We start from the raw sequence: 72089 nt of genomic DNA, 5'->3' as shown, positions 1-72089 counted from the left end.
TATTCTCATTTTTAAATTATTAATGGATCTCAAATGTTTACAAATATTAAAAAAACTTCTCTCATAAAAAAAGTTGGGGCCTTTTTCCGATCTTCCGTGTAAAATCAAAACCACTCATCCTAGCCTTCAAGACTGACATCAGATGATGACCTTCAGCTTTTCTTGTTTCTTCCTGTGTCCTGTGCAGCATAATAGGATGAACATGGACTTTGACGTCAGATGGAGCTGACTTGGAATCCTGGCTCTGCCAACTGACTAGCAGAGGGGATAAGTTATTTAACCTCTTTGAGCATCAGTTTCATCGTTTGCAAAATGGAAACAGCTTACCTACTTCACAAGACAGTGGTGAGAATAAAATTATTTATGGCAGGAAATCTGATGAATTGGACCATCCCAGGGCACAGCCTAGGCGTGAAATCTGCAGGACTCCCGGGCTCCTCCAGAAGGTGCACCCTGGCTTGTTCCTCCTCTGTCTTTGCATGTTGTGCTAGAGAAGTATGGATTTCAGAGTCGGGGGCCTGTTCTGTAGCTTCTGGTGAAAGTTTGGCAGTTGGAATCACCACCCTGGCAGATTCTGCTTGGGGACTTCCCCAGGGGCAAGCTTAGTCTGTTTTTGAACTACTTTTCTTGGATTTTTTTTTTTTTTTTTTTTTTGAGATGGAGTCTTGCTCTGTTACCCAGGCTGGAGTGCAGTGGCACGATCTTGGCTCACTGCAACCTCCGCCTCCCGGGTTCAAGCGATTCTCCTGCCTCAGCCTCCGAAGTACCTGGGATTACAGGCGTGTGCCACCACACCGAGCTAATTTTTAGTAGAGATGGGGTTTCACCTTGTTGGCCAGGCTGGTCTCGAACTTCTGACCTCAAGTGATCCACCCGCCTCAGCCTCCCAAAGTACTGGGATTACAGGCGTGAGCCACCGCGCCCGGCCTCTTCTTGGATTCTTATTGTCAGAAAGTTATTCCTTATACTGATCCAAACTGCCTCCTTGTATAAATGTCATGCAGTCCATCGAAAAGCCCCGATTGATCAGGGATGGGCTGGAGGGGATGTGTCTCCATGCCCCCTGGGTAAAGAGACAGTGGCTCTCATCAGGTAAGGCTTAAGGCAGGTGCGATGTGGCACTAATGGAAGGATAGGTCCAGCTCAGTTAGAGCTCAGTTTTCTTTGGTGCTGCTTAGGCTGTGACTGAAGCAAACAGCACTTTTCCATGGAGAGTAATGGGGATGACGGATGAGAGGACTTGAAACCTTTTGAGCAACGCTTGAGGAAACTAGGGCTATTTCACTTTAGAGAAGGAATGCAGGGGTGTAGAAACTCATGGTTTGAAAGGGTGTTGAGGTCATTAGGTCCAGTGTTTTCCAAGATGATTTTAAGGAGGTGCGGCTGAATTTCAGACGGAGAAAAAGGATGATCTTTTGGGTTGTAATTTTCAATATTTTGAGGAAAACGTTTTTGCTTCCTGACAATATGCCTTTAGTGCTTGACTAACACTTTTTTATCTCCTTTTTTATTTTTATTTTTGAAAAAAGAGAGTAGGCCTCCCAGCTGAGTACCCTTAGCTAGAATGCCATGTTTTGTCTTTGTAAGGTATTTTTATAATTATAGCAAATGATGCCTCATTTATGGCAGGGCTAATAAGAGGACAGGTGGTATCCAGATGTGTCAAAATCACGAAGGTGTTTTCTGGGAGGCACTGGCCTGGGGTCTGGGCCTCTGCACCCCCAGAAGCCTGTTCTATTCTGGGATGGCTCTGATTGTTAGAACATTCTTCATGAGGAGCCCAAATTGATAGGGCCATATGCCTCTCCACTGGCCTTGTGCCTCGCGTGGGGTCATCCAGGTAGGTGGGCGTGGCTTCTCCACTCAAGTGTGCCGTATTTTCAAAGTCCTCCCCTCCACCAGATCACACATCTCTCAGTCTCCAATTGCTTCTCCTGGGATACAGGCTGCAGAGCTTGTCACATCCTGGGTCCCTCTTTCAGGTCTAAGCTTCTTTTAGCATGACATCAGAACTTGTGTCATGGGTGCCATTGTGGGAAGCACCTGGGTTTTGTAGTAAGTTAGTCCTGGGTTCAGATCCTGGCTGTGACCCTTAGGAGCGGGTGGGCCTGGTGACGTTCCTGAGTGTCTCTGAGCCTTACTTTCCTGCCTTGCGACTCGGTAGTGTGGCCTGTGCCCAGCAGCAAGGCATCATCAGGGAGCTGGTTAGAAATACGGGATCTCAGCTGGGTGCCGAGGCTCACGCCTGTAATCCCAGCACTTTGGGAGGCCAAGGTGGGTGGATCACCTGAGGTCAGGAGTTCAACACCAGCCTGACCAACATGGTGAAACTCCGACTCTACTAAAAAAAATACAAAAATTAGTCAGGCGTGGTGGCGGGCGCCTGTAATCCCAGTTACTCGGGAGGCTGAGGCAGGAGAATCGCTTGAACCCAGGAGGCAGAGGTTGCGGTGAGCCAAGATCATGCCACTGCACTCCGGCCTGGGCGACAAGAGAGAGACTCTGTCAAAAAAAAAAAAAAGAAAGAAAGAAAGAAAGAGAAAGGAAGAAAGAAAGAAAGAAAAAAAAATACAGGATCTCCAGCCCCACCCCAGACCTAGAGTCAGAACCTGGGCTTTAACAAGATCCCCAGGCCATTTGCAGGCACACTGCAGGCTGCGAAATGCTTGTCCAGAGAACCGTGAGATTAGAGTGGTGGATGGTGAAGTGTTCGCCCTTCTTGGACTGGACATTTTCCTTCCAGAAAGTTAGCCTCAGTTTACCCGGGCATTTCCTACCCAGGTTTGACTCACCTTTACCTGACACTTCACTCACCACCTGCGTGCTTGGCCCCGGGCTTTTCACATGAACTTGTTATTAAGACATGACTCTCTTTCAAAGTTTGTGTAGTCGATGTTTCAAACCTAAAGATAGGAACTTATCTTTATTCTACTATACATAAATAACAGCTTTATTGAGATACAATTCACATACCATATAATTCCTCTCTTTAAGGTTTACAGTTCATGTTTTTTAGCATACACGGAATTGTGCATCCATCATACAATCAGTTTCAGAAAATTTTCGTTACCCCTAAAACAAACCCCACTTGCTTTATCTATCACGATCCTTCTACCCTTCCCTGCTGCAGGCAGCCACTAATCTACTTTCTCTATGGATTTGCCTATTCTGGACATTTCTTATGAATGGAATCATATAATATATGCCCTTTTGTGCCTGACTTCTTTCACATAGCATAATGTGTTCAAGGATCATCCATGTTATAGCATGTTTCAGTACTTCCTTCATTTTTAGGGCTGAATAATATTCTACTATGCAGTTACATCACATTTATTTATCCGTTCATCAGTTGACGGACACTTCCATTATTTCCACTTTTGGGCTATGAATAATGCCACTGAAAATTTGTGTACAAGTTTTTGTGTTGGGGATATGTTCTCATTTCTCTTGGGAGCCCAGGAGTGGGATTAATTGCTGAATCATATGGTAATTATGTTTAACCTTTTGAGGATCTGTACTGTTTTCCAAAGACACTGTGACATTTTATGTTTCCTTCAACAATGTTTGAGGATTCCGATTTTTCTACATCCTTGTCAACACTTATTATTGGCAATTAGTCAATAGCCATTCTAGCAGGTGTGAAGTGGTGTCTCTGGGTGTGGGTTTGATTTGCATTTCCCCGATGACTAATGATATGAGTATCTTTTCATGTGTTTATTGGCCATTCGTATATCTTCTTTAAAGAACTGTCTATTCCTATTTTTTGCTATTTTAAAATTGGGTTATTTGTCTTTTTAGTATTGAGTTGTGAGATTTAAAATCTAGTCTTTATGTATTCTGGATACAAATTCTTTATCAGCTATAAGATTTGCAAAATTTTTCTCCCATTCTGTGGGTTGTCTTTTCACTTTGTTGGTGGTATCATTTGAAGTACAAATTTTTTTTTTTTTTTTTTTGAGATGGAGTCTCGCTTTTTCATCCAGGCTGGAGTGCAGTGGCGCGATCTCGGCTCACTGCAGGCTCCACCCCCCGGGGTTCACGCCATTCTCCTGCCTTAGCCTCCCGCGTAGCTTATACTTTAAATTCTAGGGTACATGTGCACAACTTGCAGGTTTGTTACATATGTATACATGTGCCATGTTGGTGTGATACACCCGTTAACTTGTCATTTATATTAGGTATATCTCCTAATGCTATCCTTCCCCCCTCCCCCCACCCCATGACAGCCCCCGGTGTGTGATGTTCCCCTTCCTGTGTCCAAGTGTTCTCATTGTCCAATTCCCACCTTTGAGTGGGAGCATGCGGTGTTTGGTTTTTTGTCCTTGCGATAGTTTGCTGAGAATGATGGTTGCCAGTTTCATCCATGTCCCTACAAAGGACATGAACTCATCCTTTTTTATGGCTGCATAGTATTCCCTGGTGTATATGTGCCACATAAATGTTTTTAATTTTTATGATGTCCACTTTATCTATTTTTTTTGTTGTTGTGTTTGCTTTTGGTGTCATATCTAAGAAACCATTACTTAATCCAAGGTCATGAAGATTTATGCCTGTGTTTTCTGATTATGTTTCACTTGGGTCTATTATTTCATTGTGTTTGAAGAGTGGGTCCTTCCATCCAGTTATATTAGCTGTTTCTTCTGACTGTATAGCTTGTGTCCTTTGAAGGCATGCATTCATTTTTTTTTTTTTTAAGATAGTATCTCACTCTGTTTTCCAGGCTATGGAGCTCATAGCTTACTGTAACCTTGAACTCCTAGGCTCAAGCAATCCTCTAGCTTTAGCCTTCTGAGTAACTGGGACTATACATGTGTACACTATCACGCCTGGCTAATTAAATTTTTTTTTTTTTTTGTAGAGACAAGGTCTCCCTATATTGCCCAGGTTGATCTTGAACTCCTGGCCTCAAACGATCCTCCCATTTTGGCCTCTCAAAGTGCCAGGACTACAGGCATGAACCACCATGCCCAGCCCTGATGGTGTGCTTTCTTTATTTGTAATCCAAGTACCTAAAAAAATGCTGATCATTATTCATGCAATTATTATACCTTTAAAAACACACTCAACCCATTGTTTAGCACACATTGCTGGCTCATCCACAAAAAGATTTCAAGAGACTTTATGAAATGAATGCTTGAAATTTAGAGTGGAGGGAAACCTGGCTGCTGAAACTGAGATGGCTTATGTTTAATTGTTCTCCTAACACTAGTCTGGGAACACTCTGAGAAAAGGAGGTGAGGCCAGTTTTGTATCATCTGGTTTTGGGGAATTCGTACTGATTTTAAGTCTAGTCTTTCTTTTCTTGGTCCTTACAGACCATCTTTCACAATTCACTCTAGACCTTTGTCAGGAGGGGATGCTAGGAGAACCAGGCATTAATACTAAGGCTGATGTTATCCCCCTACGCACTGGGGCAGCATTGGTTTATGTTTGGTCTTTTTGGCCATTCCTGTCATCGTATAATTACAGAGAGCGGATTTCAACTTCAGCATCACATTCACAGGTTCTGCTCCCTGGGATGTGAATTCACTGGGTCTAGAGACTGGAGCATCTCTAAAAGGAGCAAGTCTCTGAAAGAATGTCCCAGAGGCTGATTAAAAATGGCAAATTGTAATTGATATGAAGTCAAATGCAGCTGTTTGGGAAATAAACAAAGGCAAGACATAAAAAAGGATGAGTTCATGTCCTTTGTAGGGACATGGATGAAGCTGGAAACCATCATTCTGAGCAAACTATCACAAGGACAGAAAACCAAACACCGCATGTTCTCACTCATAGGTGGGAATTGAACAACGAGAAAACATGGACACAGGGTGGGGAACATCACACACCAGGGCCTGTTGTGGGGTGGAGGGAGCAGGGAGGGAGAGCATTAGGAGATATACCTAATGTAAATGACGAGTTAACGGGTGCAGCACACCAACGTGGCACATGGATACATATGTAACAAACCTGCACGTTGCACACATGTACCCTAAAACTTAAAGTATAATAATAAAAAATAAATTAAAAAACAAAAACAAACAACAACAAAAGAAAAACAAAGGCAAGACCCTTGCCTTATACTCCAATCCACTATTTCCAGTTTCCAACCCATTCCTAATTTGGGGGCCGGTTGCCTTTCCAGTGGAGACGGTCCTCTGTGACCATTAGAGCACCTGGCCAGCGTGTGTTCTTCCTCAAGTTTCTCTCCGAGTCTAGCCAGCCTACCCAGGCCCCTCACCCTGTTTTTGCGAGCAGTTTCCCAGCCTGCCTGAGCTTACTCAGCGCTCTGGTCTTCCCCACCTTATTCTTTAAGGATTGTGCCAGGCCTGGGGCTCTGTACTCAGTTACAGGCACCTTTGTCCATCCCCCACTGTAACACCTTCGTAACATCCGACCCTTTCTGAATGGACCTCTTTTCTGCAAGCTCCTGGGCCACACCGTTAGTTCTTCTAGATGGAGTCTTCCTGTTGTCCTTGTCAGGAAACTTGCTGATTTGTCTTGTAAGATTTCCTCTTATCAGCTCTCTTTCGGACAACTTTTATTTTATATATTTTTTCATATGAAGCCCAGGGGTCAGATGATCAGAGGGCAAGGCAAAGAATGTTCCAGAGGCTGATTAAAAATGGCAAACTGTAATTGATATGCAATCAAATGCAGCTGTTTGGGAAATAAAGGCAAGACCCTTGCCTTATACAACAACCCAAATAAACTCCAAACGGATTGAGGAATTACATGTAAAAAAACCAAATGAGAAAAAATTAAAATCCACACCCATAATATAAAAATGAATACAAAATTTCTTTCTACTCATGATTTAAGTTTCTGGAAACCTCTGTGGCAAAAGGAATTCACAACAGATTAGCTTCAGCATATACAGACTAAAGAGTAAAGACCCCCAAATTAAAATTAAACCTATGATAGGAGAGGTATAGATAGATAGGCAGACAGGTAAGGATGATAAAATATTCATGATGGAATTTAGGTAGTGAGTGTGTGGGTGTCCACTGTAACAAATGTTTGAAAACTTTTGTAATCAAGTGTTTTAGAAAAAGGAAAAAAATTATAATTGAGTAAAATGACAAAGATTTGATGCCACGGTGCTATAGAAGGTTTTGGAGTAAGGAGGCTCTTGGGTATTGCTGGAAGCAGTTGGGAGCCCTCCCTGGTTCTTGGCAGGGAAGCGGCAGTCTGGCCAGTATGGGGGTGTGAAGCCAGATAAGTTATCCACCACCCACTGCCCATTTCCTCAGGACCTCTGGCTCTGCCTCCTGGCGTCCAGACTCAGTGGTGGTGCTTGCGCCTGGCTCTCGCAGAGGCTGGCTCTGTCCCTAGCACTAGGGGCTGTGGACCTGCAGCAGCAGGCCCTCCCTGCTTGCTCTCAGCCCTTGGCTGCATGGGGGGGGGCACGCCGAAGGAGCGCTGAAAGGAAGCACAGATTTCCAAAGAAGCCTGGCGATGTTATGGAGGATGGGGTGGGGACGAGGATCCTGGCTCCGTATCTTCAGCCCTTGGCAAAATGCCCTACCCATGATTGGAAGGAAGGACATGCCAGTGAATCTTGCGGAGGCTGCTGGCAACCTGGGCAGAGATGCTAGGGGCTTGCCTGGCAGGGGGCACAGGTTGGAGACACGTGGAGTGGATTGAAAGCAATGGTGAGGAAGGTTTCAGCGTGGCTAGGTGGTGGTAACAGCAATGCTCGGTTATCTAGGAGAAAAAGCATAGGGCAAGGCCAACCTGAGCTCCCAACTGAAGGGTCTGGGGAACAGCAAAAGCAGGGGGAAGTAAGATTCGGCAGCTAGAGGAGGAGTCTGGGCCTGGATCCTCCACCTGGGTGGGAACCTGTGCTCTAGGTGTGTCTGCATTTTGGGGCATAGCACCTTGCAGTTATCACCTGTTGCTATTCCTCGCCCTGGTCATTGCCTGTGGTTGACCTTCTTTGGTAGATTATAACCTCTCTGAAGGGAGGGGTCCTGCCACTTAGATCTTCTGGGCCCTGTTGGGTGGCCAGCATCCCCAGAGGGTGTTTGCTAAATATTAGTTAGGTCTCTGCATGGGGGAGATGTGGGATGGGGAGGCAGCTGGGCTAAGAAACAGAAATCAAGACACTGAGGGAGAAGGAAGGCTGAAGCAATAGTGTTTGCAGTTGTTGACTTCCCTGATTAGAACATCTATCCCCCCAGCCAACTCCCAGGACGTTTTGTGACCAAGCATAGCACTAACCCTTCAAATGGCTGCTAATTGATTTACAGTTTTTGGTGATTGCACATCATGTGCACCCGGAGAAAAACAAGCAGAGAATCAAAAAATGATGATTTTTTCCTGGAAAAGCATGCCCGTTATAGCCTACAGGGACAGCAGGGGCCAAGGCAAACATTCAGCTGAAACCAGAGCCTTGGTGTAGGCTGCCTTCTGAATGGCTGTCCTGGGCCGGAAGATTGCGACATGGTGGGGCTGTGGCCAGACCCTGTCTGGGCTGTGCGGGGGGCAGGTGGTGGTCGGGAGGGAACCTCCGGGAACTTCTTTGGGGCCAGGAGGCCCTGTCTGGGCTGTTCCTCTCTGCTGTGCGGGCTGCCCAGATTTTGGGGATGGGTCAGGGATGGAGGGCTGGAAGCGGTGGGGATTGTGAATTTGGGACTCCCAGAAGGGGGCCCAGCTAGAGCAGCTCCTGGTCCCTGCTGGTGGGCCTTGAAGGGAGGGGCTGGGCCCTCTGGTGGGATGGATGGGTTCAGTGCAGCGCTGACTAGCAGGATGAGGGCAGTTTGTGTATATCTAGTGAAAAAACAAAAAACAACTGGGGTGGTGGGAGATGGGGAGAGGCTCGCTGTCCTAGTGAAGTCTGGGTTTTGGCGTGTGGAGCAGTGATTGCAATTTTTCTGGCTTTGAAGTGTGATGGCCCCGCAGACTCATGAACACAAAGGATGCAGAGTGGAGATTTCCCGGAGCCTGCTTCAGGGACCACCTGGTTAGCAGGCACCCTGTAAACATGCCTGCCATGAACGTGTGGACATAGCATCTTTGTATTTTAGTCTGTGCTTTCTTTCTGGATCATGCAAAGGGAAACGTCAGTTCGAGGCAGGTCAAATCCCACCCTCCACATTGGCAGAGCCCCGCTTAAGTAGGTTTGACAGTTTGAGGGAAAAGAGCTCTGGCCAGAAACTCAGGCTCTATTTAAATACCTGCGTCTCTGGGCAGCTAAGGTGCCCGTGTGGCCATGGATGTTTGGCCGGTGTTAGGCCCCCAGGTTGAGTAGTGACCCAAGCCACTTCTCATACAACCTAAAGGAGCCCCGTGCTAGGAACAGAGAGATTTGTTTTTGTTGGGCCCTAAAAGGTGCCAATTGAAGGGTTGGCTGTTCACAAGGACAGCAAGATGTTTTGGAAGCACTCATTGGCTGGAGTTTGGGATTTCCCTCTTTATGGCACTTACTGTGAGTTGGATTTAAATATAGGGGAAAACAGCATCCCACTTTCTTACCAAGGGACTAATGGTATTTGGAAAACAGGGACGCTCCATGGAAAATATTTCGTGTCAAGGACGGAGCCTTGGGCTTGGTGTGGTGGGGGTGGGTTTCTTCTGGGAGGCACACTGAAGGTTTTACCACCGCATTTGGGGGGCTGTCTGCATCTGTATTTGCTTTCCCCAAACCCAAGAAACATACCAAGCCTGCCTTGGTCCAGCCAGTGATTTTAAGATTCCTTTCCTAGATGGACAGCTTTAGCGTGGGTTTCTTTTTGTCCCCAAAACCTTGCAGTTCAGCTGTACCTCTGGATCCAGGCACCCCACCTTGCTCCATCTTCCTCTAGTTAAAACCTAGACTCATGAAAACAAAATTGCTTAAGGCAAGAAAGGCCTGAGAAACACAGGGAGGCTGATGCAAATCTACTGCAAACCAGATGTTTCCTTCTCTGTGGCAAAGAGGCGCTGAAGTTCAGGGGGCATCTGGGGAAGTGTTTGTCTTTAAGGAAGACATCTGTATGGAAGTGGTAGCCTGAGTAATGCGATGTGACAGTTGCTATGTCGACTCGCGTATTTTCCCCTCCCCTTATATTATTGGCCAGTTCAATGTTGCATAAAAGTCGCGCAATGCCTTGGAATGTGTTTATGTGCTGTCCTCTGCCAGAATTTTTCAGCATTTTTTTTTCCTACGTGTGTTTTGCTTTTGAGAAGGCGGCCTGTCACTTTGGTTTAACTGTGTTCTTTTTTTGTGGAACTACATATTTGTTGGATTTGTAACGGGGCAGTGGCGACTTAGACTCCAGGAGAGCAATGGATGGGGGAGCAAAAAGGGGCAGGAAGGGGCACTTGAAGCCCCTTCCAGACCAGGGGTCAGACCTGAACAATTTGCAGGTAGTTTGAGGAGATAAAATGTGTGTGAGTGGAATGGGTCCCTCTTGGTGTCTGTGATGGCATGGGACATGGATCCTTCTTCATTCTGTCTTCTCAGCTCCCGGCTATGTATCCAGCTGCCTGCTGGCCAGGCTTACTTTGCCATCTCGATCAGGCATTTGGGAACTGCAGCCCGCACTTTCCTCCTCTTCCTCCTCTTTGCTTCCTCCTAGTTAAGGCACCTGCGACCTTCTGCTGAAGCTTGAGGGCTGGCTGCCCTCACTGCTACCTTCTTTTTTTTTTTTTTTTTTTTGAGATGGAGTTTTGCTCTTGTTGCCCAGGCTGGAGTGCAGTGGTGCGATCTCGGCTCACCACAACCTCTGCCTCCTGGGTTCAAGCGATTCTCCTGCCTCAGCCTTCCCAATTAGCTGGGATTACAGGCATGCGCCACCTAATTTTGTATTTTTACACCTGGCTAATTTTGTATTTTTAGCAGAGACAGGGTTTCTCCATGTTGGCCACACTGGTCTTGAACTCCTGACCTCAGGTGATCCACCCACTCCCGCCTCCCAAAGTGCTGGCATTACAGGCGTGAGCGACCATGCCTGGCTGCTACCCCCTTCCTTCTGCTGCAGACGAGTCCACTCCCAGCCCGTGTCTCTTCACAGTACCTCCGTCCCAGTGGGCATGATTGCTGCAGCCCATCTCTCCTCACTTCCTGGCTGCATCCCCATGGCTTTCTATTGTTTTCTCTCCCTCCAGCCTCGCCCCCATCCTAATCCAGTCTCCACCCTCAGTCAGTGTGAACCTTTTTTTTTTTTTTTTTTTCCCTTTTAACACTTCATCTTTTTAGATCAGATTCGGGGTCACAGCTTTAGGTTTCACAGTTTCAGGCTCAGGAAGGTACAGAGATTTCCTATACGCCCCCTTCCCCGACACGTGCAGAGCCTCCCCTGCGGTCAGCATCTCCCACCAGACTGGGACATTTGTTGCAATTGATGAACCTACATTGCCACGTCATTATCACCCAGAGCCTATCGTTTCCATTAGGGTTCACTCTTGGTGTTGTACGTTCTACGGGTTTGGGCAAACGAATAATGACATGTATCCACCATTATAGTATTACACAGGCAGGAGGCATTCACCCTGTTAAGGTCTCCCCTGGCTGGCCTCTCCTTTCTCAGCACAGTGCCTTGGTTTGTCCTCTCCTTATCTATCCCTTTCCTTTCTCTTTCTGCTGGCCTCTGCCCGGGTCTGGCCCAGCTCTGCCCTCTTGTGTTTTGTCCATTCTTCATTTGGGGCATACTGCTTAGAACAGGGGCTTTGGAGCCAGTGAGACCCACCCGGGTTCACATCCAATTCCAGTGCTGCTATTTCTAGGCACACAACCTTGAACAGCTTTCTTTTTCTTTTTTCTTTCTTTTTTTTTTTGAGGTGGAGTCTTGCTCTGTTGCCCGGGCTGGAGTGCAGTGGCATGATCTCGGCTCACTGTAACCTCCGCCTCCCGGGTTCAAGTGATTCTCATGCCTCAGCCACCCGAGTAGCTGGAATTACAGGCGCCCGTTACCATGCCTGGCTAATTTTTGTATTGTTAGTAGAGACGGGGTTTCACCATGTTGGTCAGGCTGGTTTCAAACTCCTGACCTCAAGTGATCTGCCTGCCTCAGCCTCCCAAAGGGCTGGGATTACAGGCGTCAGCCACCACACCCAGCCCTTGAGCAGGTTTCTTAACCCTCCGAGCCTCACCTGGAAAATAGTAACCAGTAAATGAGATACTGGAGAACTTGGTGTGATGTCAGGAAGATAGCTGACTAAAAGCCCCTAGTGCTTGACCCCCTACAAAGACAGCCAGAACAACAAATAAACAACTACTCGTCAATGAAAATAACTGAGAGAGAGAGTGCCAAAGTGTATCAGAGGTTTAAGAGAAATGCTGGTGAGCACAGAAACTCGGGATGACCACATAGAGAATGGAGCAGTGGGCCTCCGCCACTTCGTCTTCCAACTGGGATAATCTGGGAACCAGGAGGAGCTTTTTCCTATGGTGAGGAAGTAAGCAAGGGGATCCCAGAAAACCCCATTACCACCTTGGACCTTACACCATCACACCTACAGACCTCACTGCTGGGGTCTCCCACAGCCCTCACAGGCACTAAGCCCAGCTGAAGGGTCTGCCTGGAGTCTATACAGCTATGCTTCCCCCAGGGTAGGGGCCAATATTGTGCCCTGCCCCATGCCTTGCATGGCTACTGCATTCTCTTATTTTGGAATTGGAAAGATGGCTTGGGTATGTCTGCCTCTGGGGTTGAGTAGCCACAGCTTCCCTTCATCTCTGAGGTTAAGCTGCCACAGAAACACCCCAGCCTGATGGCCTGACATCCCCAAGCAAAGTTGTCAGCAGCTGTTACACCCATCCCCATGGGGCCAAGTAGAGGTGAAGTGGCTCCACCTACCACCAGCTCCACCTCCTTGGGCTGGAGCTTAAGCAGTACTCTGCTTCCTGGGAAAACAGTACCTTGGCTGCCCAGAGCAGCCATGCCTTCAAGTGCCTAATTTGAAGCAGCACCCTACATCAGGAAATGATATCTTTGTTATCCGGAGTGGTCACACATCCTATATCTAAGCTGAGGTAATGCCCTGCATCCCAGGGAAACGGTGCCTGGGCACCCAGAACAGTCACACCCCCCAGACCCAAGCTGAAGTGGTACATTGCCCTGTGGGGAATTAGAGCTTTTGCTGAGCTGAGCAGCTACACATCCCAGGGCTGAGCTGATGTGGTATCCCGTGTCCTAGGGAAACAGAGCAGTGACTGATCTCAGACACCCTTTCCTACTGGCCAAATAACTCTCGTATCCTGCTTTCCTGAAGCTGAACTAGATCCCTAGAATCTGAGCTGCTGAGACAGCCTTCTCCTTGGGGAGTGGAGTTACAGCTTTGCTACCTCCTAGCCTCTCCAATATCCTGGGGCCCAAAGGGCAGCAGTGTTCCTCCGTTCTGGGGTACTTGTTGCTCCTGCACCTGGTCTCATAAAGTCTGGAATACTGGTGAGCCCCACCATCCCAGTGTCTAGAGTCACCACTGCATGGTGCCTTATCCTGTGGAACCCAAGTTGCCACTGAACCCTGTTGGCTCAGGTTCCCAAATTTCAGCTGTACCTTTCTCCCCAGGCCCAAACCTTAGAGCACCTCTTCTTCCCTGGAGTTGGGCCAGTTCTGTGCCCTAACCCCTGTGGGTAGAATCACAGGTACAATGCAACCTTGTGGACCAGAGCTGCTAGAAGATGCCTCAGACTCACAGATACTGGCTTTGTGGGCAACCTTCAACCAACCCTGCCACAGAAAGTGAACCTGTACCCCAAGACCCGAGTGTCAAAATAGGTTCGTGAGACTCTGAGCCTAGGATGTTGGCTCCACAGTTGCTTTAAGCACCTGAATCTGGAACCTAGCACCACTGCAGCTACTTGTAGGTCATGTCAGACCTGACATCAGGAGGGATCCCCTTGGCTGAGTCTCCACACTGTAGGGAAGATGAGCCTAGGAGGACCCCCAAATCCCTTGACACTGAGGACATTAGCAACCTACTCCACTGCTGCTGCTGCCACAAACTTCTACAGCCTAGGCCACTGTGGCACCCACAGTTATTCCTGATGTTGTGCACAAATAAAGAACCTGCATGGAGACTATAATATTGTGCCTATCTGGAAAGAGTCACGACACCCTTCCCAACTGGCACATTAAAATGCAACTGCAAGTGAAAGTCTTTCTCTACAAAATCTACTCTAGAAAGCTTGAAAGAGGTGATTCTTCCATCAGATGCATAGACATTGACATAGGAACATAAGACACGTGAAAAAGCAAGGAAATTTGATATCACCAAAGGAACACAATAACTGTATAGTAACAGACACCAATGAAAGGGAAATTAATGAGTTACCAGAAAGGGAATTCAAAATAATGATCTTAAGGAAACTAAAAAAGATAAAATAAAATACAATATAATTCAACAAAATAAGGAAAACAATTCACAATGTGAACGAGAAATTCAACAGATAGGAATCATTAAAAAGGGCCAAACATAAATATTACCACTGAAGAATTTAGTGAAAAATAAAAAATATGACAGAGAGATTCAACAGCAGCCTTGAACTTGAAGATAAGTCATTTGAAATTATTCAGAGGAAAAAAAGGATATAAGATTGAAAAAAGTGATGAAATCCTACAAGACTTATGACACATAAGTAAGAGAACAAATATTCATATTATGAGAATTCTGGAAAAAGAGAAGGGAAAAGGCATAGGAAACCTAAAGTTCCCAAGTCTGGGGAGAGAGATGGACATCCAGATTTAGAAAGCATAAAGATCCTCAAATAGATTCAGCCACAAAAGTCCCTCCCTGAGGCAATATTATAGTCAGATTATCAAAAGCCAAAGACAAAGAGATAATTCCAAAAACAGCAAGAGAAAAGCGTCAAGTCATATGTGATGGAATTCTCATTAGGCTAACAGCAGATTTCTCCACAGAAACCTTATAGGCCAGGAGAGAATGGAATAATGTATTCAAAATGCTGAAAGAAAAAAAATTGCCTTCAAGAATACTTCAGAAATAAGGGAGAAATAAAGTCTTTTCCAGACAAGCAAAAAGTGAGTCTTTCCCAGACAAACAAAACTTTGTAATGTCACCACTAGATTGACATTACAAAAAAGGCTCAAGGAGTCCTATATCTGGAGGCAAAAAGATGATAATCACTATCATGAAAACACACAAAAATATAAAACTCACTGGGAGAACAGATTCACAAAAGAGAAAGGCAAAAGAATAAAATCTTATCACTATGGGAAACCATCAAACTACAATTATAAACAGTAAGAGAGGAAGAAAGGAACAAATTACATACAAAACAACCAGGAAACAATTAACAAAATGACAGGAATAAGTCCTCACCTATCCATAATAACCTTGAATATAAGCAGATTAAATTCTCCATGTAAAAGATATAGGCTGGCTTAATTGATAAAAAACATGACCCCACTATATGGTACCCACAAGAAACTCACTTTACCTGTAAAGACACATATAGATTGAAACTGAAGAGATGAAAAAAGATATTTCATGCAAACAGAAACCAAAAGCAAGCAGGAATAGCTATGCGAAGATTAAACAGACTTAAAAAATGGTAAAAAGATATTAAGAAAGTCATAATATAATGATAAAGAGGTTACTTCAGCAATAGGATATATCAATAATCTATATTCATCCAACACCAGAACACCCAGATATATGAAGCAAATATTATTAGATCTAAAGGGAGATATATGCTATAATACCATTATAGGTGGGTGCTTCAACATCAAACTCTCAGCACTGGACAGATCATTTAGACAGAAAATCAACAAAGAAACATTAGATTTAAATTGCACTTTAGACCAAATAGACTTAGCAGACATTTATAGAATATTTCATCTAACAGCTGCAGAATACACATTCTTTTCATCAGGACATGGAACATTCTCTAGGATAGACCACATGTTAGGCCACGAAAAAAGTCTAAACAAATTTAAAAGAATTGAAATCATATCAAGTATCTTTTCTGATCACAGTGGAATAAAACTGGAAATTAATAACAAGAGGGACATTAGAAATAGTATACATACATGGAAATTAAGTATCATGCGCTCAAATGACCAAGGAGTCAATGAAGAAACTATGAAGGAAATTTAAAAGTTTATTGAAACAAATGAAAATAGAAACACAACATACCAAAACCTTTGGGAGATAGCAAAAGCAGTTCTAAGAGGGAAGTTTATAGCAATAAACACCTACATCAAAAAAGTAAAAATATTTCAAATAACCTAACAATACATCTCAAGGAACTAGAAAAGCAAGAACAAAACAAACTCAAAATAAGTAGGAGAAAAGAAATAATAAAGAGTAGGGCAGAAATAAAATAGAGACTAAATAAAATACAAAAGATCAACAAATAAAAGTTAGTTATTTTAACAGATAAGAAAAAAGAAAAAATATCCAAATAAATAAAATCAGAAATGAAAAGGGACAATTACAACTGATACCACAGAAATACACAGGGTCATTAGAGAATATTACAAACAACTTTACAACAAATTTGAAAAGCAGCAGCAATATCTATATATTTCAGGACACATAGAACCTACCAACCAAGATTGAACCAAATAAGAAAGAGAAAACTTAAAGAGACCTGTCAAGGTTATTATTGATAGGTGAGTAATGTGGTTGAATCAGTAATAAAAAGTCTCTCATCAAAGAAGAGCCCAAGACCTGATGACTTCACCGCTGAATTCTACCAAACATTTAAAGAATAACTAATACCAATTCTTCTCAAACTCTTTCAGAAAATTAAAGAGGAGGAAAGTTTTCCAAACTCATTCTATGAGATCACAATTACCCTGATATCATAACTAGTCAAGGACACAACAACAAAAAAGGGAAACTATAGGCCAATATCCCTAATGAACATAATTGCACATGCTCTCAACAAAATACTAGCAAACCAATTCAACAATGCATTAAAAAGATTGTTCGCCATGATCAAGTAGGATTCATCTCCCGGATGCAAAGATGGCTCAACATACGCAAATCAATAAATGTGATACGTCGGTGGAATCAAGGATAAAAACCATATTAGCACCTCAATAGACACAAAAAAGTATTGGACAAAATTCAACATTGTCTCATGATAAAGCTCTCAAGTTAGGTATAATAGGAACCTACCTCAACACAATAAAGGCCATATATGACAAACCCCTAGCCAACATCATACCGAACGTGGAAAATTTGAAAGCTTTACCTCTAAGATCTGGAGTAAGATAAGGATGCCCTCTTTTAACACTTTTATTCAACATGATACTAGAAGACCTAGCTATAGCCACTATTCAAAAGAAAGAAATAGAGGTCATCTAAGTTGGAAAGGAGGAAGTCAAATTGTCCCTGGTGCAGATGGCATGATCTTATATATAGAAAACCATGAAAGCTTCACCAAAAAAGCCCTTAGAACTGATAAACCAATTCAGTAAAGTTGCAGGATACAAAAATCAACATAAAAAATCAGTAGTATTTCAATACATCCACGACAAACTAGTGGAAAAAGAAATCAAGAAAGGAAATCCATTTACAATAGACACACACACACATACACACACACACACAAACTAGGAATAAATTTAACCAAGGAGGTCAAAGAGCTCCACAAGGGAAAATATAAAACACGACGAAAAAACTGAAGAGGATACACAAAAATTAGACATTCCATGTGCATGGGTTGGATAAATTAATATTGTGAAAATGACCATACTACCAAAAGCAATCTATAGATTCAGTGTACTCCTTATCAAAATACCAATGGCATTCTTCACAGAAATAGAAAAAAATTCTAAAATTAATTTGGAACTACTAATGACTTCCAATAGCCAAAGCAATACTGAGCAAAAAGAACAAAGCTGGAGGCATCAAACTACTGGACTTCAATATATACTACAAAGGTGTAGTAACCCAAACAACATGGTACTGGCATAAAAGCAGACATGTAGACCAATGGAACAGAATAGAGAACCCCAGAAATCAACCGATATACTTACAGACAGTTGATTTTTGAAAAATGTACCAAGAACATTCACTGGGGGAAAGGACAGTCTCTTTAGTAAATGGTGCTCGGACAACTGGATATTTATATGCAGAAGAATGAAACTAGTCCCCCTATTTGTCACCATATACAAAATTCAACTCAAAATAGATTAAAGACTTAAATATAAGACCTGGAACTATGAAACTATTAATAGTAGAGGATACTGTTCCTTCAGCATAGAGGAAATGCTTCAGGATATTGATCTGAGCAGCTATTTTATGGAGAAGATCTCAAAGGCACAGGAAACAAAATCAAAATAAGACAAGTGAGATTATACTGAGCTAAAAATCTTCTGCACAGAAAAATAAACAACAGAATGAAGAGACAACTTGCAGAATCAAATAAAATATTTGAAATCTATTCATCCGACAAGAGATTAACATCTAGAATATACAAGGGGCTCAAATAATTCAACAGCAAAAAAACAAATAATCCGATTAAAAAATGGGCAAATGAGCTGAATACAAATCTCTTAAAAGAAGACATACAAATGGCCAATAGATATATGAAAAAATGCTCAACACGACAAATCATCAGTGAAATGCAAATCGAAGCCACAGTGAGCTATCACCTCACCCCAGTTAGAATGGCTATTATGAAAAAGACAAAAAATAACATATGCTATGAGGTTGTGGAGAAAGGGGAATATTTGTATGCTGTTGATGAGAGTGTAAAGTAGTACAGCCATTATGGGGAACAGTATGGGGGCTCCTCAAAAATCTAAAAATAGAACTACTATATGGTCCAGCAATCCCACTTCTGGGTGTATATCCAAAGGAAATAAAATCAGTATGTTGAAGAAATATCTGCACTCCCATATGTACTGTAGCATTCACAATGGCCAAGATATGGAATCGACTTAAGAGCCTATCAGCAGATGAATGGATAAAGACAATGTAATCGAATACTATTTAGACATAAAAAAAGAACAAAATTCTGTAATTTGCAGCAACATGGATGAGCTTGGAGGACATTATGTCGAAATATGAAAAAAGCCAAAACAGAAAGATAAGTACCACATGTTCTCACTCCTATGTAGAAGCTGAAGTAGTTGAGCTCATACAAGTAGAGAGTAGAATAGTGGTTACTAGATGCAGGGAAGACTGTTGGGGGATGAGAGGGAGGGCCTAGCAAATGGATGCAAAGCACAGGTCGATAGGAAAAATACATTCTAAGGTTCCGTAGCACTGCAGGGTGACTCCAGTTAGCAACAATTTATTCTATGTTTTCAAATAGCTAGAAGAGTAGATTTTGAATCTCTCCAACACAAAGAAGGAATAAATGTTTGAGGTGATAAGTATGCTAATTACCCTGATTTGATCATTACATGTTGTGTATGTGTATCAAAATATCACATGTACCCCATAAATATGTACAATTATAATGTGTCAATTAAAAATAATAAAGGCAAAAAAAATGAGATACTGCATATGCCCTTGGCATTGCACCAGGCGCTTGATGAGTGCTGTGGTGGTCAATGCTATTATTTTAAAGCAGTAACTGGATCATGTTCCTATCCTTTTCTGAAGCATAGTAGCTGTCCAGAGTTTGGCTGTCATAGCCTTCCTGATGGGCCTTCTCCTGCCTCCTCACCACTCTGAACGCGGGTGGCTCTGGCGTGCTGCAGTTCCTGTCCTTGCCTGTCACTTCTCTACATCTCTGTCACCTCCCTCACCTGGCATGGCCTTCTCCCCTTACTTTGGCCTGACTCATTCTTCCCACCTGATTAGGTCAGTTGCCATTGGAGACTCTCATCCCTCAGTCCAAATGACCTTCTTCTCCCTTCTAGCCCTCCCACAGCACATAGCCTGAGTCTGATTTGACTGTATTCTGTGTCTTTCTCTAAACTGTAAGTTTCTTAAGCCAGGGTCTAGTTTGATTCCTTGATTGGATGTAATATGTCTTTTGCGCATTATAGCTGCTCTACATGTGGGTTGGATAAGCAACACGTGCCACAGATTTGTGACCTCCGGAGGGTCTGTGCACTGCTTTGGTACCTCCTGCCGATCTCTGTGCTGAGGCAGGTGGAGAGGGACCACAAGCTCAACTTCGCGCTCCACCGTCCCCGCTGGACGTCGCTGCTGCATCACACCACACAGCCTGGGTCTGTTTTCACTCGATTCTGTGTCTTTCTTTAAATTGTAAGTTTCTTAAGCCAGGGTATAGTTTAATTCCTTAAGTAGACTCCTCTTTGCTGAATTTGGCTGCAGCCTCAAAATCCTTCTGAAGGCACCACTCACTCTTAGTTGCCACAGCTCATCCATCCGAGGTAAAAGGTGACAACCAGGTCTCTCTGACCTGTACTGTGAAAAAGTCATGCTAACTTTTTCAAAAGGATTGTTTTGCTTACTTATAGATTTAAAAAATCAGAGAAAAAGGTTCAGCTTCTTTAAGAAGTCTTAGGCAAGACACAAAGTTTAAAAAATCTTGTCAGAGGTCCTGTTATGTGTCTGAATCCGGCACTGATGTGTGCCCACTACGTTGGGAGGGCAGAGCGAGGAAAGCTGTGGTCAGCTTAATTCCCTGATAGAAAAGGGGATGGTCATGAGGAAATGTGGTGTGAAAAGTAAATACTCACTGGATGGGCAGACCTCAAGCTGTGAAAGACAGACATTTCTGTGCAAACCGGAGCAGAAAGACGGTTTGGATGGGGATCTCCCAGGGAGAAACAGAGTGTTACAGAACACTTTCCATTGTCTTGTTGACAATGAAAATATTACACAGCCTTTTCATACTTCATTGTAATCCCAGAACAATGTTTGAAGCAGGCGGAGGAACTTTCTAGAAATTACTGGAATGCTTCAAACACCTAAGGAAAAGCAGTTTGGTGAGGTGAACTCTCTCACCTACCTTGCTTTATAACAATAGAAGAGGATGTGATTGTGATCTCCATTTGACAAGTGGGTGAATCAAAGCTAGGGAGGGGATGGGTTTAGGTCATGCAGCTGGTAACTGGAGACGCCAGAATTTGGGCCCTGTCTGGCTCTGAGGTTCCAATTCCTTTTCCTATACCATGGACAGTATGTAGAGCCGTTTCTAAAATGCCTTGAGTCATCTTACTCCTCACTGGCGCTGACGTCGGCTAGTGACTTCTGAGTGAATGAGGCCAATGTTTTGCTGAGATGGTGTTTGCAGCCCGGTCTCTTCCATATTTAGACCTTGCCCAGCTACCCCTGCCACTTGGGATGCCCTGAACATGGCCTGGGACTTCCAGGGCGCTGTGCCTCTGCTCCTGGGTTGCCTGCATCAGCCTTCCCCACCGTCTCTGTCTGTTGAAACCTCACCCAGTGATGTGGAGCTGGTGGAGTTTCTGGGAATGCTTTCCCAATTCCCCTTGGCAGAGTCAATCTTCTCCTCTGGGTCCTTGTGAAACTCGATTCCAGCACTGATCACTCCCTACCCTGTACTGGAATAGCTTATTTAGCTCTCTCGTTCTCAGTGGGCTCCCAACTCCAAGAGGCAAGGATGGAGGCTTAATCATCAGCTCCCGGGGCCCAGGACACAATGGGGAACTCAGCTGTGGAGAGTTGAATTCAGTGGATCATGCATAGCCTCGGGTGAATCCAGGCCTCTAGGAATTTGCCTTAGGGACCTCACTGTCTTAACTTCTTTGGGATACCTTGGAGTGTCATAGAATAAAATCCATTCCTGATATCTTCCTTGTGGTCCATGTCACCTGCCACTCGGGGACAGGGAAATTGAATTGGCGTGGTGAGGCTGGCCCTTCACAATGCCCTCCCGATGGCTCTCAGCTTGGCGCATCTCTCTCTGCAGCTGTCCAGGCTCTTCTCAGTCCTTAGGTGGAGGAAATGACTGATCAGGACCATATTTTTCCTTTTTAAAAACAAGGATGTTGTGACTTCCATTTTCTCACCTTTGGAGGTTGCTGGCTCCAGGGTCTCAGCAGTGATGCCCTGAGGCTGGCTCTGTGGCACCTGTCAGCACCCCAGGAGCTGTCATTTATCCTTGCTGAGCTGGGGACTGCCTCTCTCCAAGGGCTGTGCCACCATGTCTCACTCCTATGTTCTCTGGACAAGGTATTACACTTCACTGATCAAAAGCTACTGCTCTCCAGAAGGCTGATTCTATTTTTCAAGAGTTGGTTTTGAGGGCAGTTTGTTTTTAACTGTTACATGTGATTGGACTTCAGTTTCATTGTTATGTATACTTAGCAGTTTAAGGTGAGTTTTGAAAAAAAAAAACAACAGTTCAGTCTTATTTGTGACAACTTGTGTGACTAATTACTGGTCTGCAGTGCACCACGAAACTTGCAAGGTACCACATAAACACCGAATCGTAACACATTTCTTGTTTGAAACTGTATTAGCAAATTGAACATCTGTATTACAGCAATACAGAGTATTAGTAAATTCAACAGCTTTTATTGATTCACCTTGTTAAGCAGGAAAATAATCCTTATAGCTTATAAAGCTCCTGGAAGTTCTAGTAGGTGCCATTTTGGAAGTGAATTGAGTTGAATAAATGAAGGCAGATGTCAAACATTTAATTGGCTCTTTGCTCCCAGCTGGCTCAATCAATTTTGGAACCATTGTCAGAGATGATATAATTCACCCATATGAAACTGACAGGGTGGGTTAGATGCTGTTGGTCTCTAGGCAGGAGGGGCTGGCTATGCAGAGTTAATGTTTAATACCTGGCTAATGCCACTTGTATTAGGGCTCTCTATTTTTTATTTTTTTGAGATGGAGTTTCACTCACTCTGTTGCCCGGGTTGGAGTGCAGTGGCACAATCTCCGCTCACTGCAACCTCCGCCTCCCGGGTTCACGTCATTCTCCTGCCTCAGCCTCCCGAGTAGCTGGGACTACAGGCGCCCGCCACCACGCCTGGCTAATTTTTTTGTATTTTTAGCAGAGACGGGGTTTCACCGTGTTAGCCAGGATGGTTTCGATCTCCTGACCTTGTGATCTGCCAGCCACGGCCTCCCAAAGTGCTGGGATTACAGGTGTGAGCCACCATGCCTGGCCTAGTCACGGTTTTCTTAGAGGGACAGAACTAACAGGATATATATAGGATATATATATAGATATATATAGGATATATATATAGATATATATAGGATATATATATAGATATATATAGGATATATATGTATGGATATATATATAGGATATATATGAGTTTATTAAGTATTTTATATATATACATAAAGGGGAATTTATCAAGTATTATATATATGTATAAAGGGGAGTTTATTAGTATTAACTTACATAACCGCAAGGTCCCACAATAGGCTGTCTGCAAGCTGAGGAGCAAGGAGAAGCAGTCTGAGTCCTGAAGCTGAAGAACTTGGAGTCTGATGTTCGAGGGCAGGAAGCATCCAGCATGGGAGAAAGATGCAGGCTGGGAGTCTAGGCCCATCTCTCCTTTTCATGTTTTTCTGCCTGCTTTATATTTGCTGGAAGCTGATTAGATTGTGCCCACCAGATTAAGGGTGGATCTGCCTTCCGCAGCCCCCTGACCCAAATATTAAACTCTTTTGGCAACACCCGTACAGGCACACCCGGTATTAATACTCTGTATCCCTCAATCCAATCAAGCTGACACTCATTATTAACCATCACACCACTGTAGCTTGGTCTTCACAGAGTTTTCTACTAAAGTTCCTTTAGTAGCAGAGAGGACAGGGAGAAAGGCTGTGGCAGCTGACCCCGAGTGGTCCACAACATTTGTTTTAAAATCTTGAGGCTTATGTGAAATGTTCAACTGCTTTTGTTTCCTACTCCGTATTCACACTTTCCTCCAAATCTCCATCTAAAAAGGTTTGACTGGGAAGAGGCCTCTTTTATAATTCCGTGGATTCTGGAACCCTCAGGCTCAAATACTGGGCTTGAGAAGCAGACATAAAAATGATGATCAAAGGGGTATAAAAAAGACACCAGAAAACAACCAAAGGAACTTTGGTGTTTCAAATGTGATTCTTGTACATTTTAAAATAACTAAAAGAGTAGAATCAGATTGTTTGTGACACAAAGGATGTAACGCTTGAGGGGACGGATACACCGTTTTTTGTCTTTCCTTTTTTTGTTGAGACAGAGTCTCACTTTGTTGCCCAGGCCAGAGTGCAGTGGTGCAACCATGACTCACTGCAGCCTTGACCTCTGGGACTCAAGTGACCCTCCAGCCTCAGCCTCTCAAGTGTTTGGGATGACAGGCATGTACCACCACACCCAGCTAATTATTTTGTATTTTTCACAGAGATGGGGTTTTGCCATGTTGCCCAGGCTGGTCTTGAACTCCTGGGTTCAACCGATCTGCCCACCTCTGCCTTCCAGAGTGCTGGGATTACAGACATAAGTACCCTGTTGGATACTCCATTATTATGCATTGCATGCCTATATCAAAACATCTCAGGTATCCCATAAATATATACGTTTACTATGTACCCACAAAAATTAACAATTGAAAAAAAAATTAAAAAGGAAAAAAATTTAAAAAGAAAAAAATGTAATTTTTAAGAAAGGAAAGGAAAGTTGCTGAGTTGAGACAAGGGGCGGAGACCATGGTGGGATTTAGAGCGACCACTCAGTAGGAATGGATTGGCAGGGGAGACTGAGGTGGGAACTGGGCGATGGGCTGTCTCAGCCTTCATTGGAGATGGTGGTGGCCTCACCCAGCTGAGATATGGGGCTGGAACCAAGCGGAAAGATTTTGTTATGAGGCAGCAGGAGGAACTGATGGGACATGGTGATGCCAGCATGAGGGGAAGAGGAGAAATCAACTCATTGATTAGTAGACACTGAGCACTTCCCGTGTGCCAGGCCCTGTGCTGGGCATTTCAGTCCCGATCCTCATGAGAACTTCCCAGCCACCTGGGGTGATTGGTTTGGGCAACTCCGATGAGGAGTGTGGGGCTTAGTGAAGTTGCAGTCATGTCCAGGTCTCCCCTGCTGAGTAGCGGTACCCATGTCTACACTTGGAATGGTTCCAGGGATGCTTCTGAGGCAGAGTCAGCAGGCCTTGGAGATGCCTGGGGTAAGGGTGGGGGGAGGAGGGGAGGATTTCCCTACCCTTCTCCTGTAGATCTTAGCCCAGGGACCTTCTCATCCAAAGACACCCCCTCTATCCCATGTGATTCACCCCATTCTTAACACCAAACCCATCTCCAGCCTCTTAGAAGGAGCACTGACTTAGGAGTCTAGTGGCCCAGGGCTGAACCCCACCTCAGCCCCTTCTAGCTGATTGCCTGCAAGTCATTTCACCTCTCAGAGCTTCAGCATCCTCCTTAGAAAGACGCTGGTAACAGTTTCATGGTGAGAATGAAAGAAACTCATGTAAAAGAAGGCAGCACCAAGCCCAGGGCCAAGGTGATGCTCAATGCACAGGTATTAAATCAGTTTGTTTAATGCGCTTAGCCCATGTTGAATTTTACTAAATTGGGGAAATTCTGGGCTGTGGCACATGGTTGGACTTTGATAAGTGTTTTTAACATGAAAAGAGTTGGCTGGGCACGGTGGCTCATGCCTGTAATCCCAGCACTTTGAGAGGCCGAGGTGGGCGGATTATTTGAGGTCAGAAGTTTGAGACCAGCCTGGCCAACATGGCGAAACCCTGTTTCTACAAAAAATACAATGATTAGCAGGGTGTGGTGGCTCACGCCTGTAGTCTCATCTACTTGGGAGGCTGAGGCAGGAGAATCACTTGAACCTGGGGGGTGGAGCTTGCAGTGAGCCGAGATTGCACCATTGCACTCCAGCCTGGGTGACAAAGCAAGACTCTGACTCAAAAAAAGGTAATTCTTACCCATTGGATTTGTCAATACTGGTGTGTATCCCACTGTGTCCCCAAACATTGGGATATATCCTGTTTTGGCATCAACAACAGGCCACCTTTGAAACATCTGTGAAGCCCCCTTCATGTGAGAGTGGTCACTCTTTCCTGGTCAGTAAATTCAGCTCTAAAAATATCACCTGCTTTCCCCACAAATCATCTTCCCTTTGCATCTTGTCAGTGGCTCTGTGCTGTGAAGCTGCCCCTCTGTTGGCCAGTTTGCTGTGTGCGCATCATCCTTTCTTGGCTTTCTCTCTAGTTGTGGCTGTTTACATAAAGGAACCCTGGTGGTCCACGGAAGATGCACTAAGAACCTCTGATCATGCAAGAGAAGGGTTGATGAAGGTGAGTTGATGCAATTTTAAATGAACGTTGTAACAGAAGTTTTAAAAGTCACAGTGCTTACTTGATAATTTGATCATTTAAAGCAGTCTAGCCATGTCTTCACTTCCTAGTACCACAGAGTACCACAAAATAGAAGTGTATTGTCTGACACTTCTGGAGGCTGGAAAGTCTGAAATCAAGCAATCGACAGGGTTGTTTTCTTTTGAGGGCTGTAAATGAGAATCTGTTCCTGGCTTCCCTCCCGGCTTCTAGTAACCTCAGGGGTTTCTTGGCTTGTAGATGACCTTCTCCTTGTATTTCCACATTGTTTTCTATATGTGTGTCCGTCTCTGTCAAAATCTTCCTTTTTTATAAGGACACCAGTCATATTGGATTAGAGACCAACTGAATCCCCTCATGTTGATGGACCAGCAGACTCTATTTCCAAATAAGGTCACATTCACACAACTGGGGGTTAGGATGTCAACAGCTTTTTGGGGGTGACAATTCAATCCATAACACCCTGCTAGCAAGGAAAACAGCACTCAGTGCTATGTATAACAGATATCTGGCTACTGATAAGTCTATTTTGCTTTCCTGAGTGGCCCCTCATGTCTAAGTTTTAAAGCTTTAATATACACCATCTCTCTGTTGAATGGGAAACTTCTCTTTAGCGCATTCCGGTGACGTTTATTGGCTCTTAGCATGAGTTAGAATTGTAGCAGATATTACCCTGTATGTTACCTGAGACTCTATAGGGATTATCTAATGTCAGAACCTTCAAGGTATTTGTTTTACAGATGAACACGTTGAAGCTGAGTCACACAGCCAGTAAGTGATTTAGCTGGGTACAAACATCTTTCTCCTTGACATCAGACCTGGTGATCTTTGAAGAGCTGTACCTCTGTTGAGCAGTTGTAAAGCAGAGACCTGGCATGGCAGGTGTGAAGGCAGGAGCCAGAGGAGCTTCTCAGAGGTCCAGGTAGCATCCTCTTGGCTGAACTTTGGCTGGGGCAGAGGCTAAGGAGGAAGCCAGTACCCAACTGAGAGTTTGGACTGTGTGCCTCACATTCACCCATTTTCATTTAATTGGTATATTTATCTTAATTCCACAGGTAGGAAGAAGGATGATGCTTCCCTGCAGTCTTGAAATGTGTGATCTTGTTTACAGTTGTCTGGAATGCCATTTGGTTCCCTTCATAGAGCCCTGTAAATAATGAATGAAATATCAGTATTCTTTCAGGTTCAGTATGGAGAATGGCTAAGAAACAAAATACAATTAAATGATAAAGAAAAAACGTCGAGACCTAAAGTTCTACAAACAGAGAGGGGAAATAGTCCCAGGCACAATACTTCCAAGATCTCCAGCCTGATGTCAAGGAGATGGAAGTTTGTACCCAGCTACGTCACTTACTGGCTCTGTGACTCAGCCTCGATGTCTTCATCTACACAACAAATACCTCGAAGGTTCTGAAATTAGATAATCCCTATAAGGGGTCTCAGGTAATGTTCCCAAGTTGTTAATCCAGGTTTTATTTTATTTTTATTTTTTTCTGCTGAGCAATTAAAAAAATTAGTTCTTGATTTTTTTCTAAACAAGAGCTTCATTAAGATAGAATTCACACATCATAACCTTCATTCTTTTAAAGTATACAATGCACTGACTTTTAATATATTCACAACATCGTATATCAATCACCACTAATTCCAGAACATTTTCATCATTTTAAAAAAAAAGCTTTCTACCCACTAGCATCACTCCTCATTCCTGTGTTTCTCCAGTCCCTGGAAACCACTAATCTCCTTTCTGTTTCTATGGATTTGCCTATTCTAGATATTTCCTATAAATGGAATCATACGACAGGTGGTCTTTTGTAAACAGCCTCTAACTTGGCATAATATTTTCAGAGTTCATCCATTGTAGCATGTATCAGTACTTCATTCCTTTTTGGGGTGAATAATAGTCCATTGTATGGATATACCACATTTCATTTATCCATTTTTCAGTTGATGGACATTTGAATTGTATCCACTTTTTGACTGCGATTAATAATACTTCTATAAGCATTTGTATGGAAATTTTTGTGAGGATACATATTTTCATTTCTTTTGAGTATATATCTAGGAGCAGAATTGCTGGTCATGTGGTAACTCTATGTTTCATATGCTGAGGAACTGTCCAACTGCCTTCCCCAGCAGCTGCACCATTCTGCACTCTGAACAGCAGTGTCTGAGGGCTGCAGTCGCTCCATATCCTCACCAGCACTTGTTATTGTCTTTTTAACGTTCTCCATCCTAGTAGGTGTGAAGTAGAATCTCATTGTGGTTTTAATTTGCATTTCCATGATGGCTAAGGATGGTGAGCATCTTTTCATGTGCTTATTGGCCATCTATAGATCCTCTTTGGGAAAATGTTTAAGAAGATCCTTGGCCCACTTTTTTATTGGGTTATTTGACTTTTTACTATTGGGTTGTGAGAGTTTTTCATATGCAGGGTTTCATATGCAGAGTTTTTCATATGCATAATCCTTATCACATATATGATTTGCAATTGTTTTTTTCCCATTCTATAAGTTGTCTTTTTTAGGTCTCATTTTAATCGACTCAGTAGATATTATTTTGAAACGGTTTTTCTTCCAGCACATTAGAGATGGCCTGAGATTCAGCAAGTGAGCATGATGTACCCAGTGTGGTGCTTGGCATCTTGGTTTGCGTTGCTGCCCCAGCTCTGGTGCTGCAGGTGGGCCAGGCGGCCACTTAACGACTGACTGTTCTGAATGCTATGAAGAATGTGAATGGCTCCTTAAATAATTTTTTCAGAACAAGAGTTGTTGCTTCCTTCATTTGTCATCTCTTCTTCTAAGTTTAAATGAGAAAACCTGCACATCTTCTGACAATGTGGCCTATATTATGAACAGAAAGAAACTTGGGTGTTATTTCCACTTAATGAACCATGCTGTAAAGATCTATCCTACCCCAGATGTACAGAGGAGTATTTCCCCTCTGTTTGTAGAACTTCAGGTCTTGACTTTTTTCTTTTTCTTTTAATTACGTTTTGTCTCCCAGCCAGCTCTTCTTCACAAATTACCAAAAAAAAACCCCACAAGATTTCTTAATGTTTTTCCTGTTAACTTAATTAGTGGTCCTAATGAGAGATGTGAACTGGAACTTACTTTTGTGTTTTCAGAAACATTTCTGAGTCGAAATCACATGTCACACGTTTTCCTCCCCCGTAATGAAATTGGACAAATTAAGTACATTTTCTTTCTCCCCCTTTTTCTCCTGCCAGTTTTTGATTGGATATTTCCCTTCTGCCAGATGCAATCTGCTTTTGTCTTCTGGCTTTCTTCTGAACTTTTTGGTTTTATAAGTTGAAAAATATAACCTCCCCCATGACACCAATCTGGTTTTGTGATTAGCTAGTTATTCTTAACGTCTGAACTTGATTTGGCTGCCGCTGTCTGAGATACAAAATGTGATGGCTTCTCAGAGCCAAGCTAGTGTGGTTTTCACTAATCTTTTTCTCATTTAAGATTTAGCTCCAGACGAAGGTGAAATATTTTACATTCTGGCCAATTCGTAAGTTTATTGGCACTGAACACTTCGTGCCATTTGCTGCAAGCTGCCTTATTTTTATTATCAGAGCATTTGAAAAACATGCAAGTATTTTAGAGACCACATGAAGGATCTTCTCCCTTGACTGGAGGGGGGAACCAAGACTCAAAGAGGTTGTGAGTTGCTGAAGATCTCCCAGCAAATCCAGGGTAACAACCCACAAACCACAAATGATGACAATGATAATCCAAGGGTCAAGTATTAAATATAAAACGAAGTATTAATATTTGTATTATCCCCTTTCCCCAAATCTCATTTCTAATGGATGAAGATGAAGAACGAAACCGCTGGCTGGACTGGAAAGCCCCAGCCTGTTGTTTTGTGCCTGCCTCTGATGGACCCCTCGCCCAGCTGTCTCAAGTCCTCTTTGAAATGAGGCAGGGAAATCAATAAATGTAATCACCCTCTTTGAGCTTCAATTTCCCCACCTATGAACCAGGACCTCCCCAGCAGGTGGTGAGAATCAAATGGTAGCATGTGGGTGGATGTCATGGATCAGTTAGTGGCCTTGTTGATCTGGAGGTAATGCATTGGATAAAGTGACAAACAGACACCAGAGGCTGTCATCTAGCAGTGTTGCAGAGTAAATTCCCACTCAACAGCATTGTCACTTCGTAAATAGCCGATTGTTTTCACCTCGTGCCACATTTTAGCAGTTGCTCGTGGCTGTTTGAAGGGCTGCGTTAAGGAGGCTTCTGAGACCGTGTCCACGCTTAGCTGGACAGATAGGTCTGCTCTGAATCCAGGGGTGGCAGACCTTGGTTTCTGCCACCTATTTGCCATCCGTGGGCTACACACATGCAGAGCATTTTAACAGGCAGGAGTGTGAAGTCATTTTGACTTGCGAAGGGGAAAGCTTCTAAGTGTGTGGGCCTGACTTTGACCACAATACAATTTCCTCACTTGTGATAACTTTGGTACAGGCAAGAGATGGTTCAATTTTACAGCCTTAGAACGGGTTGTGCCCTGAGTCCCCGTAATTCTCTGGGATTAGGACACCACTGTGTGCTCTAAATCTGTCACAAGCCATTGAAATTCACTTGCTTTTGGTGTAGCAATTGATCTCCCACATTATCTACCCTCCTTCTGACGGCCAGAATTCCGGAGTCTGCTGTCATGAAAATGGCAGATTGGGTTTATTTCAGGACACATCCAGCAAGTCAGTTGAAATGGGTTGCCCCAGCCCCCCAGTGTTAATTTCCTGTTTTGTTACCATGTGATGGATTGTGCTTTGTCATCTCACATTCCTAGTCTGTGGCCCTGGGGACCCAGGGGCTGCCCCTGGTATCGTTCTCTGCTCCTGGAGGCCGCATGGTGCGAAAGGTCAGTGGTGTGGAAGCCTCTGTGAGATGCCATGATGCACGTTTTGGCTCTTTGAGCACAGAATGAATCTTCGATGGAGGAGCTCACACCTGGCCCCAATGTGTGGGTCACATCTAAGCGCAGAATTTACTGCATATGATTTTCTTCTCTTGTCTCACTTGACTGTTGTTCTTTTTCTTTCTTTCTTTTTTTTTTTTTTTTAAAAGGTTCGGTCGTTTGGGGAAAGGATTGTGCTTTTCATTCTAAACGACATTATTTTTGGAAGACGCGAGAGAAATTTGGATGATGATGACATGTTTTTCTACCTCACTCTGTGAAGGAACCAGCTAAAATCCTGCGGAGACGTGGAGCGGCTGTTGGGTTTTACACAACCAAGATGAAAGGTGAGGGATGCACGGCCACCACTTCAGGCTGGACTGAGCGGGGCTCTCTAGGGATCTGCCTGGCCTGGAGGGCTTCCTCAGCACCAGCCATGTGGAGAGAATCTTCTAGCACAGGAAGTATCGCGGATTAAGTTGGGTGTAAATAAACCCCATGTATGGATCCCATTTCCACCACATTTCTCGTCTCAGTGGCAAACACGGTGAAAAGCATGTCCCTTTGATTTCCAGGCAGTGCCATGTCCCCTCTAAAAAATAACTAATTGTAACTAGTGGTATAAAATTTCATTTATTTCCTTCAGTGTTACTAGTTAGTTGTCAGGAAAAATACCACTGCTAATAGCTGACATGTGGAGCCAAAGCAGCTTGGATGTCAAGATTTATAGACATTAGAAGAGAGGGAGCCCGGCCATGATAACAAGGTTAGGGTGAAAGTCTCTGACTCGAAGGGCAGTGACCAGTGCTAAGTGTGGGACTAGTACTATTTTGCTGAAGGCATTTGTCTCTTCTCTTTTTTTTTTTTTTTTTAATTTTTTGAGGCAAGGTCTTGCTTGATGTCGCCCAGGCTGGAGTACAGTGGCATGATCATGGCTCACTACAGCCTCAACTTCCCGGGCTCAGGTGATCCTGCCACCTCAGCCTCCTGAGTAGCTGGGACTACAGCCACGTCTGGCTAATTTTTGTATTTTTTTGTAGAGACAGGGTTTTGCCATGTTGCCCAGGCTGGTCTCAAGCTCCTGAGCTTAAGCCGTCTGCCCACTCCAGCCTCCCAAAGTGCTGGGATTACAGGTGCATGCCACTGCGCCTGGCCACCGGTTTTCTTCCTTAAAGTTGCTTTCTTTTTTTCATTCTTTCTTTTCTTTTTTTTTTTTTTTTTAGATGGGATCTGTTTGTCACCCAGGCTGGAGTGTAGTGTCGTGATCATAACTCACTGCTGCCTCCAATTCTTGGGCTCAAGTGATCCTCCTGCCTCAGCCTCCCAAAGTGCTGGGATTACAGGCATGAACCACCGCGCCTGGCCTCTTTATTTAACTTTTAAAGGCTGTCAACATCTCTCACCTAACTAATTCCAGCCCCATCATTTGGTTGTCAAAACGTTCTCAATTTTAGCAAAAATTAATCTTCTCAGTAAAATGCCATGGATGTACTATGAGTTAGATGTTTTTCTCGGGCGCTAAAGAGGCTGAGTTTGGTTCTGAGCCACGTTCATGTTGTGTGTGTGCTTGACCTGCCCAGGATGCGATAAATTTGTGTTTCTCACTTTCTTGTTTTTTCCTCAGTGAGATACAGCAGTTTCTCATCCAAACCACTTCTTCATTTCTTGGTTAATTATTTGCAAAGTCAGTTGTTGCTTTAGCCCCTGTGTCTTTCAGCTCCTTTCCTCACTACAGCCTTTGTCCTCAGATTTTGATAACCTTTCACTTTTTTGAATGGTCATGTTCTTTTGCCATTTAAGATAGACCAAGGGGCCTAGAGAAAAATTAAAATGAAAAGGAAGCTTTTTGTAATTCCTCTTTCCCGGGAGACTCATCAGTGGTCATTTTCTACCAAATGGCTGTTTTTGAATCTGTAACCAAATCATTTGTGGTATAGACATGCTACTAATAATGACAAAAACAGTTAAGAGATGCCAGCTTGACGTGTGAAACCACAGGCAGGCGGCAGAAGGAGCTGGACCTTGGTCTTGCCTGGTCCTGCTGCTATTCCTGGAGGCAGTGATACCAAGGGTCCTGATTCCAGGGAGGGACGCAGGGGTTGTCTGCAACTGCCATGCTCTTCCCCAGGCAGATTCAGAGCCTTGGAGGAGAGGGAGCACCGAAGGATGCTGAGCTGAGGCAGGTCAGGCTGGGTGCTTGAATTCTGCCTTTTCATTTCTGATGGATCCCACAGATTCAGTGAAAACTTCCCTGAAGCTGCTTGTGAGGTCACATTATTTTCATCAATGAACTGGTTTTTGAACTGACAATGGACTGTTAGTTACTCGGCAATCTAGTGGGTTTAAAAAGTGTCAAACGTGCGTGGTGGCTCACGCCTGTAATCCCAGCACTTTGGGAGGCCAAGGTGGGCAGATTGCTTGAGCTCAGGAGTTCGAGACTAGCCTGGGCAACATGGTGAAACCCCATCTCGATTAAAAGTACAAAAACCAGTTGGGCATGGTGGTGCATGCCTGTGATCCCAGCTACTCAGGAGGCTGAGGTGGGAGGATCACTTGAGCAGAGATCATGCCACTGCACTCCATCCTGGGTAAAAGAGTCAGACCCTGTCTCAAAAAAAAAAAAATAAAAATAAAGTATCAAACTTATAGAAAATAAAATAAATGAAGCAAATGTATTTTTCAGGTTTTCATTGCCAACTTTAAAATTTTTTACTGCCTTTTTATGGATTAGCATTTTTAGGGAGACACAATGAGGCTATTTCTGTGGAATCAATATATATATATTACCAGCAGCAATGTCTGAGAGTTACAGTTGCACCACATCCTTGCCAGTACTTGGTATTGTCAATCTTTTTCATTTTAGCCAGTCTGTAAAGTGTGAAGTGGTGGCTAATTTTGGTTTTAATTCACATTTCACTAATGATGAATGATATTGAACATGTGCTTATTTGATGGTCATATAACTTGTTTGCTGAAGCATCTGTTCAAATATTTTTGCCCATTTTAAATTGTTTTTTAAATTATTGAGCTTCAAGAGTTCTTTATATACTTTAAGAGCTTTTTATCAGATATATGTTTTGAAAACATTTTCATTTTGATGACAGTGGCTTTCAAAGAGCAAAAGTTTTAAATGTTGATGCAAGTCTAATTGATCAGTTTTCATTATTATTCAGTTGAAAATATTTTCTAAAATACTTTATGATTTCTGTGGGTTCTTTAAAAGTGAGTTTTTAATTTCCAGATATTTGGGGGCTATCTCTGATTTTTTTGTTGTTGTTGATTTCTAATTTAATTCTGCTGCAGTAAGAGAATATAGCCTGCTATATTTTAATATTCTGAAAATGACTGAGAGTTGTTTTTTTTTTTTTTTTTTTTTTTTTGAGACAGAGTCTCACTCTGTCCCCCAGGCTGGAGTGCAATGGCGCAATCTCCCACTCACTGCAAGCTCCGCCCCCTGGGTTCACGCCATTCTCCTGCCTCAGCCTCACAAGTATCTGGGACTACAGGCACCCGCCACAATGCCCGGCTAATTTTTTGTATTTTTAGTAGAGACGGGGTTTCACCATGTTAGCCAGGGTGTTCTCGATCTCCTGACCTCGTGATCCACCCTCCTCGGCCTCCCAAAGTGCTGGGATTACAGGCTTGAGCCACCGTGCCCGGCCTGACTGAGAGTTGTTTTATGGCCTAGTGTGTGTGTGGTCTATCTTTGGGAACATTCTTTGGGGACTTAAAAGAGTATATTCTGCAGTTGTTGGGTATAGCGTTTAGAACTGTCAGGTTATGGTGATTGGTGATGTCATTCATATCTGCAAAGGAGCAAGAGTGGGGAAGTGTCATACTCTTTCAAACGGTTGCTATCCAGTGTCATTTTCCTTCAGGCCAAAATACTTCTGATATAGGTGGATATTTGTCTCCTCCAAATCTCAGGTTAAAATGTGACCCCCCATTGTTGGAGATGCAGATGGGGCCTACTGAGAGGTGTTTGGGTCATGGGGGCAGATCTCTCATGAATGACTTGGCACCTTCCCTGTGATACTGAGTGAGTCTAGCTGTATTAGTTCCTACTAGAGCAGATTGTTTAAAAAAGCATGGCACCTCCCATCTCTCTCTTGCTCCCTCTCTCTCCATGTGACACGGCTGCTCTCCTTTGCCTTCCACTATGAATGTAAGCTTCCTAAGGCCCCACCAGAAGCAGATGCTGGTGCCATGCTTCTTGTACAGCCTGCAGAATCAGGAGCCAAATAAACCTCTCTTCTTTACGAATTACCCAGCCTCAGGTATTCTTTTATAGTAGCACAAAACAGACTAATACAGCTTCCCTTAGTATTTCTTATAGTGCCATTCTGCTGGCAACAAATTCCATTAATTTTTGTTTACTGAAAATGTTTTTATTTTATTTCACTTTCATATTTGAAAGATAGTTTATCCAGATACAGAATTATTAGAGATCACTTCTTTTCTTTCAGCACTTTGAATATTTTGTTCCAATATCATCTGGCTTTCATAATTTTGGGTGAGAAGTCAGCCATTTGTCTTATTCTTGTCCCCTTATAAACAAAACGTCATTTTTTCTTTGACTGCTTTCAAGGCATTCTCTTTAACTTTGACTTTTTTGTTACAGTTGACTGTGATACACCTATATCTTAGTCCATTTGTGCTGCTATAACAAAATGCAAGAGATTGGATAATTTACAAACAACAGAAATTTATTCCTCACAGTTCCAGTTGTCTTCTTTTTCTGGGTTTGCAGCTACATGTATGTTAGGGTGCTTCATATTGTCTTACAAGCCTCTGAAATTTTATTTTTCTTGGAATATTTTTCTTTCTCCTTTGGTTTAATTTATCTTGATCTATATTCAGGTTCATCTGACATCTATAATCTGCTGCTAAGTCAATTGAAAAATTTAGTTATTGTACTTTTCAGTGCTAAAATTTGTGTATAGTTTTAAATTCTTCATTGAGATTCCCTATCTATTCATTTGATTATATCTTTTTCTTTAATTCTTGGAGTTATTTTATTTTAATTCTTTGAATATATTTGTAAAGCTGGTTTGAAGTCACAGAATTACTTTATTTTAATTCTTTGAATATATTTGTAAAGCTGGTTTGAAGTCACAGAATTATTTTATTTTAATTCTTTGAATATATTTGTAAAGCTGGTTTGAAGTCCTTATCTGCCAATATCTGGGCCTGCGTAAACTCAGTTCTATTTACCACCATTATTTTTTTTCCTGAGTAAGGGTCATACTTTCCTGTTTCTTTGCATATTTAGTAATTTTTGCTTGAAAACTAGTTGTTGCAGCAACTGAAATTCTTTTTTGATTTCTGAGGATTTTGAGATTGAACTTGCCTGGATTGAACTTGCCTGGATTTAAACTGCACACTTCATCTCCCTTGTGATATGTAGCTGCTGACATCTGTTTTATGGCTTCTCATGGCTGCTTCTTTAGCCTGGCCCTGTAGGGTTCTTCCCTGTACCTGCGAAGTTGGTGGTTCAACAAAGATTTGGACATGGATGTGACTTACCCTCTCTGTGATTTCCTTGCTTCTGCCAGATTTGGACTCCGTAATCTGACCCTTCAAACCATTTATTTGACTTCAGCCTTCTGCAACTACAGCTGCCCAAGTCGAGGAATGTCCTTGGTTAAGGAAAGTGTCAACTTGCTGGATGTGTCCCAAAATAAACCCAATCTGCCATTTGCCTCCAAATGGCATCTTGTTAACATATCTTCCTGAGGGGATGAACGCTGTGTCCTCACATGGTGAAAGGATGGAAAGGGGAGAAAAGGGCCTCCTTCCACTCACTCCCTCCAGCCCTTTCATAGGGATGACAATCTCATCCATGGGGCTGGAGCCTTCAAGGCCTAATCACCCTCTAAAGGCCCTATCTCTGAATACTATCACTTTGGTGATTAAGTTTCAATACATGAATTTTGGGGGACACATTCAGACCATAACAATCCCTTATCAGATATATTATTTGCAATTTTTCTCTCCCATTCTATGTGATGCCTTTTTACTTTGTCTTGATACTGACTTTTGATGCACAAAATTTATAAATTTTCATGAAGTCCAATTGCCTGTGTCATTGGTGTCATATTCAAGAAATCATTGCCAAATCCAATGTCATGAAGCTTCTGCCCTATGTTTTCTTCTAAGAGTTTTATAGCTTTAGGTCTTACATTTAGGTCTTTGATCCATTTTGAGTTAATTTTTGTGTATAGTGTCAGCTAAGGGTCCAATTTCATTCTTTTGCATATGTATATCCAGTTTTTCCAGCACCATTCATTGAAAAGATTGTCCATTCTTATGGTTTCTTTTGCTTTTTAAAATTTTCTGTTTTCTGGCCGGGCACGGTGGCTCACACCTGTAATCCCAACACTTTGGGAGGCTGAAGCAGGTGGAATACCTGAGGTCAGGAGTTTGATACCAGCCTGACCAACATGGAGCAACCTCGTCTCTACTAAGAATACAAAATTAGCTGGATATGGTGGCATGCGCCTGTAATCCCAGCTACTCAGAGGGTGAGGCAAAACAATCACTTGAACCTGGGAGGCAGAGGTTTCAGCGAGCCAAGATCGTGCAATTGCACTCCAGCCTGGGCAACAGGAGTGAAACTCTGTCTGAAAAAAAAAAAAAATTCTGTTTTCTGATTAATGGATTGAGTAATGTTCAGGGTCCAGCACAATGCTGAACTGAAGCAGCCTTTCTCCTGTAATCTTTAAATGAGGTACATTACTGATACAGATTTTCTTATGTTATACTACCTGGGATAAATCTGCTAGGTCAAGTGGTTTTTTTTTTTTTTAATTCCTGAGCTTTTTTCGAATATTTAAAACGTAAATCAAATTTTGTGGCACCTTATAAATTCATTCCTGTTATAATAGTAAAATATATAGAAATAAATGAAATTTTAAAAGGGAAAATAATATAACTAAAGCTTTTCTCCAGGTGTGTCCTATTTTGGGATGGTTCATGTGAATGCATTATTTTTAATTGTTTTTGAGAAACATATAATTATTACAAATAGATATTATAAAAGCTTAGTTCCCCCTGTTAAAAATGATGTTTTTCTGGGCAGACATTAGCAAACTATGGTCTGTCAGCCAAATCATGCCCATCGCTTGTTTCTGTAAATAAAGTTTTATTGGCACATTGCTATGCCCATTCATATTGTCCTTGGTTGCTTTTGCATTTCAACTGTAGAGTTGAGTAGTTGCAACAGAGACTTTATGGCTCCCAAAGCCTAAAGCACTTAACTCTCTGATCTTTACAGAAAAAGTTCGCCAACCCCTGTTCTAGAGAATGCAATTTAAACATTTTTTTTTCCAAAACATTATTTAATCTAAATTGGTGTGGTAGTTCTTGGTGGGCAGAATTTAGGAACATTCAGACTGTTTACTAGTGTCTTCAATGGATGCTTAACTGTGCTAGGTTCCAAGGGAGTCTGGCTCTAACCTTGTGAAGTGGGCCCAGGACAGATATAATAGCTTGATTATAACTAAAAGTAATAACACTTAGCAAAATTGAACTCTTAGCCATTTCTGTATTGGATTTCTGTGGTTTAGGAGTATCCTAAATATCGTCAAAATTTGCACTCATTCTCTTGGACTAGCAACTGTTACTACTTGACTTGAATTTGGATTTTTAGAGCAGTTCTTCATAAAACATTCTACAGAGCCACAGCAGGTGCAGCAGCCACCATGAGTATAATGTCTCTTAGAATTATCAGGACAAGACCTGGATGGGTGCTTCACAACTCCACAAAAGAAATACTGCAAAAGGAAATTTGCTGAAAGCTGGGTCATCTTTGGCCAGGCGCTTGTTTATTTTGTGCTCTGACATCCACACCATGACTTTCCTGGTGGCCTGTCTTGATTCTTAAAAGCAGCTGAGCAGGGACATACATTATGGAATTTGTCCTGCCACTTGTCTTTTTAATCTTCCTCCTTCCTGACAAATCACCTTTTTGAAGTAGATACAGTTTCTTCCATTACTTTCTAGCTGTCTGCCCCTATCATTTCCTGGTGGGCCATCTGTGAATTCTGTCTTAGGTATTCCAAGAAGTCACTCGTATCTTCGTTAAAGTAACCCTAGTTTTTCTTTTCTTTGGTTTGTGTGGGTTATTGGTCTTGTGTCTCCTCCAGAGCAGCTAGGTTAATGAGCAGAGAAACTAGCCCCTATGGTGACCTAAATTAGCTTTGTATGCCTTGTTGAATCCAGTATGTTAATATTTGTTTATTTTTATTTTCTTTATGTTCACAAATGACTACTGTCGACATATTCTTCCTGTCCTTGGCTTTTTCTTTTTCCCTCAAAAGCTATATTATACTCATAGACTGAGAGGGGGAATGTTCTCTTTATTTTTTGTTCTCTTGAAGGTGTTCTTGGAAGTTTGATAGAACTTATCTCTAAAACCATTTGTGCCTGATGTCTTCAGTGCTGGAGGATTTTAAGCTACTGATTTAAGGTTTAAATGCTCATAGGACAAGTTAGTCTTTTGGTTTTTTCTTGAGTCAGTTTTGGTGGTTGTCTTATCCTAGGAATTTGTCCTTTTTATTTGTTTTTCAAGTTTATTATCATCTTTTCTTTTCTTTTAAGCTTTTGCCACATTTTTAGGGATATCTCTTAATTCCTAATATACTTTATATACTGTCTCTCCTTTCTTTCTTATTTTAGCAACCCTTGAATTTTTAAAAACTTCTTTCTGTTGTCTCTTTCCTTTCTATTTCGTTAATGTCTATCTTTTTGTCTTTTTCCCTTTATTTTCTTTGAGCTTCTTCTGTTCTTTCTGAATATTGTAAATTCTGATGCTTAGCATATTCACTTTCAGCCATTTTTGTTTTCTACTATCAGCATTCACGGTTAAAACCGTCTCACAGTACTGACAGTTTGGTTGGTTCACCCTGCCGTGGTCTTATGGGTTGTATGTTCTGACTGGTCTGTACTTTGCCATACCTGCCCTCCCCCACTATTTACTATGAATTGTGGTCTCTTTGGATCTGTTCCCCTGACCCTTTATCCAGGACTAATTATCCTCATGTAACAGGCCTTTCTGAACATTTACCTGAGGGACACAGCTTCATCTGGTTTTGGATAGTGCACATTTTGGAATAGGCTTTAGTCTTCAAACTGTCATTAGGTAGAGAGACAACTTGTGCAGTCAGTGGAAGTGATTTTAGGCGTAAAGTAGAAGAAAAAGAAAGGGCACCAGAAGATCTTGTTCTTGGCTCAGTTGTGACCCCAGCTACTTGGCAGCATGGGTTGGTCTAGGTTTGCTCTGGGATCAAAAGATGCCCCATGAGCTGAAGAGAGACATCTTTGGACAGTTGGGGCCAAGTCCCACGTCCTCCCTGTTTTTAACCTTTTTATGACCGTGTCAGTTGCCATGTCTGTAAAATGGGTAGCATGGACTAGATCATTGCTATGGTTCCTATCAAATATTCTGTGCTATGTTGCTAGGGTTTCCTTGGACTTTATGTTCTGATTATGAGTAGCAAGCCCATTTGAGCACAACCAGATTATTGCTTCAGTCCCTGTTCATGATTGGGTTTGTAATAAGAATTGGCTTTGGGAGTTGATGTTACAAGATGAATTTATTTGACCAACCTGAAGGTGTGATCAGCATTTTTGTTTCTTCTTCTTCTTCCTCTACCTGTTTATTTTGAAAGAATTTTAGATTTACAGAAGGGTTACAAAGATAGCACAGAAGGTGCCTGTTCACCCTTCACCCTCCCTCCCCTAGTGTCAACATCTTCTATAACCATGAATAATTTCCACCAATGTCCGTTTCCTCCTCCTGATCCAGCATACCATGCTACATTTAGTCTTCAAGTCTTTTTAGTCTACTCTTCCAATCTGAGATCTTTTCTTGGTTTTTCCTTATTTTTCACCATCTGGACACTTTTGAGAAGTACTGGTCAGGTGATCTATAGAATGTCCCTTAATATATACGTGCCTGATGTTTTCTCATTATTAGACTGTGGGGCTTTGAATTTGGGAGGAAAGGGAAGTACCTTTCTCCTCACATCATATCAGAGAGGTGGGGTGCATGATATGAACGTTACTACTGGTGATAACCCTGATCACAGTTAAGGGAGTGTCTGCTAGATTTCTTCACCGTAAAGTTACTCTTTTCTCTTTTTTATAATTGATTTGTTACAATCTCTTTTTTTAAAAAACTTAATCCATTGTATTTTTAAGAAATCAATTTTACTGGATTTTTTGAATAATTTTGAATAATTATTAATTGAATAATTCAATTTGTTGAATAATTTTTACGTTCCATAAAATTTTCCAATTATAAGTATATAAGCCAGTGATTTTTGGCAAATTTGGAGAGTTGTGTAACCATCATCAAAATCCAGTTTTAGGACATTTCCGTCACCCCCCCCAAAAATACTGGCTGTTTGCTGTCAGCCTGTTTCCATCCCAGCTCCAAGCAATCTCTGATCTGTTCTGTCTCTACCAACTTGCCTTTCCAGGACAGTTCACATAAATGGAATGATAAAATATGCAATCTTTTGCATCTGGTTTCTTTTTCATTTAGCACAGTGTGTTTTCAAGGTTCATCCAAATGTAACATGTGTTAATATTTTGTTCCTTTTTATTGTTGAGTAGTATTCCATTGTATGAATATCACATTTCGTTTATGCATCTATCATAAACAAAATTAGTTGATGGGTTGTTTCCAGTTTTAGGCTATTATAAATTACCCTGCTACAAACATTCACAAACATGTCTTTGCATAGACATTGTTTTCATTTCTTTTGGGTAGGTTCCTAGGAGTAGAATTGCTGGGTCATTGGGTGAGCTTATGTTTGACTTCTTAAATAACTGCCAAATTGTTTCACAAAGTGGCTGTACCATAACACATTGCCATCAGCAATAGATGAGGGTTTCAATTTCTCCACATCCTTGTCAACAGTTTTTTTTTTTTTTTTTAATTGTAGCCATTCTAGTAGGCCAAAAGTGGCATTTCATTGTGGTTATAACTTGCATTTCCCTAAGGACTTAGGATGTGAAATATTTTTTAATTGATAAGTAGCCATTTGTATGTTTTCTTTGAAGAAATGTCTGTTCAGATTTTCTGTCCATTTTTAATGGGGTTGTTTTCTTCTTATTGAATTGTAAGAGTTCTTTATATATTTTGAATCTAATTCTTTTATCAGAAATGTGATTTGTAAACATTTTCTTGCAGTCTATGGCTTGTTTTTCATTTTCTTAGTGGTGTCTTTTTTCTTTAATTTCCATAAGTTATTGGGGAACAAGTGGTGTTTGGTTACATGAGTAAGTTCTTTAGTGGTGATTTGTGAGATTTTGGTATACCCGTCACCCGGGCAGTAGACACTGCACCCTATTTGTAGAGTTTTATTCCTCACCCCCTTCCCACCCTTTCCCCCTGAGTCCCTGAAGTCCACTGTGTCATTCTTATGCCTTTGTATCATCATAGCTTAGCTCCCACTTATGAGTGAGAGCATATGACGTTTGGTTTTCCATTCCTGAGTTACTTCACTTAGAATAATAGTCTCCAGTCTCATCTGGGTTGCTATGAATGCCATTAGTTCATTTCTTTTTATGATGGCTGAGTAGTATTCCATCATACATATATACATATCATAGTTTCTATATTCATTTGTTGATTGATGGGCATTTGGGTTGGTTTCTTGATTTTGCAATTGCGAATTGTGCTGCTATAAACATGCATGTACAAGTATCTTTTTTTTATAATGACTCTTTTCCTCTGGGTAGATACCCAGTAGTATCTGGCTATCTGCTGGATCAAATGGTAGTTCTACTCTTAGTTATTTAAGGAATCTCCACACTGTTTTCTATAGTGGTTGCACTAGTTTACATTGCCACCAGCAGTGTAGAAGTGTTCCCTGCTCACCACAGCCACACCAACATCTACTACTTTTTGATTATGGCCATTCTTGCAGGAGTAAGGTGGTATTGCATTGTGGTTTTGATTTGCATTTCCCTGATCATTAGTGATGTTGAGCATTTTTTCATATATTTGTTGGCCGTTTGTATATCTTCTTTTGAGAATTGTCTGTTCATGTCCTTAGCCCACTTTTTGATGGGATTGTTTTTTTCTTGTTGATTTGTTTGAGTTCATTGTAGATTCTGGACAGTAGTCCTTTGTCGGATGTATAGATTGTGAAGATTTTCTCTCACTCTGTGGGTTGCCTTTTTACTCTGCTGACTGTTCCTTTTGCCATGCAAAAGCTCTTTAGTTTAATTAAGTCCCAGCAATTTATCTTTGTTTTTATTGCATTGGCTTTTGGATTTTTGGTCATGAAATCCTTGCCTAAGCCAATATCTAGAGGGGTTTTCCCAATGTTATCTTCTAGAATTTTTATAGTTTCAGGTCTTAGATTTAACTTCTTGATCCATCTTGAGTTGATTTTTATATAAGGTGAGAGATAAGGATCCGATTTCATTCTCCTACATGTGGCTAGCCAATTATCCCAGCACCATTTGTTGAAAAGACTGTCCTTTCTCACTTTATGTTTTTGTTTGCTTTGTCGAAGATCAGTTGGCTATAAGTATTTGGGTTTATTCTGGGTTCTCTATTCTATTCCTTTGGTCTTTGTGTCTATTTTTATAACAGTACCATGCTGTTTTGGTGACTATGGCCTCATAGTATAGTTTGAAATCAGGTAATGTGATGCCTCCATATTTCTTCTTTTTGCTTAGTCTTGCTTTGGCTATGCAGGATCTTTTTGGTTCCATATGAATTTTAGAATTGTTTTTTCTAATTCCGCAAAGAATGGTGGTGGTATTTTGATGGGAAATGCATTGAATTTGTACATTGCTTTTGACAGTATGGTCATTTTCACAATATCAATTCTACCCATCCATGAGCATGGGATGTGTCTCCATTTGTTTGTGTCATCTGTGATTTCTTTCAGCAGTGTCTTGTAGTTTTTGTTGTAGAGGTCTTTCACCTTCTTGGTTAGGTGTATTCCTAAGTATTTTCTTTTTTGCAGCTATTATAAAAGGGGTTGAGTTCTTAATTTGATTTTCTGCTTGTTTGCTGTTGGTGTATAGAAGAGCTAGTGATTTGTGTACATTAATTTTGTATCTGGAAGCTTTGCTGAATTCTTCTGTCAGTTCTAGGAGCTTTCTACAGGAGTCTTTAGGGTTTTCTAGGTAAACGATTATATCATCAGCAAATAGTGACAGTTTGACTTTCTCTTTACTGATTTGGATACCTTTTATTTCTTTCTCTTGTCTGGTTGCTCTGGCTAGGACTTCCAGAGTCTGGCTATGTTGAAGAAGAGTGGTGAGAGTGGGCATCCTTGTTTTGTTCCAGTTCTCAGAGGGAATGCTTTCAACTTTTCCCCATTCAGTATTATGTTGGCTGTGGGTTTGTCATAGATGGCTTTAATTATATTGGGGTATGTCTGTTGTGCGCCGATTTTGCTGAGCGTTTTAATCATAAACGGATGCTGAATTTTGTCTAATGCTTTTTCTGCATCTATTGAGATGATCTTATGATTTTTGTTTTTAATTCTGTTTATGTGGTGTATCATATTTATTGACTTGTGTATGTTAAACCATCCTAACTCCCTGGTATGAAACCCACTTGATCATGGTGGATTATCTTTTTGATATGTTGTTGGATTCGGTTAGCTAGTATTTTGTTAAGGATTTTAGCATCTATGTTCATCAGGGATTCGGTCTGTAGTTTTCTTTTTGGCTATGTCCTTTCCTGGTTTTGGTATTAGGGTGATACTGGCTTCACAGAATGATTTAAGGAGGGTTCCCTCTTTCTCTATCTTGTGGAATAGTGTCAACAGGATTGGTACCAATTCTTCTTTGAATGTCTGGCAGAATTCTGCTGTGAATTCATCTGATCCTGGACCTTTTTTGTTGGTCATTTTTAAATTATGATTTCAATCTTGCTGCTTGTTATTGGTCTATTCAGGGTATCTAATTCTTCTTGATTTAAGCTAGGAGGGTTGTATCTCTCCAGGAATTTATCCATCTCTTCTAGGTTTTCTAGTTTATGCACGTAAAGGTGTTCATAGTAGCCTTGAATGATCTTTTGTATTTCTGTGGTGTCAGTTGTAGTATCTCCCGTTTCATTTCTTATTGAGCTTATTTGGATTTTCTCTGTTCTTTTCTGGGTTAATCTTGCCAATGGTCTATCAATTGTGTTTATCTTTTCAAAAAACCAGCTTTTTGTTTCATTTATCTTTTGTATTTTCTGTTTGTTTATTTGTGTCAGCTTCATTTGGTTCTGCTCTGATCTTGGCTATTTCCTTTTTTCTGCTGGGTTTGGGTTTGGTTTGTTCTTGTTTCTCTAGTTCCTTGGGGTGGCGTGACCTTAGATTGTCTGTGCTCTTTCAGACTTTTTGATGTAGGTGTTTAGGGCTATGAACTTTCCTCTTAGCACTGCCGTTACTGTGTTCCAGAAGTGTTGATAGGTTGTGTAACTATTGTTATTCAGTGTGAAGAATTTTTAAATTTTCATCTTGATTTCATTTTTGACCCAGTGATCATTCAGGAGCAGATTATTTAATTTCCATGTATATGTATATGATTTTGGAGGTTCCTTTTGGAATTGACTTCCAGTTTTCTTATGCTGTGGTCTAAGAGAGTGCTTGATATCATTTCAGTTTTCTTAAATTTATTGAGGCTCATTTTATGGTCTATCATATGGTCTATCTTGGAGAAAGTTCCATGCACTGTTGAATAGAATGTATATTCTGTGGTTGTTGGGTGGAATATTCTGTATATATCTATTAAGTCCATTTGTTCCAGGGTATAGTTTAAATCCATTGTTTCTTTGTTGACTTTCTGCCTTGATGGCCTGTCTAGTGCTGTCCGTGGAGTATTGAAGTCCCCCACTATTATTGTGTTGCCGTATATCTCATTTCTTAGGTTTAGTAGTAATTGTTTTATAAATTTGGGAGCTCTAGTGTTAGGTGCATATATGTTTAGGATTGTGATATTTTCCTGTTGGACAAGACCTTTTATCATTATTATAATGCCCTCTTTGCGTTTTTTAACTGCTGCTGCTTTAGTTTGTTTTGTCTGACATAACAATAGTTACTCTTGCTCGCTTTTGCCTGAAATGTCTTTTTCCACCCCTTTATCTTAAGTTTATGTGAGTCCTTATGTGTTAGGTGAGTCTCTTGAAGACAGCAGATAGTTGGCTGATGAATCCTTATCCATTCTGCAATTCTGTATCTTTTAAGTGGACCATTTAGGCCATTTACATTCAATGTTAGTATTGAGATGTGAGATACCACTCCATTCATCATGCTGTTTGTTGTCTGTATACCTTGTTTTTTTGTTTTTGTTTTTTTAAATTATATTTTTGTTTTATAGGTCCTGTGAGATTTATGCTTTATTTTTTACTTTTATTTTTTGAGACGGAGTCTCACTCTGTCACCCAGGCTGGAGTGCAGTGGCGCGATCTCGGCTCACTGCAAGCTCTGCCTCCTGGGTTCATGCCATTCTCCTGCCTCAGCCTCTCCGAGTAGCTGAGACTACAGGCACCCACCACCACGCCCGGCTAATTTTTTTGTATTTTTAGTAGAGACGGGGTTTCACCGTGGTCTCGATCTCCTGACCTCGTGATCCACCCGCCTCAGCCTCCCAAAGTGCTGGGATTACAAGGGTGAGCCACCGTGCCCGGCGGAGATTTATGCTTTAAAGAGGTTCTGTTTTGATGTGTTTCCAGGATTTGTTTCAAGATTTAGAGCTCCTTTAAGCAGTTCTTGTGGTGGTGGCTTGGTAGTGGTGAATTCTCTCAGCATTTGATTGTCTGAAAAAGACTACATCATTCCTTCATATATGAAGGTTTGTTTCACTGGGTACAAATTTCTTGGCTAATTGTTTTGTTTGAGGAGGCTGAAGATAGGGCCCCAACCCCTTCTAGCTTGTGGGGTTTCTGCAGAGAAATCTGCTGTTAATCTGATAGGTTTTCTTTTATAGGTTACCTGGTGCTTTTGTCTGACAGCTTTAAAGATTCTTTCCTTTGTCTTAACTTTAGATAACCTGATGACAATGTGCCTAGGTGATGATCTTTTTGTGATGAATTTCTCAGGTGTTCTTTGTGGTTCTTGTATTTGGATGTCTAGTGCTCTAGCAAGGCTGGGGGAGTTTTCCTCGGTTATTTCCCCAAATATGTTTTCCAAACTTTTAGATTTCTCTTCTTCCTCAGGAACACTGATTATTCTTAGATTTGGTCATTTAACATAATCCCAGACTTCTTGGAGGCTTTGTTCATATTTTCTTATTATTTTTTCTTTGTCTTGTTGGATTGGGTTAATTTGAAGACCTTGTCTTTGAGCTCTGAATTTCTTTCTTCTCCTTGTTCAATTCTATTGCTGAGACTTTCCAAGCATTTTGCATTTCTATAAGTGTGTCTGTTGTTTCCTGGAGTTTTGATTTTTTTTAGTGCTATTTCCTTGAATATCTATTTCCTGCCTTCACTTCTTGTATCATTTTTTGGATTTCCTTACAATGGGCTTCGCCTTTCTCTGGTGCCTCCCTGATTAGCTTAATAACTAACCTCCTAAAATTCTTTTTCAGGTAAATCAGGGATTTCTTCTTTGTTTGGGTCTGTTGCTGGTGAGCTACTGTGATTTTCTGGAGGTGTTAAAGAACCTTGTTTCATCATATTACCAGAGTTGGTTTTCTGGTTCCTTCTAGGGCTAGGGCTGAAGGCTTCTTTTGTCCCATGGAGTGTTCCCTTGAGGTAGTACTTTCCTCCTTTTCCTATGGATGTGGCTTCCTGAGAGCCAAGCTGTAATGATTGTTATCTCTTCTGGGTCTAGCCAGCCAGTAAGTCTACCAGGCTCCAGCTGGTACTGGGGGTTGTCTGCACAGAGTCCTGTGATGTGAACCATCTGTGGGTCTCTCAGTCATGGATACGAGCACAGTATTTGGGGTGTCTCCCGGGTCCTGCAGGAGCAATCTGCTTCTTTCAGGGAGTCTGTGGGTCCTCTCAGGTTTCCTGATTTATTCCTGCAGTTGTTCTGGAGCAGAAGTTTACAATGCGAGCCTCCACACACTGCTCTGTCTGTCCCAGTCAGAGCTGCAATCTAGTCCTGCCTCCCGTCTGCCATGTTCCCCAGTGGTGTCTTTTGAAACAAAACATTTAAAACATTGATGAAGTTAGGTTTGTCAATTGATTGTGTTTTGGGTGTTGAATCTAAGAACTCTTTGCCTAACCCAAGGTTGGGAGATTTTTACTTTTTCTAAAAGCTGTATAGTTTTAGCTCTTACATTCATGTCTATGATCCATTTTGAATTATTTTTTATGTCTGATGTAAGGTAAAGGTCCAACCTCACTTTATAAAATACTTAATACATTTAAAAATATGAATAGGCTTTATTTTTAGAATAGTTTTTAGATTTATAGAAAAATTGAGGGGCAAGAGCAGAGTTCCAATGTATCACCTCCCCTAATTGTTTCCCCTATTATTAACATATTGCATTAGGGAGGTACATTTGTTTCAATTGACGAACCAATATTGACATATACATTAGTTTTCTAGGGCGTCCATAACAAAATGCCACAGACTGGGTGGCTTAAACTAGGGGTCCCCAGTCCCCGGGCCATGGACCAGTACCAGTCTGTGGCCTGTTAGGAGCTAGACTGCACAGCAGGAGGTGAGTGGTGGGCGAGTGGACAAAGTTTCATCTGTATTTACAGTCACTCCCATTGCTCATGTTACCGCCTGAGCTCTGCCTCCTGTCAGATCAGTGGCAGCATCAGATTCTCGTAAGAGTGCAGACCCTACTGTGAACTTCGCATGCGAGGGATCTAGGGTGCACGCTCCTTATGAGAACCTAATGCCTGATGATCTGTCACTGTCTCCCATCATCCCCAGATGGGACTATCTAGTTGCAAGAAAACAAGCTCAGGGCTCCCACTGATTCTACATTATGGTGAGTTGTATAATTATTTCATTATATATTACACTGTAATAATATAAATAAAGTGCACAATAAATGTAATGCACTTGAATCATCCAGAAACCATCCCCTCCCTTTCCTGGTCCATGTAAAAATTGAACCAGTTTCTTCCATGAAACTGGTTCCTGGTGCCAAAAAGGTTGGAGACTACTGACTTAAACAACAGAAATTAATTTTCTCACAGTTGTGGAGGCTAGAAGTTCAAGGTCAAGGTGCCAGAAGGCTTGTTTTCTTCAGAGGCTTCTTCTTGGCTTGCAGATGGCTGCCTTCTCACTATGTCCATACTTGGTCTTTTCTCTACTTGAGTATTGCTGGTGTCTTTCTGTGTGTCCAGATTTCTTCTTATAGGGACACTAGTTCCTGTAAGAAGGTTGGAGTGGTGCACACCCTAATGGCCTCCTTTTTAGCTTCATGACCTCTTTTAAAGGCCTTATCTCCAATGATCTGCAAAGAAAGTATCTTCTGAGGTACTGTGGGTTTGCGAATGTTGGAGACACAAGGTTCAGCCTATAGGAATAGATTATCATTAACTGAAGTTCGTAGTTTACATCAGAGCTTACTCCATGTTGTACCTTCTATAGGTTGTGACAAATGTTTAATGGCATGTGTCCACTGTTGTTATATCACACAGGGTAGTTTCACTGCCTAAAATTCCTCTGTACTCTGTCTACTCATCCTTCTTACTCCTGGCCCTGGTAACCACAGATCTTTTTTTTGAGACGGGGTCTCACTCTTGTCACGCAGGCTGGAATGCAGTGGCATGATGTTGGCTCACTGCAACCTCCACCTCCCCAATTCAAGCAGTTATCGTGTCTCAGCCTCCCAAGTAGCTGGGATTACAGGCATGAGCCACCATGCCTGGCTCAGTTTTTGTATTTTTAGTAGAGATGGGGTTTCACCATGTTGACCAGGCTGGTCTTGAACTCCTGACCTCAGGTGATCTGCCCACCTTGGCCTTCCAAAGTGCTCGAATTACAGGTGTGAGCCACCGTGCCCGGTCACCATGCCTCCCTAGTTTTGCCTTTTCCAGAATGTAATATACAGTCATTTGTCACTTAGCCACAGGGATATGTTTTGAGGAATGCATAGTTAGGCAATTACATCATTGTGTGAACATGATAGAATGTATTCACATAAGACTTGATGGCAGAGCCTGCTGCACTCCTAGGCTGGGGAGTATGGCCTGTCATCTCTAGGCTACAAACCTGTATAGCTTGTTACTGTACTGATTACTGGAGGCGATTGTAACATAATGGTAAGTATTCGTGTATCTAAACATATGTAAATATAGAAAAGGTACAGTAAAGAGATTTAAAAACAGTGTGCTTGTGTAGAGTACTTACCGTGAGTTGAGCCTGCAGGACTGGAAGTTGCTCGGGGCGATTCAGGGAGTGAGTGAGTGGCGAGTGATTGGGAAGGCCTAGGCCAGTACTGTGCCCTTTGGAAACGCTGTACACTTAGGCTACACTAAATGTCTACTTTTTCCTTCAATAATAAATGAACTGTAGCTTACTGTAACCTTTTTACTTTACAAAAACTTTTTAATTTTTTTAACTTTTTGACTCTTGTAATAACACTTGGCTAAAACATAAATACATCGTGCAGCTGTACATAAATATTTTCTTATTCTATAAGCTCTAATTAAAAAAATTTTTTTTTAAATTTAAAAACGTTTCTTGTTGAAAACAAAGAGACAAACACACTCGATAGCCTAGGCCTGCTCAGGGTCAGGACTGTCAACATCACTGTCTTCCACTTCCGCATCTTGTCCCACTGGAAGGTCTTGGGAGCAGTAACACGCGTGGAGCTGTCACCTCCTAGGATAACAGTGCCTTCTTCTGGAATACCTCCTAGAGGACCTGCCTGAGGCTGCTTTACAGTTAATTTTGTTTTTTTAATGAGTAGAAGGTGTACACTCTAAAATGACAATAAAAATATAGTATAGTAAATACAGAAACCAGTATCAGTCATTTATTATCATTATTGGGTATTATGTACTGTGCATAATTGTATGTGCTAGAGTTTTTTTTTTTTTTTTTTTTTTTTTTGAGACAGAGGCTTGTTCTCTTGCCCAGGCTGGAGTGCAGTGGTGCAATCTCGGCTCACTGCAATCTCTGCCCCCTGGGTTCAAGCTATTCTCCTGCCTCAGCCTCCTGAGTAGCTGGGATTACAGGTGCACGCCACCACACTTGGCTGATTTTTTAAAATATTTTTGGTAGAGATGGGGTTTCACTATGTCGGCCAGGCTGGTCTCAAACTCCTGACCTCAAGTGATCCTCCCACCTCGGCCTCCCAAAGTGCTGGGATTACAGGCGTGAGCCACCGTGCCTGGCCTGTATGTGCTAGACTTTCATACGACTGGCAGTGTGATAGGTTTGTTTACCCCAGCATCACCACAAACACATGAATAATGTGTTGCATTACGACTTTACTATCGCTAGGTGACAGGAATTTTTCAACTGTATTTTAATCTTATGGGATCTCCATTGCACATGTGGTCCATTGTTGACTGAAACGTCTTTATGAAGCACTTTACTGTAGTTGGAATCCAATGGAATGTGATTGTTCAGTTAGCTTCTTTCGCTTAGTAATATGCCCTTATGGTTTTTCTATATCTTTTTATAGTAATAACTCATTTCTTTTTAGTGCAGAATAATGTTACATTGACTGGATGAGCCATAGTTTATCCACTCACCATCTGAAGTACATCCTGATTGCTTCTAAGTTTTAGTAATTATGAATAAAGCTGCAATAAATATTTGTGTGCAGGTTTTTGTGTGAACATAGTTTTCAACTCTGTTGAGTAAATATCAAGGAGTGTGATTGCTGAATCATAAGGTAAGAGTATGTTTAGTTCTGTAAGAAACTGCCAAAATGCCTTCCAAAGTGGCGGCACCATTTTGTATTCTGACAAGCAATGAATGAGAGTTCCTGTTGTTCCACATCCTCACCAGCATTTGTTGTTGTCTGTGTTAAAGAATTTGGCTATTCTAGGCCAGGTGTGGTGGCTCACGCCTGTAATCCCAGCACTTTGGGAGGCCGAGGCAGGTGGATCACCTGAGGTCGGGAGTTTAAGACCAGCCTGACCAACATGATGAAACCCTGTCTTTACTAAAAATACAAAAATTAGTTGGGCATGGTGGCATATGCCTGTGATCCCAGCTACTTGGGAGGCTGAGGCAGAAGAATCACTTGAACCCAGGAGGTGGAGGTTGCAGTGAGCTGAGATCGTGCCATTGCATTCCAGCCTGGGCAATAAGAGTGAAACTCTGTCTCGAAAAAAAAGAATTTGGCTATTCTAATAGGTGTGTAGTGGCATCTCATTGTTTAAATTTGCGATTTCCTAATAACATATGATGGGGAGCATCCTTTCATATGCTTAGTTGTAGAATTACAAAGAGGATTTTGATAGAGCTAGCACTGAGTTTACAGATCATTTTGGGAAGAATTATCGTAAGAATTGAGTCATCCAATCCATGCACATGGAATTTCTCTTCACTTATTTAGATCTTCTTTAATTTATCTCAACAATGTCTTGTAGTTTTTGGTGTTCAAGATTCTTTTGTTAAACATACTCTTAATTATTTACTTCTTTTTAATGCTATTGTAAATTAAATTGTGTCTTTATTTAATATTAAAGCTTTTTAGTTTTGGAAGCCTTCACGATTACAAGAACATTGCTCTCATCTTCTATATATTGAAATAATATAATTGCAAGCAAGTTGGTACTGTCATCTCAAGCGCATCAAGGTTGAAATCCCTAATATTTTGTAGCTACTGTCTCAAGAGAAATGAGCTTCCTTGTTGGCTGTGGATTATTTATTTTTAAATTCATTTTTGGTATGAAATAGTAACTGCTTATTTAGCTAACAATTCTTTTGCTTGGCATTTTAGGCTGAGCTCAGCTGGGTGGTTTTCTAGTCTAGCTGGGCTTGCTGTGTATCCATGGTAACCTGCCTGTCAGGTGGCTCTGCTGCTTGGGGCTTGCTAGACATTCGCTGGGACCACTGCAGTGCCTGGGCCATATTCCTTTCATGGTAGCAGGTCACCCTGGGCTTGCTTTTATGGTGTGTTGCAGGGATCTGAGAGAGAACACAGGCACACTGGACCCCAGGGGGCCTAGGCTTAGAGTGGTGGTGCTGTCACTCTGCCTCATTCTGTTGACCAGAGTGAGTCACAAGGCCAGCTGGAATTAAAGGTGAGGGGAAATTGATCCCATCTCTTGATGGGAGGAGCTTCAAAATCAGATGCAAAGGGGCATGGCCATAGGAAAGAAGTAATCGTGGCCATTTTTGCAAACAGTTCACCATGGCAGTGTGTATCTTTGCAGTTCAGTCTGGCTGATTAGAATCGGAGTCACTTTTGTTTGTTTGTTTGGGAAATTACCCACTTACGAATCTTGGCAGGGACAAATACCACCACTTCCAACAGAAGCTGAAAATGCCCCATATTTGTTTTCTTCTTCCATTGCATCTAGGGCATGGGCACCTGTGCAGTTTAGAGGTGAGGAAGGTGAGCTAGTAGGCCCAGTGTAGAATTGGTGTTCTAGTTAGGGTGATGACAGAGGTGCCTGGCTGAAAGGCCACGTTCTCATTGCAGAAATGGCAACTGTGCTGGTGTTGACGTTGGTTACAATACAGTTAAGTTGTGGGTAAAAAGGGGGGACGGTGCCAATTGTCACCTCTCTGGCTCTGCTGCAGCAAGGCCATCAATATTTCATGAGAAGCAGGGCCTGGTGCTGCGTCTATTTGGGATAAGTGCGTTTTGCTGTAATTGGACACGGTGAGCCCTTGCTAGAGTTACTGAAACAAGTGTGTACCCTAGCGATGGGTCAAATTGTCTCTTCAGGTTTCACTTCTGCAGGGAGATGGTTGATGTTGCCAGATACTCCTGGTTGGCTCCAAGGGTCTCACTGAACGGTGTGCAGTGAAGGGAGGAATCTGAGGAGGGTGCTGCCTGAGTGGCCTCACTCTGCCTAGTCTCCCAGGTTTACCTTTCATTTCAGTCCAGTGGTCTTGTATCACGTGAGTTTGTAAAGAAAGCTGATCAGTCAACTGGAGAATGATCTGCTATTTTAGCATCACTTGTTTAGCTTGTGAAACTGACTGTGTTTCCAGGAGGTATCCATAACTGTGGCTGTGCAGGGGCCCTACAGGGTCCTAGTGGGTCAGCCGTGAGCCCAGGGGACAGTGTGTGTCTTTCTTTCTCTGCAGGCAGCCTGTGTGGTGATGGCACCGGTGCGTGCTACCTGCTGCCTGTCTTTGACACCGTGTTCATCAGGAGGAAACACTGGCGCCGAGGCTTGGGGACAGCCATGCTGCGGGACTTCTGGGAGACATTCCCAGAGGATGAGGCCCTGGGGGTCGGCTGCCCAGTGTCTCCTACCATGTACCAAGGTAAACCCCCCTTGTGTCGTGCAGAAGCATTTGGGTAACGGTGATGGATAACACACGTGCATTCCGGGGGATTCTGCAGCAGGAGGCTCTGGGGAGCCCTCGTGGGCAGATGCAGGCCTTGGCTCGGCGGCACGCACGTGGGGTTTTCCTTCCTCCTGAGAAATCTCTGGTTGCTGCAGCAGAAACCGAGACTTCATGTCTGATCACAAGAAGGGAACTCTCCCAAGCTGGAAAATAATTGGATTCAGAAACAATCACCAACAAATCAATGAGCTCAGAGAGGAGGGAACCCGGAGAGCTGCCGCCAGGCTGCGGGCTGCGGGGCTTTGGAGCGCCTTTGCTCTTTCACTTGACGCCTGTAGTTCCTCACTTTGTCCTTTGAACTAGAAGCCACAGGAGAGCCCAGGGGCTGAAGGGAAGGCAGGGACCGGGTAGAAAGGCAAACTCTGAATGGGCTCCGCTTTCCAGCGCCTCTGTAGCTCTCTACGCACAAGACGCCTCCCATATTCTTTATCCACGTTTGCCAAAGGAGGATGAAACAGCTCTGATGTGAAACATCACACTCTAAGGTGAAGAGGGTGGGAGGCTCTGGAGAGCATGTCTCTGAGTCCCCTTCTCCCCCATGAAGCACACACACCCTACTTTGTGCCCTGCCCCGTTCTTGGTGTGCGGCTGTTTTTGAACGCTTAGGATGCAGTTTCTGGTGTCTTTCTGGCTCAAGGGATAGGAGAGAACAGTTAGGAAAGGCAAGGAAGCTTCTGTTGCTGTGAAGTCATAAAGAAAAGCAGGTAAAAACATACTTTTCCTCAAGTGGGTCTGGCTGTTTCTTTGTATTTTCAAACTCTTAGTCTGTTGTTAAAACTCTGAAGAGCCTTGAATTTCTGCAAAGAGCGCTCGAGGCTTCCTGCACCGTGTAGCTCACTTTCAGGTGCAGGAGCGTTCGGGGGCCCAGGCAGCTGGTCCTCTGTCCACACCCATGTCCTTCCAGGCCCCCTCCTCCTCCTTGCTTCAGGTGCAGGCCGCCTCAGGGTTTTAGGAGGCTTTGGCAAGGGAGTAGGAGAGAGCTTTTACTCAAAGGAACAGTGGGCTCCAAGGCTAAGGGCTGGCTGCTGAGCCTGGGCCAGCCTTGCTGAGACCCTGTAGGGCCCTGTGATGCCTCTCGTCCTTCCACTGTCTTTGCCTGCAAACAAAGATCTGAACGTGCTGATTCTGACTCACGCTGCTTCTCTCTGGGCTTCAGCCACCCAGGTGTGCCCGTCAGGTTTCTATTGAGTTCACTGATGCCTTCCAACCGGACTGGAGGGACCCCTGCCCTGGGCCCCATGCTTTGAGCCTTCTTTCAACTGCATCTCCCTCCAGGGGGGCAAGGACTCCATGGGCCCAAGAGGAGGTGCCCACTTGGCTCATGCTGCTCCTTCTAAACTGGCTCAGGGTGCCAGGACCCCAGGATTCCTGCCAGTGGCCACTGTGGGCCTGAGTGGACCTCATCCCTGGGTCTGTGCTCATGAGGGTGGACCATGCCGCCAGTTTGCACATCCTTAGAGCCCAGGGGTGGCTCTTGGGGGGCTGTGGATGGCGTGTGGGGAGGACGGCCACATTTGTACTCACAGGCCCCTTGAGGTATCGGGGGCTGGGGTGGGAGGAGAAGGGGGTGGACTGCCGGCTGGGGGCCAGCTCGCTTGGTATTGCCACATTCTGGTGCAACACTCCAAGGAGTCCAAGAATTCTAAATTTGAAACGAGCTTCTCCTGTTGTTAGGAAGTTATATTTGTCAAGATAGGAGGGCAGAACGTGTCATATATAGCGCTTTGCTAACTTGGTTTGTACCTTTGGAAGACAGGTGTTCCTCATTTCACTGCTCTTCCCTTGATTGCACTTTGTAGATGCTTCGTGTTTTACATTTTGAAGGCTGTGGCAGCCCTGCTTTGAGCAAGTCTATCAGGGATATTTTTCCAAAAGCATGGTCTCACTTCGTGTCTCTGTGTCATGTTTTGGTAATTTTCACAAGATTTCAAACTTCTTCATTATTATTATATCTGTCCTGGTGATCTGTGATCAGTGATATTTGACGTTACTATTGTAATTGTTTTGGGGCACCACAAACCGTGCCCGTGTAAGTTAGTGAACTTAATCAATACACGAGCCTGTTCTGATTCTGCTTCCGACCAGCTGTTCCTTCCTTCTCTTCCTATTCCATGAGACACAACAATATTGAAACTAGGCCAGTTAATAACCCTACAGTGGCCTCTGAATGTTCAAGTGAATGGAAGAGTCACACGTCATTCACTTTAAATCAAAAGCTAGAAATGACTAAGCTTAGCGAGGAAGGCATGTCAAAAGCTGAGGTAGGCTGAATGCTAGGTCTCTTGCACCAAATGGTTAACCAAGTTGTGAATGCAAAGGAAGAATTCTTGAAGGGAATGAAAAGTTCGACTCTGGTGAACATACAAATGATAAGGAAGTAAAACAGCCTTATTGCTGATAGGGAGAAAGTTTTAGTGGCCTGGATAGAAGGTCAAACCAGCAACAACATTGCCTTAAGTCAAAGTCTAACCCAGAGGAAGGCCCGAACTCTCTTCAATTCTGTGAAGGCTGAGGGATTTCAGGAAGCTGCAGAAGAAAAGTTTGAAGCTAGCAGAGGTTGGCTCGTGAAGTTTAAGGAAAGAAGCTATCTCCATAACATAAAAGTGCAAGGTGAAGCAGCAAGTGCTGATGCAGAAGCTACAGCAAGTTATCTGGAAGCTCTAGCTCAGATCATTGATAAAGTTGGCTACACTACACAACAGATTTTCAATGTAGGTGAAACAGCCTTCTACTAGAAGAACATGTCATCTAGGACTTTCATAGCTAGAAAGGAGAAGTCAACGCCTGGCCTCAAAGCTTCAAAGGACAGGTTGAGTCTCTTATTAGGGGTTGATGTAGCTGGTGGCCTTCAGTTGAAGTCAGTTCTCATTTACTGGTCTGAAAATCCTAAGGCCCTCAAGAATTATGCCAAATCTATTCTGTCTGTGCTCTAGAAATGGAACAACGGTGCCTGGATGACAGCGTGTCTGTTTATAGCGTGGCTTATTGAATAATTTAAGCCCACAGTTGAGACCTACTGCTCAGAATAAAAGATTCCTCTCAAAATATTATTGTTCATTGACAATGCACCTGGTTATCCAAGAGGACTGATGGAGATGTACAAAGAGATTAATGTTGTTTCCATGCCTGCTAACATAATATCCATTCTGCAGCCTGGGGATCAAGGAATAATTTCAGCTTTCGAGGCTTATTTAAGAAATACACTTCCTAAGGTTTCCATAGATAGTGATTCCTCTGATGGTTCTGGGCAAAGTACACTGAAAACCTTCTGGAAAGGATTCACCATTCTAGATGCCATTAAGAACACTCGTGATTCGTGGAACGTCAAAATATCCACATTCATAGGAGTTTGGAAGAAGTTGATTCCAACCCTCATGGATCACTTTGAGGGAGGGGTCCAAGACTTCAGCAAAGGAAGTGGCTGCAGATGTGGTGGAAATATAGAGAGAACTAGAATGAAAAGTGGAGCCTGAAGATGGGACTGAACTGCTGCGATCTCATGATTAATCTTGAACAGTTGAGGAGCTGCTTCTTATGGATGAGCAAAGAAAGTGGGTTCTTGAGTTGGAATCTCCTCCTGTTGAAGATGCAGTGGACATTGCTGAAATGACAACAAAGGGTTTAGAATATTCCATAAATTAGTTGAGAAAGTAGTAGCAGCAGCAGGGTTTGAGAGGATGGACTCCAATTTTGAAAGGAGCTCCACTGTGGGTAAAATGCTGTCAAACAGCATCACATGCTGCAGAGAAATCTGTTGTGAAAGAAAGAATCAATTAGTGGAAGAAACTTCATTGCTGTGTTATTTTAAGTAATTGCCACAGCAACCCCACCCTGAGAAGCCATCAACCTTCAGGCAAGACCCTCCACCAGTACAAAGATTATGGCTTCCTGAAGGCTCAGATGATCGCTAGCATTGTTTAGCATTAAAATATATTTTAATTAAGGTATGTACATTGTATTTTTAAGACAAAATGCTATTGCATGCTTACTAGACTACACAACTTTTACATGTATGCACTAGGAAACCAAAAAATGTGCGTGACTTGCTTTACTGTGATATTTGCTTCATTGTGGTGGTCTGGAACCGAACACACAGTATCTCCGAGGTCTGCCTGCACTTAGCATTGCACTCTGTAGGTTTCCATCTGTGTTCTTTCCCGGGACCCCCCAAATGTTAAGAAGAGGGCCTAATGGAGTCCTCATGGGCACCTGCAGAACCAGGAGCAGTTTCCCATTCACCTGGATTCGGGACATTGCCATGTGAACATGTTCACCCATGACTGTTGGCATAAAAGTCTGGGAACTTTGAGTGGACTCTGGAATCCAGGAGGGAACAGAGGATAAGCTTGAAGGTTCTTTGGGAGGGAGGAAGGACGGTGCATGAAGAGCGGCCAGGGTGGATGATGCCGAGGACTGAATTGGGCCCCCCACTCAAATTCATATGTTGAAGCCCTTGGTGTGACCACATTTGGAGATAGGGCCTTTAAAAAGCTAATTAAGGTTGAATGAGGTCCTAAGGGCAGGCCCCTAGTGCAGTATGACTGGTGTCCTTGTAAGAAGAGAGGCACCAGGATGGACCCAAACAGAAACAGCCGTGTGAGGATGCAGGGAGAAAATGGCCACTCATAAGCCAAGGAGAGAAGCCTCAGGAGAAACCAACCCTGGGCCACCTTGATCCTGGACGTCCAGCCTCCATAACTGTGAGAAACAAATTTCTGTTGTTTAAACCAGTGGTCCCCAACCTTTTTGGCACCAGGGACTGGTTTCATGGAAGACAGTTTTTCCACAGATGGGGCAGGGACAAAGGGTTGGTTTCAGGATGATTCAAGCACATTACATTTATTTATTGTGCACTTTATTTCTATTGTGATTACATTTTAATATATAATTAAATAATTATACAGCTTACCATAATGTAGAATCAGTGGGAGGCCTGAGCTTATTTTCTTGCAACTAGATGGTCCCATCTCGGGGTGATGGGAGACAGTGATAGATCACGAGGCATTAGATTCTCATAAGGAGTGCGCAACCTCGCATGCGAAGTTCACAATAGGGTCCTCACTCTTACGAGAATCTAATGCTGCCACTGATCTGACAGGAGGCAGAGCTCAGGCGGTAACACAAGCAATGGGAGCAGCTGTAAATACAGATGAAGCTTTGCGCACTCCTCCACCACTCACCTCCTGCTATGTGTCCCGGCACTGGTCGGTGGCCCAGGGGTTGCAGACTCCTGGTTTAAGCCACCCGGTCTGCAGCGTTTTGTTAGAGGAGCCCCAGTAAATGAATGCAGATGGGAAGGGTGGAGATGAGAGCTCCTCACTAGGAGGAGCCGGGGAGGTGGACGTGTCTGTGGTAGGCAGGTGAAAAAGTGGTTTGAGTGCAGCAGGGATTCCAGCAGAGATCAGAAGGTGGAGGGCTGCTCGAGGACTGGAGTGGGCTGTGTCTGAGACCCAGAGAGCTGGCACAGAGTGAACCAGGGTGAGGTGAGGGACTTCCTGACTCACGCTGCGTTCCCTTCTCCCAGTCTGTAGGCAGTTCCTGCTGGTCTGTCCGGAGGAGCGAGGATGCCTGTGGGAGGTGGAGTCCTGGGGGGCCTGAGGCCAGTGCACCAATATCTGGCTCAAGGTTCAGCTTCACTAGGCAAGGCTTCCAGACTGAGTAGGACTGAAACACTGCACTGTGTCTATTTATTTCTGGTTTCAATACTAGTGTGGATTTACAGTGATCTAATGAGACCCATACAGATGTTATTTCTGTTGTGGCAAGAACAAAGGAGGGGTGGGACCTGGGTGGGGACATCTTATCCTCCAACGTTCCCCTCCTGAGTGAAGCACACCTTCCCGTCCTTCTTGCTCAAAAAGATCACCCCCAGCTTAGCAGTTAGGAGCTCCCTGGGACTAAGGGACTCCCCTTTTACAATTAGATAGATTATTGAAACATATAAGAAGATCGGTTTCCTCTGCCTAGCTGAAGATGAGTTGAAAACACGATTCTGAACAGGTGATGAAAGGTAATGTGTGCACTTGGTTGAAAACTCAAAAGGGTTTATTATGACAAGCAAGTCTTCTATCCTCCTCACCTCTGAGGGGACTGCACACGTAATGGCAGCATCACAGAGACAGTGTTCTACAAAACCGCTGCCTGGTCTTTTTCACAGCAGCATAATATGATGTCGTGTGGACGTGATATCATTTATTTCCCTGTTGACAGATGCACATTGCGTCTTCAGTTTCTGGTTGCTCGAGACAGTGCCCCAGTGGCAGTTTGCCAGTGGGGTTTAGTGGAGGAAGCAGGAGAACAGAGCCTCTGGTGGTGGGTTTCCAGGGGAGGCAGGGGGTGGGAAATCCTTTAATCAGCCAGACGGGAAAGCAGGCTTGCAGTGTCTGGATTTCCAAGTTGCTTTTTTTTTTTTTTTTTGAGACAGAGTCTCGCTCTGTCACCCAGGTTGGAGTGGAGTGGTGCAATCTTGGCTCACTGCAACCTCCCACTCCTGGGTTCAAGTCATTCTCCCGCCTCAGCCACTCGAGTAGCTGGAACTACAGGCATGTGACACCATGCTTGGCAAATTTTTGTATTTTTAGTAGAGATGGGGTTTCACCATATTGGCCAGGCTTGAACTCTCGACCTCAGGTGATTCGCACTCCTTGGCCTCCCAAAATGCTGGGATTACAGGTGTGAGCCACCGCGCCCGACTCCAAGTTGCTTTTTTGACAGTGAACTTTCCACTTCTCACAAGCAGGCAGGCGCTTCTCAGCTCAGCGCTTCTCAGCTCAGCACTAAGAGGTGAGGCCAGGCCAGGGCTGGGGCAGTGGACACCTCCAGGCTTCAGGTGCTGCCATGGGTGAGAGGTGAGGGGGGACAGTTAATTTAAATTAACTGTCCAAAATGAAAGCCCTGGCTCTCCTTCACTCCTGGAGTGGGTGCTCCCGTCAGCATCGAATGCCATTTCTGCGGCTGCAGGTGGCTCATTAGGGGATTGACAGGCAGCTGAGGTGTCAGGCTTTCTCTCCACGTGGTGACTGATCCACCTTAGGTGTTGACAGGTGAGCGTGCCTTGGAGTTTATTGATGATAATAGTGATTGGTATTGCTTTTATGCTGGAAGGCTTAATGGATCTTTACAGATATTAATGGGGTGACCAGGCATCGGGGAAGGAGGCATGGCAGGGTGGGGCTGTGCTGTGACCCTAATGGAGCAGTTAAGTGACTTGCCCTGTGGCACTGAGTTAGGAATGAAGGGAAGCCAGTCGGGTCCCTGGGCACTGAGCTGTCTAGCCGTGCGGGTTTATGGACACGCTTCACAAATGAGGCTGTGGGGCCTCGCACAGCCTCTGCGTTTGGATGTTTCGGTTCCTTGGCTGGGAATGGAAAAAGAAAATGCACTGCATATTGAAATGTGGAAATCGCACAGGCCAGAGGGGTGAGCAGGGACGAGGATGTTTTCTCCTAATTGGGGAGATGGCTCCTCCTGGAGAATCCCACTGGGGCTGTTTCAAGAGCTGGGAGTCGGTGTGGTCTGGGCAGAGGAAACTGAGCTGGAAGTCACATGCCAAACATGTCACTTTAATTCATGCTGAGATTCACCAACTCTCATTTTAAAACAGCAAATGAGGGGACTTGCACAGAGAATGTTCCAGAAGCATGCTTGAGTCTCTTGAAGGAAGAAGGGTTATCATTATAATTAGGATATAATTAGATTACTAAAACTAATTAAAAAAAATAATTCCAAGTTATGGTCTTTTCACTGCCTGTATAAATCATGGCTAGTTCCCAGTTTCACCCACACCTTCTTTCCCCTCGAGGGTCTGCAGTCAGGATTTTAATTCACTCAGGAAGGTTTTCAGCCAACCGGCTTCAGCTTGCAGCCATTATGACAGTTAGTGCTGACATCTCAGGTTTTTTTCAAGTTGGTGAGTTGGGGCTGCAAATGTGATCACAGATTGGCTCCGTGCTCTGCAGTTTCTCATCTGTTTCTCTCTTCATGGAAATCAGCAAGTGTTAGTGGATTAGAACTTCTTACGGGTCACCGAACAATGCAGATTCCGGAACCTTCTCTTCCCTGGGAATCTCAGTAGGCCATTAATTGGATGTTAGTCTTAAATTAGTCAGTGATTCTTAGAGTTGCTTTCTTGACTTGTTCTGTTTTTTCAAGTTTTATCTGTTCTCCCTTCTTTTTCCTGACAGTTATTTTGGAGGTATCCTATAATTTTATGTGCCATAGAAATAGAACTGTAAGCAAGAAGCCCAGTGGAATCAATTGCTTCTTGCTCTAAATAAGGCATGAACATTTCACAACATTTCAAAGGGAAATTAACTTGTGCTCCTTGCAAATGTTTTAAAGACTATTTTTGAAGCAGCCTGATTGGTGGGCCAGGTCTTTAAAAGTTTGTGCGATCTTGGCTGTTGATAACATCTGCAGCTTATAATTGCCCTGACAATATTTACAGATTATACAGACCTTTTGAGGGAAGGAGTTTGTGGGAAATTTCTTTCTTCCTACACTCAGTTACAGACAAAACCTTTGAAACTTGACCAATAGGATCATAATTGCATCTGATGTGATTTCCCGGTCAGCCTGAACATGCCTTAAGTTTCTTTACCAGAGTGAGTGAAACCGAATATGTCAACAGTGAAATGTTGTTTTACAAAATTGTTACCGGGATAAGGAAATAATTGACCACTGCTTTAAACATTATTTTTTTTTCAATCTATAAGTCATAGTTTTGCTTTCTCCAGCGAATTCTTAATGGATTCAGTTGTCATCCACAAATACTTTTATTTGCATTTAATTTTTAAGGCAGAAGGATCTTTGCATCAAGAGATGTGAAAAATATGAGATGGGAAGTGGGGGCTACTTTTCTGAAAGTTTGATGCCCAGTAAACTGCAGTTCTGACCTTTTTTTTTCCAGTTTGTTCTGGTGATTCATACGTTATAGAGTACAATAGCAACAGCAATTTTGTGGTGGTGCAGTGTGCTGGGAAGTGCTGGGGGCAAAACCACCATACTGGGTGTGTTTTTTTCTGTCGCATGCTGCTCTTTGACAGGTTGTGTGGCTCCCCTTCGTGGCTATTGTAGTCTACTGCAGCCTTGGATGATAACCTCTGTGATGAGTGCTCTGATACCTCCAGGTGTGCTTCCAAATTAGCACATTCATTTTTAAAGATTTAATGAACCTCAATTAGGAATGAAACACAAGTAAACATTTGATAGCTCACAACACATAAAAACATTAGGAAAGATGGAAAATTGATAATGGGCTATCTACTTCATTTTCTCATTCATTCATTCATGTATTCCTTTATACGTTCATTCGCTGTCAATGGGGCATCTACAGATGTGCCAGGCACTGTCCTAGACGTTAGGGATGCAGTAGTGAATAGGGCTGACCTGGCTTCTGAACTCATTTACCAGCTACCTACATACATGGGCACCTACTACTGTGTGATATAAAAACTCTATATGGCCGAGAGAACTAAAGTGTGCTGGTATTTTTAAGTGCCCACAATTAAATTTTGCCAAACCAAATTTTGCTAATTTATACAGTTCTGTAAATAAATTTAAAAATTTATTTATATAGATAACAACTAAATAATTCATTTGTTCTTTAGTAAACAAAATGTGTTACATAGGTATTTTCAGCTTAAATGCAAAACTGTATTTTTTTTAGAGATCTGAACACCACACACACACACACGTATGGATTTGGGGGCGTGGGGTGGGGAGGTGCAAAGGAGGACATCCCTTTCCAAGTCGGTACTGATTTGGTAGGAGAGGAGGGAGACTCACTGAACGCGGGTGATTATGACCTCTCTTGTGAGCAAAACCACCAGCGAGCAAAAAGAAGGATCCAGGACTAGAACTGGAAATGTGAGTCCATTGAATGCCAGATCGGTGGAAGAACAGATCACGATTCCAGCTCAGCAATGCTTGAAGGGAGCCATCACTTTCCCTTTCCTGACACCTGGCAGGTATTCCTGTCTTCTGGAAAGCATTGCAGCAAATGGCAAAGTGAAGGTCAAGAAGATAGAACTGACCCAGCACTTTGGGAAGCTGAGGCAGGAGGATCACTTGAGGTCAGGAGTTCGAGACCAGCCTGACCAACATAGTGATACCTCATCTCTACTAAAAGTACAAAAATTAGCCAGGCATGGTGGCAGGTGTCTGTAATCCCAGCTACTCCGGAGGCTGAGGCAGGAGAATTGCTTGAACCCGGGAGGTGGAGGTTGCAGTGAGCCCAGATGGCGCCATGGCACTCCAGCCTGGGCCACAGAGGGAGACTCCATCTCAAAAAAAAAAAAAAAAAGAGAGATAGAATCGGGTCTTGGCTATCAACATGTTTGCCATGTCCCCAGTGTACTATTTCCTCTTTTGATAGTCCAGCCCCTTGGGAGCCACCCTCATTTGCTTATCCTCTTTCTCTTGCTTGGGGAGGGCAGCACACCCAGGAAATTCCGAGGACGTGAGCCGTCATGTGAGGACTTCTCAGAATGACAGACCCAGACAGTCTGCCCCTGGAGACGGCAGCAAGGTATGGTGATAATGTATCACCCCATGAACCTCTCACTTTCCTAGTAATCAGGTTGTCCTTGCTTAGTGAAGCCGTGGTCTGCACCTGCCAGGCAACTTCCTTGACGACTTGGCTGTGGGCTTCTTGTGGCAGCGGGGCCTTGGTCTAGGCTCAGAATCTCCGGGCTATCATGGGAGGGGGGTGTTGCGAGGAGAGGCCTTTGTAATTAGATTTTTTATGGTTCTCTTCTCTAAACTAGACAAGCTCTAACGAAACCAAAATGGAACAGAACACATGGGAATTGGCCGTAACCTTGCATCGTTAAGGAAATATTGAAAAATCTGAATTTCAAATTTTGCCATGGACCAGTGTCTGTCAAGCAGAACAAAAAGCAAGACAAATTTGTCTTTCTTTCCTCCTCCACTGCGAAAGCCCAGATTGCTGGGATGGAGTGGAATTAGGTATTAGGTTTTTGTATAATCCAGAGTGACTGTAGAATAGAATCTTGAGGGAATATTAAGAATATTTCTTAGTAGCTTGCTGTCATTCAGTATTTTATAAGATTTTAGGTTTTCCTGGTTTTCTTGTGGCTAAACCAGACTCTTGCCCACACAGGGTATTGTGAAAATGTCCATTCTCTGGTGCCAAAGGGTCTTTACTCTCAAATCCCTGAAGAGTCCAAAATTACTTTAAACTCACACTTGCACATCATGGACAAATACTGCTTATTTTGGAAAATATATTGCTCTGAAATAGAAGATTCAACAATGAAAGCATAAAATATCCCAGTAAGAGCTGGATTGTTTTAGAAAGCCGCTTCCTGTCTGACATTAGCTCTAGCCATCTGGCAGATGAGGGCTTTCATTTTCTTTGGTTCACCATGGAAAGATGGTCTAACCTAAGACCCAACAGGCACTGAACAGAGAGTGTTGTACTTGGCCTTTTCTGCTGATCCTTGACTTTTCTTTTAAACCTCTGTTAGAGGAAGCAGAAGTGTCTGGGGTACTGTAACGCCCATGGGTGTGGACCTGGGGGAATTCTGCACAGCTGAGCACGGGGTGCCAGCTTTGAAAGCTGTGCTTCCTTCCCTGCCCTTTCTCTGGTCTCCCCAGGCTGGGCTGTCCTTCAGTTCCTTTCAGTAAATATGTGCTCTTATGCACAAAACCTGATTTCCCCGTGGCTGGCTGGGGCGTTTGAACCTGGCCTATTCTGAATCTCAGCAGGAGGCGCAGGCACAAGCCAGACAGGACACCTCCATGTCCTCAACATCCAGCCCCAGACTGTGTGGGACGACCCCATTGCCATGTTTAATTGGAATGCCTGTGGATTCTTTTCTGACTTCAGGAGAGGATGCGTGGAGAAGAACTGGAAGACGCAAAGAATGATCCAGAGTGTGGAGTGGAAAAGGAGGATGCCGGGCTGGCGGGGCAGCCACCAGGCAAGCTTACAAGGCCCAGTCCCTGACGTCTCCAGATACCCATCTGGGCTGGGTCCAGAGGCCTGCCTGGGCTCCCAGGATTCGGGTCTGAGACTTGTGTGGCTGGGAGCGTGCCTTCCCCAGGGATCTTTGAGGGGCCAGTGACCCCACGGGCCCCACCTACCTCTGAGGTGGGCTCAGGCTCTAGAATACCTGAGAACGTGCTGTGCTCAGCATGCGACACCATGCAACAGTGAGGAAATATTTCCCTAAGTTAATTGTTGACAGTTCCTAAACGTTTCAGAAGCCTACTTGTTAAAACTAATGTGGTTTCTGTTTCTCAGGATAAATTGGTGGGACTTCACCGGAACCACAGGGATGTTTTACTGAATGTACCTCTTTCCTTGTAGAAGTTTAAAGATGCTCAGGAAGGGGCCACACCCGTTCCATCTGGGCTGGAGAAACCCATTGCAGGTTTGTGTGTGCCAGCCCTGCTATTGCCGTGAGACCACGGACACCAAAGAGGTTTGCAGGGGTACACGTGTCCTTCTGGCGAGGCTTCAGCCACATCAGGAGTGCCTTGAGGGCAGGGGCCGTGGCTGGATGGTGCCTACTGTAGGCCTGGGGCTCTCTTCTGGCCTGGTATACAGAAGGTGCTCAGAGAGCTCAGATGGGAGGCACTGGGTAGGAATTTGGGCAGATGGTGCTTCTAGAATATTGGTGGCCTTGAGTGGAAAGGCTTGTGGTAGTAAAAGTAACTAACAGTGATAGCCTGGCTCGAACGTAACATTGGCATCCCCCTCAAATTCTGATGGAGCCCTGTTTGGTGGGTTGTGTATGGCCACTCCTGGGATGCAGAGACAAGGACCTGCTCTCAGGCCCTAGGTCCGATGGGCGAGGCAGAGTTGTCCCAGGGCCGCCTGCCCTCCTCAAGGGTGGGGCGCAAATCCAGGCTGCTTTAGGGAGCCCAAAGCCTGCTCCGCCAGAGCTGGGGTGGTGCTTTCTCTGCAATTGGGCCCAGCCTTGCTGATTTCACTAGGATTTTTCCCAGAGAAAGCTGGTCATGCCCTCTTGAGGCAGATGACCCAAGTTCTTGCCCCTGCTTTTGGGAAAATGCAAATCCAATCCCATTGCCAAAGACGTCCCAAACCGCTCTGTGCTCATCACTGACTTTGGAGAAACCAGGGGCCTGCTACCGTGGGCCCTGCCGCCTCTGCTCCTTGCCATTGGAGTTCAGCTGCAGGGTTAGCCCTGGGCTGCCTGGTTACTTTGTTAGACAGAAGAATAGGGTTTTACCTTTTTAGGATGTAATAAAGCCCCTCCTGTGGCCTGGTGAGGAGGCTACCAACAGTCCCAAGTTCTAGGAATATATCATCTGTTCCCTTGAACAGTCAAAGGACACACATGGTGGGACCTGTTATTTATTCATCCATGCACCCAGCTGTCCATCTCTCTGTCTGTCCATCCATCTATCCATCCATCATCCATCCATCCATCTATCCATCCATCCATCCAATCCATCCATCATCCATCCATCCATCCATCCATCCATCCATCCATCCATCCATCCACGCATCATCCGTCCATCCTCCATCCATCCATCCTCCATTCATCCATCCATCCATCCATCCATCCATCCATCCATCCATCCATCCATTCATCCTCCATCCATCCATCCATCCACCCATCCTCCATCCATCCATCCTCCATCCATCATCCATCCATCCATCCTCCATCCATCCATCCATTCACCCATCCTCCATCCATCCATCCTCCATCCATCATCCATCCATCCATCCATCCTCCATCCATCCATCCATCCATCCATCCACCCATCCTCCATCCATCCATCCTCCATCCATCCATCCTCCATCCATCCATCCATCATCCATCCATCCATCCATCCATCCATCCATCCATCCATCCATCCTGTTGTGCAACAGATATTCAGCATGCTTTCTCAGGGACATGCTCTGTGCCGGGCACAGGGGATATAAGTGAGGTATGGTTACTGGTCTCAGGAAACTCTCTTCTCTTTGGAGGAATCTCCTCTAGAGTGTTCCACTGGAGTTTTCATCTCTCTTGCACCCATTACAAAGATGGAAGGGTCCAATCGACTAGAAATATAGTTTAGAGCTTCATACGGAGACATCATGAAGCCTGCCTCCCCCCTGCCCCTTACACTTCAGCTCTCTGTGCAGGTGGCACAGACCATAAAAGTAGAGTTAAGTCTACAGCCTAGAGGGTGCCCCGTGTGTGGTGTCAGATGTAACCTTTCACATGGGATGTGTGTGCTGTGAGCATTGTGCTATTTGAGATGAATGGTTAGTATTTTGTGTTTACGTGAAAATAAATGTTTAAAAATGTCTCAGGGGTTTGATGAAGTTACTGTTCAATAAAAGAAACCTCTCAGGGAAGAACAGCTGATGTATCGATGGCTTCGTTTAAGGGCATATGAACTGACCACACAAGTTAGAAGGCAATGCTGTGGAACTGAGAGCAACCTCCTGCCCAGTCCATGCCAGCTGTGAGGCCGTGTGCAGGGGTCCCTTCCAGCAGTGTGTGCAGGACTGCCCATAATGCACATCTTTGTGTGCGTTGTGTTGTTTTTATTAAATCAATTTTATTTTTCAGTTTTCCATGTCCTGTCTCTTATTTTTTAACAGCTCTATTGAGATATTATTTACAAACCTTAAAGTTCCCTCATTTAAGGTAATAATTCAGGCCCAGCGAGGTGGCTCACACCTGTAATCCCAGCAATTTGGGAGGAAGAGGCATGTGGATCACTTGAGCTCAGGAGTTCAAGACCAGCCTGGCCAACATGGTGAAACTGTCTCTACAAAAATACAAAAATTAGCCGGGTGTGGTGGCCTGCACCTGTAGTCCCAGCTACTTGGGAGGCTGAGGTGGGACGATTGCTTGAGCCCAGGAGGTTGAGGCTGCATTGAGTGGAGATCACGCCACTGCACTACAGCCTGGGTGATAGAGTGAGATCTTGTCTCAAAAAAAAAAAAAAAAAAAAAGTAATAATGCAATGATTTTTAGTATATTTACAGAGCTGTGCACTCATCACCACCATTAGTGCCCATGAGTCTCTCCCTCCCCACTCACTCCCTTCTCCTGCCCTCGGCAGCCACTGATCTATATATAAAATTGCCTCTTCCAGATATGTAAGTGGAATCACACAATACGGGGTCTTTCATAGCTGGCGTCTTTCACTTAGCATAATTTTTCCAAGGTTCATCCGTGTTGTGGTGAGTGTCATCAGTTCTTATTCCTTTTTATTGCCAAATAACATCCCATGGTATGGATGTAGAACCCTGTATTTTGGCATTCGCTAGGTGATGTACTTTGGACTGATTTGAGGTTTTGGTAGTTATCAATGATGCTGCTGTGAATATACACAAACACAAATACAAGTTTGTGGCCTGGCGCGGTGGCTCAAGCCTGTAATCCCAGCACTTTGGGAGGCCGAGGCGGGTGGATCACGAGGTCAGGAGATCGAGACCATCCTGGCTAACACAGTGAAACCCCATCTTTACTAAAAATACGAAAAAAATTAGCCGGGCATGCTGGTGGGCACCTGCAGTCCCAGCTACTCGGGAGGCTGAGGCAGGAGAATGGCATGAACCCGGGAGGTGAAGCTTGCAGTGAGCCAAGATCGCGCCACTGCACTCCAGCCTGGGCAACAGAGCAAGACGCCGTCTCAAAAAAAAAAAATAAAAATAAAAATAAATAAATAAATACAAGTTTGTGTGTGTACATATGTTTTCAGTTCTCTTGGGTACACATCCGAGAGTGGAATTTCTGGGTCATATGGTAACTCTATGTTTAACATTTTGAGGAACTGCCAAATTATTTTTCCAATTCCCTGCACCATTTTACATTCTTATCAGCCAGGTATGAGGGTTTCTACTTCCCTCATCCCAGCCAACACTTATTCCATCTTTTTTTTTTTTTTTTTTTTTTTTTTTTGAGACAAAGTCTCGTTCTTGTCCCCCAGGCTGGAGTGCAGTGGTGTGATGTCAGCTCACTGCAACCTCCGCCTCCCGGGTTCAAGTGATTCTCCTGCCTCAGCCTCCTGAGTAGCTGGGATTACAGGTGCCCGCCACCACACCCGGCTAATTTTTTGTATTTTTAGTAAAGACGGGGTTTCACTATGTTGGCCAGGCTGGTCTCGAACTCCTGACCTCATGATCTGCCCACCTCAGCCTCCCAAAGTGCTGGGATTACAGGCGTGAGCCACCGCGCCCGGGGCCTATCCCATCTTTTTGATACAGCCACCATCCTAGTGGGTGGGAAGTGGTATCTCATTGTGGTGCTGATTTGCATTGCCCTGGTGACTACTGATGTCAAACAGCTTTTCATGTTATTTGTATCATTTTCAGTTATTTGTATCATCTTCTTTGGAGAAATGTCTATTCAAATCCTTATTTTTGAATTGGGTTGTTTTTATGTTGATTTGTAAGAATTCTTTATAAATTCTGGATTTTAATCCCTTTTTGGATATATGATTTGCAGTTTTTTTCCCCATTCTTTGGTTTCTCTTCATTTTATTGATGTCATTTGAAGCACAGTTTTAATTTTGTTTTGTTTTGTTTTTGAGTCAGGGTCCTGCTCTATCGCCCAGGCTGGAGTGCAGTGGGGTGATCTCAGCTCACTGCAACTTCTGCCTCCCAGGCTCAAGCCATCCCCCCACTTCAGCTTCCCCAGCAGCTGGGACTACAGGCGTGCGCCTACATGCCTGGCTAATTTTTGTATTTTTGTAGAGTTGGGGGTTTTGTCATGTTGGCCAGGCTGGTCTCGAATCCATGAGCTCAAGTGATCCTCCCTCCTCAGCCTCCCAAAGTGCTGGGATTACAGGTCTGAGCCACCACGCCCAGCCATGTGTTTTTTTTTAAATGCATGCTCTTTCATTCCCATCTAAAAGGAGTTATTGGGGAGAAAGGGATCTGACTCCAAAATCAACGTGGGAAATCCACAAAGAAGTCATTACTTAGAACAAGGCTGTTTCTGGATCCCACGTTCCTCAAAGGCAGTGGCCAGACGCACATGCCCTGTAACAGTTACGCTGTCTTGAGGGCTGCTCTGCCCCACACTCACCACTGGGCTCAGGCAGGGAGTCCATGGTCACTTGGAAGCTTGCGTTCCAGGCCAGGGTCTGGCAGTGGTGATGGACACTCACTGCTATGCATGGAGCGTTCAAACAGGTTATATTTCAGGAAGCAGGGTTTTGAGACTCTCCCAGCATTGGGTATTTTGTTCCAGGAAGTCTTTGAGAACAAGCCCTTCAGGATGAGGAAGAAATAAATTCAACTTGTTGACTACTTCCAGAAACCTCAGGGGGCCAATGGATTATGAGATAATTTTTAAAATCCCCATTTTCTGCAAGAAGCAATCTTTGCATTTGATTTAGTTCTCTTTCTAGGGAAAGCATGCTTAGCAGCTGGATGTTTTAAAGTTAGGTATCTAAGTTTCCATCTTGAGAAGCCATGAAATTCTTTGGCCACCTTCCTCTTTTCCCCTGGCTCCTCCGTTTCACACAGGACACAACACATCACCATGGCAAAGCAAGAGGGATTGGAGCTGCGTATTCTACCGAGCTCAAACCACAGCAATGCAGTCATGGGAGGTCCGTAAGTCCGGTATCTCCGCAGCTGTGATTTCTGGCTCTAGGAAGGTCCTGTGTT

The 72089-nt window shown here is 43.4% G+C and overlaps 1 protein-coding gene across 1 annotated transcript; it reads left to right on the top strand.

Moving 5' to 3' along the window:
• The first annotated feature begins 26096 nt into the window (after nucleotides 1–26096).
• Nucleotides 26097–66446, top strand: FAM169B (family with sequence similarity 169 member B). The gene is given in 7 exon segments (XM_030815135.1): nucleotides 26097–26102; nucleotides 30948–31019; nucleotides 31226–31319; nucleotides 31322–31402; nucleotides 54209–54391; nucleotides 64912–65003; nucleotides 66327–66446. Coding segments are annotated over 7 exon segments (648 nt in total).
• Nucleotides 66447–72089: the final 5643 nt, after the last annotated feature.

The sequence above is a fragment of the Nomascus leucogenys genome, chromosome 6, assembly GCF_006542625.1.
Source record: "Nomascus leucogenys isolate Asia chromosome 6, Asia_NLE_v1, whole genome shotgun sequence".
In the NCBI taxonomy this organism is placed as follows: domain Eukaryota; kingdom Metazoa; phylum Chordata; class Mammalia; order Primates; family Hylobatidae; genus Nomascus; species Nomascus leucogenys.
Note: the sequence above shows the minus strand (reverse complement) of the source record. Positions and strands in the feature narration are given on the sequence as shown.